Source organism: Xenopus laevis, chromosome 4L (genome assembly GCF_017654675.1).
Source record: "Xenopus laevis strain J_2021 chromosome 4L, Xenopus_laevis_v10.1, whole genome shotgun sequence".
Lineage (NCBI taxonomy): Eukaryota > Metazoa > Chordata > Amphibia > Anura > Pipidae > Xenopus > Xenopus laevis.
Genome location: NC_054377.1, coordinates 149,630,558 through 149,698,284, shown reverse-complemented (window position 1 = coordinate 149,698,284; position 67,727 = coordinate 149,630,558). Strand labels below are relative to the sequence as shown.

The following is a 67,727-nucleotide window of genomic DNA, read 5'->3' as shown; positions in this document are numbered from 1 at the left end:
AAATAACCTTCCTGCAGGATAAGCTTTCCCTTGGGTAGTAGTGGGATAGCCTCTGCTAGTCCAACTGTGATGCAATACAGGACCATGTAACCATTGAGTTTGAAATCACTGCTGTATTTAAACCTATATTCTAACCCACCCTCAGTCAATGTGAGTCTGACCAAGTGCAGGGTCCTGGACCATTTTAGCAAGCCTTTTTCTGGGTGTCATGGATTGCTTGAGACATTTTACCGTTTTGTCAGTAGGAGAACCCTGCCAGTGCCCATTTGGGGCCTAAGAACTTTTGTTGCAGACCTGACAGACATAACCTAAACATGCCAGAGTTTGATCCAAGGTGCAATACAGACAAGGGTTAAAATTGTGGTCAAGTCAGGCAAGGAGTCGTGGGAGGCAGTGAACAACCAGAAACAGGCACCAAGACAATAACCAGCAGGCGAACAGAAACCAAAGGCTTTGGCAGGACTGCATTAACAGAACCAGCTATGGCAATCATTACAAGCAGAAGGAGCCCTTGAAATTTGAATTTGGTGATAAAATAACATCCCAATGAAACACCATGCATCAAAGAACACGTGTGTCCACACTTGGGGGCAAATAGACTAACCAGCGAAAATTCGCCAGCGACGGCTTCGTATCGATTGCAACATTTCGCCAGGGGTAAAAATCCACTAGGACAACGCTAATTCACCAAAATGCTAAGTTGCATCCAGGGCGCCGAATGCTGGCGAAGTTTCGATTGCGTTACTTCAACAATCAAAATTAAGGGGCAGATGTATGAAGGGTCGAATATCGAGGGTTAATTAACCCTCGATATTCGACTAGGAACTAAAATCGTTCGACTTCGAATATCGAAGTCGAACGATTTAGCGCAAATCCTGCGATCGAACGATCGAAGGAATAATCCTTCGATCGAACGATTAAATCCTTCGAATCGAACGATTCGAAGGATTTTAATCCAACGATCGAAGGAATATCCTTCGATCAAAAAATCTCAGGCAAGCCTATGGGGACCTTCCCCATAGGCTAACATTGACTTCGGTAGCTTTTAGCTGCCGAAATAGGGGGTCGAAGTTTTTCTTAAAGAGACAGTACTTTGACTATCGAATGGTCGAATAGTCGAACGATTTTTACTTCGAATCGTTTGATTCGTAGTCGTAGTCATAGTCGAAGGTCAAAGTAGCCCATTCGATGGTCGAAGTAGCCCAAAAAACACTTCGAAATTCAAAGTTTTTTTAATTCGAATCCTTCACTCGAGCTTCATGAATCGGCCCCCAAGTTGCACCACAGTTGGCTAATTTGCATACGGTGGGAAATGATAAAGTTGAATGGACGTATATGTTGCAGTAAATACATTACATTACACAAGTCCAGGGAAGCTTAATAAAGACAACAGAGTTGTTATATTGCCCTACACATGAGCCCACTCTATAGTTTATGTTCCATATGTTAGAAAATAAATGGACTTTTGCAGGCTATGACTCTGAAAAAAGAAAAAGACGCCAGCGTATTTTGGAATTCTTCCAGTAAAAATTGAGGGAGTCCTATGCACTCTATTGCACTTCACCTGGTCTGAGCTGGCAAAGGCAAGTCTGGCGAAAGATGTAACGTTCAGTAAAATACACATCTTAGTGAATTTGTTACATCCATTTGCTAGAGCAAAAATCGGCTGCCGATAGAGTACGAATGATCGATAGCGTCTGTCTCTTTCGCTAGCGAAGTTACGCCTGCGCCTTTTATCAAATCTGCCCCTTGCTTTTTTAGGATGTGTGTGCATGCGGGCAGAGGAGCAGAGACTGGCTCACCATCAGTGTCCCAGTGTGCCTTACACTGTGTGTTATGAATAGTTAAAGTTATTCCAGCGCACTGCGCCCAACAAAACTGCTGTGATGTTTCAATCCTCAAATACCTCCCACTGGTCTAACAGTGTATCCACAAACAATTAATGAGGAGAGCATCCCATATGTAGAATTAGTTCTGCAAGGTGCTTTATTGCTGACTACACACACAGCATTGTCCCAGTGCACCTTACACTGTGTGTTGCTGACTGGCATACACAACTGCCGCATTAAGCATAATGTGTACTGTCGACACCTTGCACTCACTTTATGCTTACCAATTCCCCAAGATCGCTCGTCTCCAGCGGGTGGCTGTGATTTATTTAGGGATGCACCGAATCCAGGATTTGGCCAAGATTCATCCTTTTTCTGCAGGATCCAAGTGCCTGGCTGAACCGCATCTAAAAAATCATGTGACTTTTTGCCACATAAACAAGGAAGTCGAAAGTTTCTCCCTTTCCCCCCTAATTTACATATGCAAATTAGGGTTCCGATTCGGTTCAGTATTCGGCCAAACCTTTCACAAAGGATTGGAGATTCGGCCAAATCCTACAACAGTGGATTCGGTGCATGCATTAATATTTTATATAAAACAGGGAATTACATCACAGTCTCATCTCGCAACTAGGGTTGCCACTGTTTCATACCTCCCAACATTTTGGAAGTAAAAAGAGGGACAAAAAATTTTTTTCTGCACGTAGCGCACCAATTTTTTGGCCACACCCCTTTCTGTGGCCACACCCCCTAATTACCATGTTTGTTTTACAAAATTTGGCAGGTTATGAAAGTTTGAAAATATTTCTCCTTATCTAAACTGTGTTTTTGTGTCTCAAAATTTTTTTTTGAGACACAAAGTATCTTATTTGCACCTGTTAGGTGTTCTAGGCTCTCTGCCAAAAGCCAATTAAGTGAGAAACTTTGTTTCTTTTTCTGGCTGTTCAGTGCAGAGAAAAGAGGGACTTTCCAGTACAAATGAGGGACTGCGGGTTGAGCTGTCAAAAGAGGGACTGTCCCTCCGAAAAAGGGACAGTTGGGAGGTATGCTGTTTCTCGAAAAAAAATACCGACCTTCCTCCTATTAATAACATTGGGATCAACCATCATTTTTACTGGGCAACCTTACTCGCAACTGAGCAGTTGTTGGTGCTGAGAGTTGTGCTGCTGTACAGATGCAGGGCCTGATGGGGTCCAGTTTGCAGTTGCAACCTTTCTGGTTCAAGACTCTCCCCTGATTGATGCGCAAATTGGCCAATCACATGGCGCCTCATCATAGCCCCGCTCCTGATGTCACTGGACACCCCCTAAATATCACTGACTTGTCCCCAACGTCACCAGCTACATCTCCAGCAACACCTGCACTGCCCCCTGTCCAGATGGTCAAATTAAAGGTCCAGTAACATCAAATTTTTAAAAAAAATTTGTTAGTATAGATCAAAAAAAACCCACAAAGACAAATTAAACTTTTAAATAGCTAAAAAATAACTTACCGAAACTCCGCTTACGCTCCTCTTCAGAAAAGGCGACACAGCGACGATCCATCATGCGGCGGTAGATTTCTCTTCCCTGGCTATCTCCTATAAGAAAGGCAGGGAGGAGAAATTGATCGCCGCACGATGGATCGCCGGATCGCCCTTTCTGAAGAGGAGCGCAAGCAGAGATTTGGTAAGTTATTTCTTAATAAAGACTTAGTTTAAAGAAAAGTTTAATTTGTCTTTGTGGTTTTTTTTTATTCTATACTAACAAAGTTTAAAAAAAAATTATGTTACTGGTCCTTTAACCTAAAACCAGCCCAGGATATGGTCAGTTTAATTAAGTGGCCTATGGCAGGTTTTTATATTCAACAGTTTTCACCATCTGAATGTTGATGGAATCACAAGGCTTTCCTCAATAATGTAATTCAGTGGCGTTGGAATTCTCATCTCTGTAAAAGGGATTTGTCACACCCTGTTCAGTATCACTAATTATCCCATAGGTACAGAGCAGAATCACTGAATATTCAGGAAGAAATATATAGAGTATAGAATATAAAGTATTATGTGGGTTTGTGCGCACATATATCATATACATAGAAATACTTATAATATATGCCCAGTACTTTGACTTCATTTTGTACAATGTGAGCCTGAGAAAGGGATCTTGGAGGCTAGAAAACTTGCTTTGTAATATTCCTATATAGTTTGCTATAAAAGGTACAGGTATGGGATCTGTTATCCAGAATGCTTGGGACCTGGGGTTTTCCGGATAAGGGATCTTTCTGTAATTTGGATCTTCATACCTCAAGTCTACTAGAAAATCATGTAAACATTAAATAAACACAATAGGCTGGTTTTGCCTCCAATAAGGATTAATTATATCTTAGTTGGGATCAAGTACAGTTATGGGACCTGTTATCCAGAATGCTTGGGAGCTGGAGTTTTTTGGTTAAGGGATCTTTCTATAATTTGGATCTTCATACCTCAAGTCTACTAGAAAACCACGTAAACATTAAATGAACCCAAATAGGCTGGTTTTGCCTCCAATAAGGATTAATTATATCTTAGTTAGGATCAAGTACAGTTATGGGACCTGTTATCCAGAATGCTTGGGACCTGGAGTTTTTTGGTTAAGGAATCTTTCTGTAATTTGGATCTTCATACCTTAAGTCTACTAGAAAATCATATAAACATTAAATAAACCCAAATAGGCTGGTTTTGCTTCCAATAAGGATTAATTATATCTTAGTTGGGATCAAGTATAAGCTACTGTTTTATTATTATACAGAAAAAGAAAATCATTTTTAAAAATGTGAATTATTTGGATAAAATGGAGTCTATGGGAGACAACCTTTCGGTAATTCTGAGCTTTTCTGGGTTTTCTGGATAATGGATCCTATACCTGCACCACATTTTTGCCACTCAACACAAGTTATTCATCTACTGCTTAACCTGGTAAGATCCCTTTGCACTTTGTGAATACTACACATTTAAAGAGCAGTTTACACCCCTTTTTCAACACAAGCTCAATGAATAGGGCTTGTGCTGAATGTTCTTTTTGCCTATTGTTTTAATTAAGAAATATCTATTTTTTTTTTATTATTTCTGTCTCTAAAGAAGCAAATTAAACCAGTTTTCGCTTTAGCATTTCCTACTAGCCAGATAAAAGATAAGCTTCTTACACAGACAAATAAACACAAGTTAAATACAGTTCATGGCTCTCTATTGTAACAGGCCATCTGTCCTTGTGAATGAAACACATTATTGGCTAATTACTTACAATGGCTCAATAAAAGAAACCGTTACACAATTACTACTCATTATTATCAATGCAGTATTAAAGGGGAAGTTCACCTTTACATTAACTTAATGTAACAAGGGGATGTCCACAGATGGTTTGCGATTGGTCTTAATTTATTTGTCTGTATTTACTTTTTTTATTCAGCAGTTATCCAGTTTAAAATTACAGCAGCTTTCTGGTTTCTACGGCCTAATGTACCCTAGCAACTATGAAGGGTTTGAATGACAGACTGCAAAATAGAACGGATAAGGCCTGAATATAAGGATAAGTAATTAAAGTGAACGCTTACAAAATTATACAATCACAGAGTAATAGCAGGAAGTTAGGGTAAAATAATTTAAAGGGGTGGTTCACTTTTTTTTGAATAGATAATTCTAGGCAATGTTTCAATTGGTCTTCATTAATTTTTTTTTTTAAAATTTGCCTTCTTCTTCTGACTCTTTCCAGCTTTCAAATGGGGGTCACTGACCCCATCTAAAAAACAAATGCTCTGTAAGACTACACATGTATTGTTATTGCTACTTTTTATTCCTCATCTTTCTATTCAGGCCTCTCCTATTCATAGTCCAGTCTCTTATTCAAATCAGTGCATGGTTGCTAGGGGAATCTGGACCCTAACAACCAGATGGCTGAAATTACAAACTCGAGAGCCGCTGAATAAAAATCTAAAGAACTCAAAAACCACAAATTATAAAAAATGAAAACCAATAGCAAATAGTCTCAGAATATCACTCTCTACTAGCGTTGCCACCTGGCCAGTAAAACACCTGCCAGGGCCGGGGCCGGTATTACAAATTTACCAGCAATGTAGTTGCCGGTAAATTTGTAATACCCTTAAAAAAAGCCCTTGGCCAGCCCTCAATTCGCTTAGAACTTGCTGTTTTTTTCGGCCTTCTGGCCATCGCTCGACGTGACTCCGCCCCTTTTGGGGCACATTGCTTGGCCCCACCCCTTTTGAATCATGGAACGCCCCATTTGTTCACGTCCCTCCACCAGCTGGTTAAAACTTATGGAAAAGGTGGCATCCCTACTCTCTACATCAGGGGTCCCCAACCTTTTTTACCCGTGAGCCACATTCAAATGTAAAAACAGTTGGGGAGCAACACAAGCATGAAAAAGTCCCTTGGGTGCCAAATAAGGGCTGTGATTGGCCATTTGGTAGCCCCGATGTGGACTGACAGCCTACAAGAGGCTCTACCTGGCAGTTTACTTAGTTTTTATGCAAATAAAACTTGCTTTCAAGCCTGGAATCCGAAAATAAGCACCTGCTTTGAAGACCCTGAGAGCAACATCCAAGGGGTTGGAGAGCAACATGTTACTCATGAGCTACTGGTTGGGGATCACTGCTCTACATCATACTAAAAGTTTATTTAAAAACTTCACAGTATAAAAACTGTAAAAAACGAAGACCAATGGACAAGTTGTTCAGTCTCAGCACAGGACATGCTATAGCATACTAATGCACTTAACTCGTACTATTATTGGCTGCTTCCATACCCTACAACTGTCCCTTTTTCTGGGGGACAGTCCCGATTTTCGACAGCTCAGCTCGCAGTCCCGGGTTTCTTGCTGAAAAGTCCCGACTTTCTCTTTGATCTCCTGCAATAACTGGAGAAAAAGATACAAAGTAATTCTGAAACGCAATTAAAATAAGAGGCTTTTTTTGTCAGAGAGTCCAGGACACTCAGCAGCTGCACTTGGATACTTTTGTAACAATTTAAGATTAGCAAAGATACAATTGTAACTATTTAAAATAAGCAGGTCTCTTGGGGGAACTGAGCTTAAAGGGCAACTCACTTTCATGAGCAAAACTGATTTAATACATAAAACACTGCGTTCAAATTTCCAGAAATGTGTTCAAACTTTCATAACCTGCCACAGTTTGTAAAATGGACATGATAATTAGGGGGCGTGGTTATAAATGGGCGTAGTCTAAACATTTGCACACGTCTAATTATTAATTGTTGGAAAGTATGTAGTTCTTTCAGTCCGCCCCGTATCCCAGCATGCACGTGTGCCCATATCCTGGCGGAAGTCCGTTTCTAAGATTGTTTTTCCACTGCTTCAGCGCGTCATCACGTAGCGCCGATCTCTCCCGGCTTGTGTGTGTGACGCGGGCGGCCTCCGTGTGTTTATCCTGGATGTAGGGACTGAGCGGGGAGAGGAGTTAGTTCCGGGGATGGACGGCACTGGGGAAACGACAAGTCGCGGGAATCCCTTGGCACTTCCCTGGGATCGCTTCTCCGCCTGGCTGCACGCTATCTGTGTGGTGGGCTTTGATCTGGAGCTGGGCCAGACCGTGGAGGTGAGTGAGTGGGGGTATTAAAGGAACAGCGAGTATATATATATATATATGATCTCCTGTCACACAGGCAACTATATCCATCCCCAGTCCCCTCAGCCCTCATTCACCTTATACTTACTGTCTCCTCAGACAACTTGTTTGTACTTCAGGGGCACTTGCACCATAATCAGCGCCATAATAACTGACCAGACCGCAGATGCTGCAGCAACTCTTTGCACTTGTCACTAGTGAGATCCCAGGGCAGGGCTAGAACCTGAGGAATTGTGCAGGAGATGAGTGGCCTCTTGTAGCCCATTCCCCCAGCAATCAGTCTATAAACTAGTGCTGCCCTCAATCACAACCCTCATTTACATTTGCTAATTACAACTAAAATAACTTTTACGTCCTTCTTTGTGTGATTTTAAGGCTAAGGCTTTTGGTCGCTGATGAACTTGGATTCATGCGAATCCTACTGAAATACGCCCAATCCTGGATTCTGTGCATCCCTATAAACAAGATTCCTGTTTCTAACATGCCCCAAACTTGCCAATGCAGGGAACTGAAATACACGTATGGGATCTGTTATCCAGAAACCTGATATCCAGAAACAGTGTCGGACTGGGACACCAGGGGCCCACCAAAAAACCTTAGATCAGGGGCCCAACTCTCAGTAGTATTTTCTGCCTCTCCTCACTCAATCTCTATTCTTTTCTTTACATACTATAATCGCTCTATTTAGCCTCTAATAAGGCATTGCCTTGAAACAAAACAAATGTTTAGAAGCAGGAGGGCCCACTGACACCTGGGAGTTTTCCTGCTACCCCGGGGGGCCAGTCTGACACTGCCCAGAAATCTCCAAATTACAGAAAGGCCGTCTCCCATAGACTTCATTTTATCCAAAAAATCCACATTTTTAAAAATGATTTCCTTTTTCTGTGTAATAATAAAACAGTCGCTTGTATTTGATCCCAACTAAGATATAATTAATCCTTATTGGAAGCAAAACCAGCCTATTGGGTTTATTTAATGTTTATATGATTTTCTAATAGACTTAAGGTATGAAGATCCAAATTACATACATATCTGTTGTCCGGAAACCCATTACCCAGAAAGCTCCCAATTACAGAAAGGCTGTCTTCCATAGACTCCATTTTATCCAAATCCAAACTTTAAAAATGATTTCCTTTTTCTGTGTAATTTTAAAACAGTCGCTTGTACTTGATCCCAACTAAGATATAATTAATCCTAATTGGAAGCAAAACCAGCCTATTGGGTTTAATGTTTACATGATTTTCTAGTAGACTTAAGGTATGAAGATCCAAATTACAGAAAGACCCGTTGTGTGGAAAACTCCAGGTCCCATAGTTGTACCTCTTTTCTTGATATAGGAAGTAGGTGCAGTTAAGGGACTCCCAGGATTATTATTATTAACGCATTTATATAGCGCCAACATATTGCGTAGCGCTGACAATGTTGTACAGGAATAGTCTCTATGATGTTAAGGGGATTCTGTCATCATATGTTGTTGTGTAGTTTTGTGGAAAGAGTTTGGGAACTTAGATCGTAAGCTCCACTGGGAGGGGGTAGTGATGTGAATGAGGAATCTTTGGAGAGAGCCCGCTGTAGGCGGTGGTGCTATAAGAAAAGAAAAAAAAGAATTGTATCTTACTATTTTATATATTTTTTAATATTTACTGAGTGTGTATTACTAATAACATTTCTAATCTTTCCCACCGATTGCCTGTACTTAGTGCTCAGACCCTGCTCACTGCTGGCCTCTCGCTGGATCCGACACTTGAATGTGATACAGAAGTGACACGTCTCGAGTTATATATCGGCTGTAGCTGAGGGAACACATTTATACGTAACTGCTATTGAACACAGTGTCTGTCCCTTTCTGCTCTCTGCTGTGCTGCCTCTGACATTTATAACAATGTAGCACAAGCCATCCCATGAACTGACTTCTACTGCTTCTTAAATCATTGCAAGACGCCTCTTTGTTATACATTGCTGTCAATTTCTGTGCAACTTGCTGGCACTGTATAAATAATACACTGTGACGATGATTGTTTCACAAGACAAGCAGTGCAGAAAGGGACAGAAAAATACTCTGTTTACAAAACCAGATCAAAAGTTTGTTTTTCCTATAACCTCTCTTCCACCCCATCCCTTTCTTAAACAGGTTGTTTATCTTTAAAATAACTATTAGTATGATGTAGAGAGTGATATTCTGAGACAATTTGCAATTGCTTTTCATTTTTTATTATTTGTGGTTTTTGAGTTATTTGGCTTTTTATTCAGTAGTTTCAACCAACTGGTTGCTAGAGTCCAGATTAACCTAGCAACCACACACTGATTTTAATAAGAGACTGGAATATGAATAGGAGAGGGATTGCATAGAAAGATGAGTAATAAAAAGTAGCCGTAATAATACATTTGTAGCTTTACAGAGTATTTGTTTTTAGATGGGAACAGTGACCCTCATTTGAAAGATGGAAAGAGTCAGAAGAAGAAGGCAGATTATTCAAAAACTATTAAAAATGAAGGCAAATTGAAAAGGCTATTTAGTAACATGCTAAGGGGCTGATTTATCAAAGGTCAAAGCGAAAGTTCGAAATAAAAAATGTCGAATTTTAAAGGGGACCCCTCACCCAAAAAAATTATTCAAAATCCTATTTTATCACATCAGTCAAGCAAAATGAACTTTAATTACACTTTATAAATTATATGAATATTGTTTCCTTCAGTCTGGGAATTCATAATTATAACAAGCAGGCAGGAGCCATTTTGTGGACACTGTTATTAAGACAAGTCTTGTATCATCTCAGAATCTTGTTTGTGCACCAGAATAGGGGACCTGATGTCCATCCCCATGTCCTGGCTACACAATTAAATGGTGAAGAGAACGGGGGAATGTGGGGAGAGCAGTGACATGTAGGAAGTGCTGAATGGAAAGTGAAAGTAATTGTCTGCCCCGCCTCTATGCCTAGGCATAGAGGCGGGGCAGACAATATTTGATTGACAGCTGAGATGTTTAAATGAGCTTACAACAGCTATGAATGCTTTAATAAAAAATAGAAATTGGATTTCATGTTTCATTTGAAAAGGACTTTTATTATACAGATTTTTGTGTCTGGGTGACGGGTCCACTTTTGCTAATTTTTTGTGTACTTCGACTAGGGAATAGTCCAAATTCAATTTGAAAAAAATTGAATATTGAAATTTATTATGTACCGTCTCTTTCAAAATTCAACTTCGACCATTCACTTTCTAAAACCTGCCGAATTGCTGTTTTAGCCTATGGGGGACCTCCTAGAACCTAATTGGAGTCAATTGGTGGATTTTGAGAAATCAAAGCTTTTTTTGGACAAAAAAGTTGATTACAATTCGATTTAATTCGCTATAACTTCGATTCATAAGCTTCAAATTCTTTAGAAAACTGACCAAAAAAACCTGTTTTTTTTTTTTTTTTTAAAAATAAATTTTGGTTGGTCTTTTTTGAAGTTTTTTTTCAATTAGAAATTCGACCCTTGATAAATCTGCCCCTAAGAGTTAACTTAAAGGTGAACCACCCATTTCAAAGTGAAACCTTTTGTGTTGTATGTAAAGTTCCACCAGACCTTTTCTGCTTATAGGTCAGGTCTGAGCAGATCTAATGTGTGTTATTTCCCCTGGTTTAACACATTGTTATATTGTATCAGTCCTCACTTGTTGCTGGGATAATAAGGATGCTCCTAATCCTTTTAGAAAGTTTCAGCCAATTTCCGATCCGATTCCAAATTCTAATTTTCATATATAAATTAGGGGAAAAAGAATAGAATTTTTTTTTTTACTTTTCTGTGACAAAAAGTCACATGATTTTTTGGATTTGGTTCGGCCAGGGACTTGGATATGTCCGAATCTGAATTCTACTGAAAAAGACTGAATCTTGGCCGAGTCTGGAATAGAATCGTGGATTGAGTACAACCCTATGGGATAGTGATGCAGGTTGTGTGTCTTATGGAAGATGCTAAAAATAAATGTGCCCCTAGAGCTGTGAATATAGGAGTGAAATAAACTACTGGTGCTTCATAGAAGTCATTGTGATACTCTGAAAAGGCCCTCGTGCCGTAGCAATTGGATTGTGTTCCATGTGAGCTGTACATCAATATTTAATCTTATCTCATTATCTTGCTGAGTAAATAGAATATACAGCTGACATAGCGCCTTGTGCATTTTATGGCACACACAGTAGGTGTGAATGGTTTATAGTCAGATCCATTATTAAACCTGCTGTAAGCTTTTATTTTCTGTATTGTCGGACTGTTTCGCTTGGGTGAATAACATCTGTAGGAGCTTTGCTGTTATCTGATTCCATGGGTTCAGCATATGCTCCTCCCAAATGATCCATTTCCCTGTCCTGCTGGAGGAACCAACTTGTTTGTTGTTTTGCTTCCCGGCTACTGCAGGGATTGGGTGGCTAGCTGGATAATGGTTTACATTAGGCAAGTTGGATTCATGGCTTCTGTCCAGTTGAACATACACTGGCAGTTGGCCTTTACCCTGGTGATAGGATTTGTTCCCAGTATAAATATATATAGGGCTCTTTGCTGAAGAGGACAGTGGCTCATTAAAGGGGTCCTTCACCTTTAAATTAACTGTTCATATGATGTAGAGAGGGATATTCTGAGACAATTTGCAATTAGGTTTCATTTTTTTATTATTTGTGGTTTTTGGGTTACTTAGCTTTTTATTCAGCAACTCTCCAGTTTGTAATTTCAGCAATCTGGTTGCTAGGGTCCAAATTCCCCTAGCAACCATGCGCTGATTTGAATACGAGACTGGAATAAGAATAGGAGAGGCCTGAATAGAAAGTTATAAAAAGTAGCAATAACAATAAATGTGTAGTCTTATAGAGCATTTGTTTTTTAGATGGGGTCAATGACCCCCCATTTGAAAGCTGGAAAGAGTCTGAAGAATCAGCCTTTCTATAACTACTAAAATGTTAGGAACCACCCCTTGGGTGGCATGAAGACAAGTCCCCAATCCATTACAACTAAGGGCAAGGCCAGACATGGCGTTTTTACGTTGTGTTTTTAAAAAAAGCTCCAGGCGTAAATACACCACTGAAACCACACGTGACTGTCCACGTGCATTTTTTCCTGCGGATCCGTTTTCTATTTACATACGTTGCTAAGGGACCCGGCTGGGTCAACGGAAGAAACGCACCACCAGTTGCAGGTGTGCGGTAGGAGAAATTACATTCTAATACACCGTAAAAACGTATATGCGTCATTTATCTTGCGAGCATTTGGACGCCATATTTAAATTAAGCTGCGTATTTACGTAAAGTGTGGTTTCAAACGTGCAGATTCCACAGAATCTATTGATTTGGTAGTTTCTTGACGTATTTGCGTTTCTGCTGAAAAACGCGAATAGTGGCGTCCCACAGCGGATTCCGGCTTGCAACGCCCTTTGAGAATTGCCATAGTGTGTTTTCCATTAGTTTCAGTGGTAGTACAGTTTCTGCGTATTTATGCGCGACTGAGCTTTTTTAAAAACGCAAAGTAAAAACGCCACGTCTGGCCTTGCCCTAAGAGCTGTTATTCATTATTTTAGTCTGAAGTGTTGTGAAGTGTAATCTGTTTGCCAAAGAAATTCATTAGGAATCATGAAATGTTTAGTGGCTATTGATTTCTCTTCAAGTCTAGTTTAAAGTGAGCAGGATTTAATGATGTGTGTGTGTGTTGCAGTTCTACAAGAATTCTAATGGCTTCAATATAGCCAGAAAAGTTATGTTTTATACAGGTATTGGGCCTGTTATCCAGAATGCTTGGGTCCTAATTTTCCAGATAAGGGGTCTTTCTATAGTTTGGATCTCCATATATTAACTTTACAAAAATCATATAAACATTAAATAAACCCAATAGGCTGGTTTTGCTTCCAATAAGGATTAATTATATCTTAGTTGGGATCAAGTACAAGTTACTGTTTTATTATTACACAGAAAAAAGGAAATAGTTTTAAAAAAAATGTTGGTTATTTGGATAAAATGAAGTCTATGGGAGACTGTCATCCAGTAATTCTGAGTTTTCTGGATAACAGGATTCCATATAATGGATCCTATACCAATATAATATGGCAGCTCTGTATGAATAATAAGCCACATATACATACAGGACCATTGAAATAAAAAATGCACATGTCTAAATACAAATGCACATGATTTTCTAGGCCCTTTGATGATATTATATTAATTAAATAGGTTACATTTCCTGTAATCTCATTATTATGTGGTTGCCCATAGTCATGTTGTTGGAAACACAATTAGTATAGTGTGGCAAGTTTACATGGTACAGGTATGGGATCCATTATCCGGAAACCCGTTATCCAGAAAGAATTATGGAAAGTCTCTCAAACTCCATTTTATCCACATTTTCCAAATTTTTATAAATGATTTCCTTTTTCTGTGTAATAATAAAACGCTTGTTTTAATAAGTCGCTTGTACTTGATCCCAACTAAGATATAATTAATCCTTATTGGAGGCAAAACCAGCCTGTTGGGTTTATTTAATGTTTACATGATTCTCTCGTATCATGAAGATCCAAATTATGGATAGATCTTTTATCTGGCAAACCCCAGCTCCCGAGCATTCCGGATAACAGGTCCCATACCTGTAGTAGATTGTAAGGCTACATTAGCAGGAGATATGATGGTTTGAGACTATTGAACTCCTATACAAAAACATGAGGCAGGAACCCAGTTATCCAGAAATCTCTGAAATACAGCAATTCCGTCTTCCTTGATGTAGTTTTTAAGCAAATATTTCAGTTGGACTGAATTGCTTTTTTTCTCCGTAATAATAGTACCCTTGTTCTGGTACCTGATGCTACATAATACAACATGAATCTATGTTTACGGCAAAAGAATAGTATTTTTTTTCTCTTAATTTGCACGAGGGCAGGGTGACGCACATTAAAGGGATGCTGTCATGGGGAAAATATTTTTTTTTTTTTTCAAAACTCATCAGTTAATAGTGCTGCTCCAGCAGAATTCTGCACTGAAATCCATTTCTCAAAAGAGCAAACAGATTTTTTTATATTCAATTTTGAAATCTGACATGGGGCTAGACATATTGTCAATTTCCCAGCTGCCCCAAGTCATGTGACTTGTGCTCTGATAAACTTCAATCACTGTTTACTGCAAGTTGGAGTGATATCACACCCTCCCGTTTCCCTCCAGCAGCCTAACAACAGAAAAATGGGAAGGTAACCAGATAGCAGTTCCCTAACACAAGATAACAGCTGCCTGGTAGATCTAAGAACAACACTCAATAGTAAAAGCCAAGTCCCACTGAGACACATTCAGTTACATTAAGTAGGAGAAATAACAGCCTGCCAGAAAGTAGTTCCATCCTAAAGTGCAGGTACAAGTCACATTACTGGGGGCAGCTGGGAAACTGACAAAATGTCTAGCCCCATGTCAGATTTCAAAATTGAATATAAAATAAATGGATTTCAGTGCAGAATTCTGCTGGAGCAGCACTATTAACTGGTGCGTTTTGAAAAAAACATGTTTTCAGATGACAGGATCCCTTTAAGAGCCTATTCCCATATCAGTAATACATTTGAAAAGGTTCAAAGGGAAAGGGATATTTTCCCTTTCAGGTAATTATTGCTAAATGGGTGGCACATTACCAAATGGATCCAATATGTTTTTGAGAACGAAATAACAATTACATAACATACAGACAGAGGGTTGTGTAAAGACTAATCCAGGGCACAGTCCAGAACCTCTGATACATTTTATTGGGGCAATGAGCATCACAAGAAATGATATGCAGGATGTCAGTATTTTCCCATTAGTTTAAATTGCATTAATGGCAAATGATATTATCCCTTCCTATGCTGCCTCTAATTACTTACAACTCAGATGAGATAAATTGACTGTTGTGACTTTCATACCAGAACTGACACTGCTGCTTGTTTGTTTTTATTCCACTGCTGTCAACAATTGCATGTGCTATCTATATAAGGGATAATGTACCCCCTACTGTAAATAATCAGGATATTAGAAGTCACTGAGTGTTTCTGTGACTATATAACGGCACAAGGCTGCAGGCTGAGTTATACAGGGAACTCTGAGTATCACTGATGTATTATAAGGGATAATGTACCCCCTACTGTAAATGATAAGGATATTAGAAGTCACTGAGGGGTTGTACTGTGACCATATAAAGGCACAAGGCTGCAGGCTGAGTTATACAGGGAACTCTGAGTATCACTCATGTATTATAAGGGATAATGTACCCCCTACTGTAAATGATAAGGATATTAGAAGTCACTGAGGGGTTGTTTTGTGACCATATAAAGGCACAAGGCTGCAGGCTGAGTTATACAGGGAACTCTGAGTATCACTCATGTATAATAAGGGGTAATGTACCCCCTACTGTAAATGATAAGGATATTAGAAGTCACTGAGGGGTTTTTCTGTGACCATATAAAGGCACAAGGCTGCAGGCTGAGTTATACAGGGAACTCTGAGTATCACTCATGTATTATAAGGGGTAATGTACCCCCTACTGTAAATGATAAGGATATTAGAAGTCACTGAGGGGTTCTGTAAGAGTAGAAGGCTATAGGAAGGGATACTGTATGCATCTACTTTAAATAGAAATAATACCAGAACCCAGGTGCTAAGCATCTAATAGTGACCACAATCAGTAAGAATCCTAGAACAGCAATAATATCATAAGCGCAGGGTTTTTATGAGACATATTGCAGTAAAAGACCTTTATTCCGCTGAGCAAATATTATTAGAGATTCCACTCCTAGGTTGGGCGACATGGCTGAGTGACCTGGTTAAAAGGAGTGTTTCACAAAGTGCACTTAATATCTTTTTAATGTTGATCATTATCTGGTTCATATATATATATATATATATATATATCTCTCTCTCTCTCTCTCTCTCTCTCTCTCTCTCTCTCTCTCTCTCTCTCTCTCTCTCTCTCTCTCTCTCTCTCTCTCTCTCTCTCTCTCTCTCTCTCTCTCTCTCTCTCTCTCTCTCTCTCTCTCTCTCTCTCTCTCTCTCTCTCTCTCTCTCTCTCTCTCTCTCTCTCTCTCTCTCTCTCTCTCTCTCTCTCTCTCTCTCTCTCTCTCTCTCTCTCTCTCTCTCTCTCTCTCTCTCTCTCTCTCTCTCTCTCTCTCTCTATATATATATATATATATATATATATATATATATATATATATATATATCTGAAGCTGAGCCCCCTTATACTAGAACTTGGAAAGACAAAAATACTGCACCCGTGTAAGAGAACAAAACTTGGCTGTAACATGAAGCTCATGTCCCTGTCAGCAGGATCATATCATAGTACTGAGGGAAAGGTCTTTGTGCTTGGGGTTCAGCGCTGGGAAAACTAATGGGAATTCATTCCCAGCAGGGAGACCTTTGCTCTGGAGCTGAGTCAGCAGACTGTGAGCTCCTGTACATACTCAGCATGATGGAAATAGCCCCTGGGGACCAGAAAAACAAATGCAAATGAATGTGATTAATGGCAGAGACGCGTGGGTTCCCCCAATACGTGTGTGGCATACAGCAGATGCGTCAGGGATTGTGTGCACCCATATTTATGTATGTATGTGTATATATATATATATATATATATATATATATTATATATATATATATATATATATATATATATAATATATATATATATATATATATATATATATATATATATATATATATATATATATATATATATATATATATATATATATATATATATATATATATATAAATCAAATTGTGTGTGGTGTCCGCACTCCTTAGCTTGTGATCAGGGATTGTGTGCACCCATATTTATGTATGTGTGTGTATATATATATATATATATATATATATATATATATATATATATATAAATCAAATTGTGTGTGGTGTCCGCACTCCTTAGCTTGTGATCACGAGGTGCACGATCAATGTATCATATATAGAGGTTGGAAGGATCAGCACACTCCATTTTGCGATGAAAAAAGTGTTTCTTTATTAAACACACATAACTTAGTTATGTGTGTTTAATAAAGAAACACTTTTTTCATCGCAAAATGGAGTGTGCTGATCCTTCCAACCTCTATATATATATATATATATATATATATATATATATATATATATATATATATATATATATATATATATATATATATATATATATATATATATATATATATATATATATATATATATACATATACATATACATACACATACTCTGAGTGGATGGAGAAGCTGGTCAGACTACAGTTTGCATTTTGTAGATTGAGCTTGTATGCTAGCTAATGCTCTGTGTGTTACTCAATGTTGCTTGTGGGTCGGCCTTCAAGGAGAACTAAAGCCTAACAAAGAAGTGGGGAGGTTCTGAGCCTCAAAACTGCTCCCAGCAGCTGCTCATCTTCTTTTAATGCTGTAACTCGCCTGAGTTTAGGGACCATCCCACAATATACAGCGGATAAAGAAAAAAAAGTCATAATACAAGGCTGATTAGTAATTGGTTGAGAGTCTCAAACATGGCAGCATAGAAACCAGTGTGTTTTGTATCAGATTTCACTAATGAGCCTGTAGCATCAGCTTGTATTAGAGAAAAACCTCACTTTCTGCTCAATTATTTGTAACGACCCCTAAGCTCATACTGGGCAGGTGCAGTGCCACTGACACGTCTAACAAAATCCAAGATGGGAAACTTAAAACTTAAAACACTTAACCGAATTTTGTAGGCAATTATAAGTAATATATGGTGTTGCTTTTACATGGCGCTAAAAATTTATATTATCTTTAAAAATAGCCCCTTTATTAGAGCTCCCTATAGATGTTCTCTGGTCCTTGTTTCAAATGAGAGGTGGGCGTGTCCCAATCTCCCTGCCGGAAGCAGAGTAGGAGGGGGACAGCCAATCACAGCCCTGCAGTCACACAGACAGGCTTCAGTTCCCTATCGGGTCCTGCTAGCTGCTGATTGGTTCCTGTCTTACAGTGAGTGCACAGCCTGGGAATTCAGGGAGCAGGAAGTGGAAGAGAAGGCCGGGATTATTAGGGTTTTTGCAGAAATATTCAATAAATCAGCCTGAAATGCTACTTTTTTAAGCACAATTCTTCGATATCTAAATGAGTATAATGCACTGGTTAAAGGGATGGTTCACCTTTAAGTTAATGTTTAGTATGTTATAGAATGGACAATTCTAAGCAACTTTTTAATTGGTCTTCATTATTTATGTTTTATAAATTACCGGTATTTCCCTTCTTCTTCTTCTGACCATTTCCAGTTTTCATATGGAGGTCACTGACCCCATCTAAAAACAAATGCTCTGTAAGGCTACAAATGTATTGTTATTGCTACTTTTTATTACTCCTCTTTCTATTCATATTCCAGTCTCTTGCTTGGTTACATGTGTGTTAGGGTAACTTTGAGCCTAGCTATCAGATTGCTGAAACTGCAAGCTGAGCTGCTGGATAAAAATAAAAAATAAAAACCAATTGCAAATTGTCTCAGAATATCTCTCGCTACATCATACTAACAGTTCATTTAAAGGTGAACAACTCCTTTAACGTGTTTAAAATTATAGTCTATACCGTATATACTCGTGTATAAGCCGACCCGAGTATAAGCCGAGGTACCTAATTTTACTTACGAAAACTGGGAAAACCTATTGACTCGCGTATAAGCCTAGACACAACTAAGACCCTTTATGCTACAATCACTACAGCGCAAACTAAATCACTGAAAATTTGTCCCCCCCCAGTGGATTTATATTACAGATATTTTTCAGCTGAGACAAAATATACTTTCCACTAGCAATTATACACACATAGACACACATATACTTTACACACACACTCTTCCCACAAAATAATCACACACACATACTATACACACAAACTCCCCACACATATACTATATACACACACAAACTCTCTACCCACACCATCATACAAAGACACACACATATACTATATACACATACTCCCCACACAATAATGACAAGGCTGATAACATATGTTAATGCAGAGCCAGGGTGTCCAACCTGTAGACTTCCAGCTGCACTTTAGGAACTGCACAACATAGGGAAGCAGGTACAAGTGCAACAATAACTGGCACATACAGGGAGTGACAGGGAACACCTGGAGGGTTGCTCAGGCCTGCAAGTGAGGGAGGATCCCCGGCCTGTAGTGGTTGTTGCTACCACCGCACTCTTTTAAGCCGCTCCCTGGACTGTTAGCTTGAAAGAAAAGGCCCCAGTCGTAGGACTTTGCTGTGCGCCTGCTCTTACCTGGGTCCCGGCGGCGCTCCGTTCATAGGCCCAGGCTGCGGGGAACGCAGGAACCAGCGGGTCGGTAAAGGTGGCGGGAGGGTAGTTTCTGTCCATCTTCCTGGAAACTGGGAGCCTGCAATTTCCTCGCTTTCTCGCCTCCTGCCAGCCCCTTACCTCGTCCCTGGGAGGCGGCAGCGGTGTTGACGCAGGCTGAGGGAGGGACGGACGGCAGGGAGAGGGGTTACCTCAGACTTTCACACTCCGTGGGATCATGGAAGTCAAGCTGCGCCCCCATGTTGCCTTAATTTCCAGCATGCATCGCTCATGGCGGCGCCTCCTCTCCTCTCTCCCCCTTGTGCTGAGAAAGTTTCTAATACCGGTAGTTCTCTGCAAATTTACCGGTGAGGCAGCTGCCTTCTACCGTATTTCATCTACAAGAGGTTTTTCTATCATTGTACCATACTTACCCGAGTATAAGCTGAGGTCAATTTTTTCAGCACATTTTGGGTGCTGAAAAACTCGGCTTATACACGAGTATATACGGTACTTCCACTACTCCCCTTGTAAGCTGCCATTAATTGTACTACACCCACTCTTTTTGTCTGAGTTACCGACTCCCTTTCCCTCTCCTTGTAAATTTAAATTTTTTTATGTCAGAGGAACAGTCCTGCCTCTCTAGCTGCCGGTCTCTATCCTCATGTGCAGATGCTGGGAATGGGGGTCTCATAAGAGAGATATAGGCTGTCTGCATACTCCTACCCTTCGCCAGGGATGCTGGAAGTGAGGGTCTCTTAAAGGAGAACTAACACCTAAAAATTAATAGGTCTAAATGTCATATTTTATATAGTGAACTTATTGCACGAGGCTAAAGTTTCAGCTTGTCAATAGCAGCAATGATCCAGGACTTCAAACTTGTCACAGGGGGTCAGCGTTGTTCAGTTGCTGTTATCGGTGCTAACAATTGTTTTTTTTCGCTTTTCCCCAGGCTCTGTATCCCCCTCATGCCAATGTGACAGATAAAGAGGTAAGTGCCATATTACATTCCTTATAGCGTGTGCACTGGGGGCTTAAGCTGCAAGGTGCAGTGAACAGACCGCATTGGACTTCAGATTGGCATAAGATATAATTAAAGAAATAAAAAAATATCTTTTAATTTAGGGGTAGTCTAGTTTGCCAGTCTGCACAGGGCAACAGAAGCTCCAGAACTTTGCCACAGTTTTCAAGGCACTATACAATAATTATTCAAAAAACAATATCCTGGAAGCTACTAAATATAAAAGTCAAAGAGTATCTTTGTATATTAATTAGTCATAATAAACAAAAATGGTACATACTGACCCTCCAATAATCCATTCTACGAGTTTCGTACCCTCCGGTACTATGTCATCCGGTACACTTATGACTAAGTACCGGAGGGTACAAAATGCGTAGAGTGGATTATTGGAGGGTCAGTATGTACCATTTTTTTTTATTATGCCTAAATAATATACAAATATACTCTTTGACTTTTATATTTAGTAGCTTCCAGGATATTGTTTTTTGAATAATTATAAGATATAATTAATCCTTATTGGAGGCAAAACCAGCCTATTGGGTTTATTTAATGTTTATATGATTTTCTAGTAGACTTAGGGGCAGATGTATCAAGGGTTGAATATCGAGGGTTAATTAACCCTCGATATTCGACTGCCGAATTAAAATACTTCGAATATCGAAGTCGAAGGATTTTGCGCAATTCAAATCAAAGGAATAATCGTTCGATCTAACGATTAAATCCTTCGAATCGAACAATTTGAAGGATTTTAATCCATCGATCGAAGGATTATCCTTCGATCAGAAAATTGTTAGCAAGCCTATGGGGACCTTCCCCATAGGCTAACATTGGCCTCGGTAGGTTTTAGGTGGCGAACTAGGGGGTCAAAGAAATTTTTAAAGAGACAGTACTTCGATTATCGAATGGTCGAATATTCGAACGATCTTTAGTTTGAATCGTTTGATTCGAAGGTCGAAGTAGCCAAAAAAACCATTCAAAATTCGAACTATTTTTCCTCTATTCCTTCACTCGAACTTAGTGAATGGGCCCCCTAATGTATGAAGATCCAAATTATGAAAAGATAACGTTATCCGGACACCCCCAGCTTCCGAGCGTTCTGGATAACAGGTCCCATACCGGTACTGCACAGGGACGGCATGTAACGGCACAACCTCTGCTCATATAATAAAACCATAAAATATTATGTAACACAATGAGATCATTCTGGCCAGAACTTGGACTCACTCCGGACTCTCTCCACTGATTTATCTGCTGCCTTATCAGCGTCTTCCAACTCACCTCTCCTTGCTACATTGCAATTGATAAAAGAAAATCACATGGCATTAATAAGGACTTTCATTTAAATTACTGAATTAGTAGCTTGGCTACAGCCCAACAGGAACACTCTAGGTGGCACATTGAGTCCCCTGGCTGTTATTTTATATAGGGGGCATGTGAGGGTTCTGAGCTGAGAAACGACAAGGATAATAATTGACAGTTAGATACAATATATCTTATAGGGGGGCTCCTTTTGCCTAGAAGATGTATTAGAGCTCACTCTATTAAACTCACCAGACATCACGTCTCTCTACATGCAGAATTTGTGCAAAAGGCAGTTATTTTGTTACATTTTGTTTGTACTGGATTCTGAGTGAGCTCTAATTCATCTGATAGGCAATAGGAGCCCCCCTATAAGATATATTTGATCATTCATCAGACACCCAACTGCTGCATGAAGATAGAATGAAGAGAAACAGATGCTGAGAGATGAACAGTGAAGATAAACTTGATTATTTCAGAAACAGTACAGAATATTTAATTGATTATATTTACACAGTTTCTTATTTCAGTATGATGAAGCTTATATTAAATTTTCATTTTTGTGATGGTTCTTGAGAATTGATATAGATCACAATTGTCACAGGAGATTTAATACATCAGGCAATAAATGGTACAAATTGTTTAAATAGCCATATTTTTAGCAGGCCTACAATTAGCTTTTGTTGGAAATGAGTGGTCTCTTTTAAAACATGAGGTTTGTTTATGCAACCACAACAATGAAAACATTTTCAGGAAAAAACAGGTGTGCTGCACCTTTAAGTTAATGTTTATTATGTTATAGAATGGCTAATTCTAAGCAACTTTTCAATTGGTCTTCATTTTTTTTATTATAGTTTTTGAATTATTTGCCATCTTCTTCTGAGTCTTTCCAGCTTTCAAATGGGGGTCACTGACCCCATCTAAAAAAACAAATACTCTGTAAGGCTAAAAATGTATTGTTTTTCACCTTTTTATAACTCCTCTTTCTATTTCTATTCAGGCCTCTCCTATTCATATCCCAGCCTCTTATTCAAAGCAATGCATGGTTGCTAGGGGAATTTGGACCCTAGCAACCAAATGGCTGAAACTGCAAACTGGAGCGCTGCTGAATAAAAAGCTAAATAACTCAAAAACCACAAATATTAAAAAGTGAAAACCAAATGCAAATTGTCTCAGAATATCCCTCTCTACATCATACTAACAGTTAAAGGAAAACTATGCCCCCCCAAACAATGTAGGTCTCTATTAAAAGATACAGAGTAAAACAGCTCATGTGTAAAACCCTGCTTCATGTAAATGAACCATTATCATAATAATATACTTTTCTAGTAGTATGTGCCATTGGGTAATCATAAATAGAAAATTGCCATTTTAAAAAATAAGGGCCGCCCCCTGGGATCGTAGGATTCACTGTGCACATATACAAACCACATGTAAGGTCACATGAGCCAATTAACAGACAGAGTTCTGCCTTTTGCTTCCTCACTTCTTCCTGTTACAGTTAGTGTTGTAGTATTTCTGGTCAGGTGATCTCTCCCTGTTACAGTTAGTGTTGTAGTATTTCTGGTCAGGTGATCTCTTCCTGTTACAGTTAGTGTTGTAGTATTTCTGGTCAGGTGATCTCTTCCTGTTACAGTTAGAGCTGCAGTATTTCTGGTCAGGTGATCTCTTCCTGTTACAGTTAGTGTTGTAGTATTTCTGGTCAGGTGATCTCTTCCTGTTACAGTTAGAGCTGCAGCATTTCTGGTCAGGTGATCTCTTCCTGTTACAGTTAGTGTTGTAGTATTTCTGGTCAGGTGATCTCTTCCTGTTACAGTTAGTGTTGTAGTATTTCTGGTCAGGTGATCTCTTCCTGTTACAGTTAGTGTTGTAGTATTTCTGGTCAGGTGATCTCTGAGGCAGCACAGATAGTCACGAAATGGTGGTTCAAGGCAAGAGATGTAAAAGGGCAATGTTTATGTAAATATATTTTCCAGTTTGGTAAGATTCTTTAATATGTCATTCAATTTGATATAAACTATCTGTTGCTTAAGTATTCATTTTGGGGGTATAGTTTTCCTTTAACTTAAAGTTGAGCAACCCCTTTAAATAATTAACCTAGATCTACCTAGGTGTATATTGCTTTTCATTGCTCTCAAGTAATGCGTTATGGTTGCTGCAGGTAGGTATCTGCAAATTTTTTTGGTGCATTTGGTGGCGTTTAAGCCTTGTAAGTAGTAATGAAGGTATTAACTGGAATTAAAGGGGCACAGTATATAATCGGACCAAAGTGATAGGGCACAAAGGGGAAAAGGAAGAGCATTATCTCATAGACGGCACAGTCACCTGTATGGAAGCAATGAAACCCCTTCATTAAGTATGTAACATAACACTATGTAGCCTTCTCACACCATTTAAGGAAACTTACAAAGTTAAATTATTGGCTTAAGGGCTAAAAAAACAAATATTCTGTCTACATCTTCTTACAGAAAACCAGCATTTGTTACCTGTCGTTTCCAGACTCCAATTCAGGTATTTATATGTATTCCTTTCTTTCATTCTTTCATATTCTTTATTGTGAATGTAAATAAAATAGTGTGTCACAGCGGAAACGATTGGCAAAGGTCCCAGCGTAGGCCAAAACGACGGACACAAGTGGTGTGTGAAATAAAGATGTTTTGTTCTCTGATCTTAAAGGAGAAGGAAACCCTGTAGAAAAAAATATCACCCGCACCCCCTGGGAAATGCCCCACACTTTATACTTACCCCATGGCACAGATTCAGGCAGCGGATTTCACGGCATCCATCTTCCGGGTCCTCGGATAGCTGACTGAGAGATCTGCAATCTCCGTCAATTTCAGTTCATGCGCAGTTGTTGAAAACCGGCAAACTGCTCATGCACCGACATACCGATCTCCCAGTCAGCTTATAGAGGACCCGGAAGATGGATGCCGTGAAGTCCGCTGCCAGAATCTGAGATGAGGGGTAAGTATAAAGTATGGGCAATTTCTCCAGGGGGGCAGTTAACTTGGGGGGGGGAGGGAGGGGGTCTACGTGGGGTGAGGGTACAGCGTTTTTTCTACAGGGTTTCCTTCTCTTTTAAGGTAGCCATACACCGGGAGATCCGCTTGTTTGACAATGTCGCCAAACGCGCGGATCTCTCCCCGATATGCCCACATTGAGGTGGACGGTATTGGGCTGATCCGTTTGTGGAACCTAGGGCCCAATGATCAGATCACATGGGCCAATAAGCTGCTGACTCGGTCTGTTGGAAGCTTTAATTGGCCTTGATGCAAGAGAGCGCCGGCCCTTACCAGATAGATATATATATATATATATATATATATATATATATATATATATATATATATATAGATATATATATATATATATATATATATATATATATATATATATATATATATATATATATATATATATTATAAATATACAGCTTTAATTGACCTTGCATCATTTGGAAACAATTGTGGGCATGTGCTAAGATAAATACACACATTTTCTTTCCTTTCCTCTTGTTATTCATTCCATTCGTCTCCCCAGTATAAAATCACAGCTATGTTATGTAATACCGGGTTTCCATCAGGGATCATGGGACCCCATAATCCTATTTTAGCAATGCTCAGTTGTAACCCCGCCCCTTTCATGGCAGCCTGGTCCCTGATGCCCATTCACAAATAAGTCTCTTCTCACCTTCCTCATTGCAGGGTTTTCCTTTCTCCCCTCATAAGAAACCTGTTCTCAATGGATACAGAACGGCTGCCCGCTACATGACGGGCATTTCTCTTTGCTTATAAAAAGTTTGTCATATATTATATATAGTTGGCCAGAGCCAATTAGGAAATTTGACAGCAGTTTTATTTTAGACAAACCGTCGGGCCATTTGCCAGGTATTTACAACTTGTTTTCCTTTCTATGGTGCCCTATGCCAGAGAGCACTTGTTTATTTGGGAGGCAATCCTGGCACCTTCTACTACTATAGATAAACCTAGATATATAATCTATAATACAGTTTCTGGGTCAGAATTACTGTGCCGGGGTTATACTGAATAAACAGGGTCTGTTCCCCTTTAAGCGGAAGGTGTAAGTACTAGTCTGTTTTGCTGCCTCATAGTTTTTGAATTATTTGCCTTTGTCTGACTGTCCAGCTTTCAAATGGGGCCCTCCAAAAACAAATTCTCTGTAAGGCTACAAATATATTGTTATTGCTACTTTTTATTACTCGTCTTCCTATTCATATTCCAGTCTCTTATTCAAATCAGTGCATGGTTGCTAGGGGAATTTGGACCCTAGTAACCAGATTGCTGAAGCTGCAAACTGGAGAGCTGCTGAATAAAAAGCTAAATAACGTAAAAACCACAAATAAAAAATGAAAACCAATTGCAAATTGTCTTAGAATATCACTCGCTACATCATACTAACAGTTATCTTAAAGGTGAGCAACCCCTTTAATATGTCGCACAATAAAGACTTGTTTACTTAAGAAACTGGCAGTGAATGATAGCGTCTCATTGGCTGTTATGAGTTGCTGCTCAGCCACAGTTCGTTGGGTCTTAGTGCTGGGGATTCTGGACGACAGGAGCCCTTCCTGGACATCCCCACAGCCGTCCGCCTTATACTTTTCTGAATGTCTCCAGGTTTCCCCCTAGCAACGTATATATTGACTGTAGCCTGGGGAGGATATTGTTGTTGCAGAAAGTATATTTCTTAATCCGAGACAGTCCTTCTGTTTCACTCAGAGTGCAGAGGAACCTATATTGGGGTGACAGGATCTCTGCCCAACTTAAAGGGGAAGTAAAGTGTAAAATAGAATAAGGCTAGAAATGCTGTATTTTGTATACTAAACATAAACATGAACTTACTGCACCACAAGTCTAATCAAACAAATTATTTATGCTTTCAAAGTTGGCCACAGGGGGTCACCATCTTGTAACTTTGTTAAACGTCTTTGCAAGACCAAGACTCTGCACATACTCGGTGTGGTCTGGGCTGCTTAGGGATCGTCATAAATGATCAAAACAGCAGAATAATATCTGCCAGAAGCCGATACAGCAAGACTGATTAATAATCATAAAATACAGACTGCACCTGTGTTTTTGTATTGTTTAATACAAAATTTTCTCCAACTCTACAGAACCAGTGGCTGCAGCAAAATAATCCTCCAAATAGAATCCCAGTTTATCTGTTTAAATCTGGTGCCATGATCTTTGTCCCTGCAGCTGGAGTTGGAAACAGTAAAGGGGATGTAAAGGCAAAAATAAAATCCAATACAAATCTCTACACAGTCGCCGACTGCTCTACAGGGAAACAAACAAAGCTGCTTGAGTTCTGCATGGCTGGGAAGTAAGGCAGGGCTCCCCCTGCTGTTCATAAGTATGATTGTTTCCCTGCAGAGCAGTTAGGGACCGTCTGACAATTCCTATCCACAGCAGAAGGGAGAATTTCACTGCATACAGTCAGGTTTCTTATAAAAACTGTACATATTTTTTAATTAAAGTATATTGGAGATAGGTTTATTTTTCATTAAAGAATTTAAAATGGGTTTTTATTATTTTTACATGCCCTTTAAGCTCTCTTCCCACTGATATTTTCTGTGTTCAGTAGAGTAGGACAGTGAAGCAATAAGGAGAAGATTCATTGAGGAGACACAAAGGTCATTTACAAATGTTTGTGCTGTTTTTAAACGGAGACGAACGCTTGCCAAATGTCTTTTGATTGCATCTGTGTTTTGTCTTTTCCGTATAATCTACTTATCACTTCCCGCCAGCAGCCATCTTGCTTTTGCCTAGGAAATATATCATGTACTTTCTGCCCATTATAATATATCTGCCTTTGTTTCAGGTTGTCTTGGAGACACACAGTTTTGCTTCAGATTCCGACAGTCGACTGGAAGGAGGGCCTCCCTGCACTGTGCCACCGATCTGACCGACAGAGACTCTCCGGTTTATTTGAAGGTTAGATTCATCCTAAAGGGAAGAGACATATCTCCGTTTCTTCAGGGCGACTAAACTTCCTGAACCACCTTCCCCTTCCCTTCCAGGATGGCAATCGGAGTGCTTTGTTTTCTGAAGTCGCGACTTCGTTAAATGAAGCTCTCAGTGTGCCATCCTGCCAGCGATTCAGTTCGGGGAGATTAGTCGCCCGAAAAAGAGGAGATTTGTTGCTGGGTGACTAATCTCCCCGAATTTGACCGTGTGTCTCTGCCTTAAAGGTTGGGTTGGAATTGTATTAAACTTCATCCCCTTTTATCAAAATTTTTAAAAATGTATCCTACGGTAGCAACTTGCAGCATCTGATATCGATGAGATTTGCATTACAATTCCCACATTTACAATTTTTCCCTAATTCTCACCCGAAAAAGCGAATATGCAAGAATTTTAGGAAAATTACCTCCCATATTGTCACTCGGCTCCAGGCCCGGACTGGCAATCTGTGATTCTGGCAAATGCCAGAGGGGCTGCTATAAGGTGCCATAGAAAGTCAGTATTTAGTGGGCTGATGGGGGTTGTTTGGGCCTCTGTGTACCTGAAATGTCAGGGCCTATTTATTTAAATTCTGAGTCCAGACCTGCTCAGCCCCCATTTACATCAATGTGTGACTGTATGTGGTCTTATTCGGATAACATGGCAGCAGACAAAACACCTAATTCAGGCAACTTTTTGTTTGGAAATATAACCATTTTAGTAGGGGCTGTCAAGTTAAAGATTTGGCACAGAAGAGGTAGAATTATTTGTTTCTAATTGATTCACGTCTTCCATCATGAAAAAGCTGTAGTCATTTACTCAAATTGAGTATCATTTTTGTAGTCACTTTTTTATTTTTTACACATAGAACTCAATTAATAAGTGAAGGTCAGCAAACCAGAGGATACCTGTCATTTAGTGGCGTAGTATACACCTATATACAGGTATGGGATCCATTATCCAGAAACCCATGATCCAGAATGCTCCAAATTGCGGAATGGCGGTCTCCCATTGACTCTATTTTATCCAAATAATCCAAAATGTTTTTAAAATGAGTTCCTTTTTAAAACAGTAGCTTGTACTTGATCCCAGCTAAGATATAATTAATCCTTATTGGAAGCAAAACTAGTCTTAGGTTTAATTAATATTTATGTGATTTTCTAGTACTCTTAAGCTATGAAGATCCAAATTGCGGAAAGATCTGTTATCTGGAAAACCCCAGGTCCCAAGCATTCTGGATAATAGGTCCCATACCTGTATACACATATTCTCAACATGACAACAATAAATATGACTTGTGTTGAAATGTGTTCTGCTGTATGTTGCTGAATATAAATACTCATTCCTCGCCCCCCCTCCCCGTAAACAGAATAATTTGTTTAAATAGAAAAAGTGTTCTGTATAAACAAACCCCTCCCTTCTCTTGAGCTGGTAACTTGTTCTACTACTTACTCCTCTGCAAACAGTGATTCACAGGAGCTAAAAGTGACACAGAAAGAAGTGCTTTTAATCACTTGTTTAGTGCCTGATATAACAACAAACAAAGATTTCTTAATTAAATCAATAGGCAGAATTGTGTTCAATGCAGGGCTGTGTAGAGCTCTATTCTGGGCACATTGGGGTGTATATCACTTCGTTTTGTACCTTGCCTCACGTATAGTTGTACATTCACAGAAGTGATATCTAGATAATCAACAGAATGGGCTTATTAGAAAATATTCCTGCTCAAGAACTATTGACTTAGAGGGGGTGTTCACCTTTAAATTAACCTTTTGAGTTATTAAAATCCAAACTTCTCTGGCATTTTTTTTTTTTTTTTTTTTTTTTTTTTAAAAAAAAAAGTCCAACTAAACTAGAATCCACAACTCAAACGTATTTATTATTAAAAATGCTCAATGTAATTGGATCAGGGGAAATAAATTGAGTGAAAACCGGAATCGTACAATTTTTTCGGGCCTTTTCCTGAAGAGTCAGAATTCGTTTTGGATTTTTGCCCAAAATAGTCGGATTTTAAGGCTAAATCCAGCGCGGACCACAGAAACTTCCAGATAGGATAGGGACCTCTCCCATTGACCATATACAATCTTGGCTATTTTCGGATTCTGACTTTTTTTCGACCCTTGGGTATAATAAATTTTGTTTGTTCACCAAAGAATTCAGTTTTTACGAAAAAAAAATAATTTTTCAAGTTTTCAGCATTTGGGCGTTCATAAATAACCCCCTTCATATTATGTAGAGAGGGATATTCTGAGACAATTTGCAATTGGTTTTCATTTTTTATTATTTGTGGTTTTTGAGTTATTTAGATTTTTATCCAGCAGCTCTCCAGTTTGTAATTTCAGCCATTTGGTTGCTAGAGTCCAAATTCCCCTAGCAACCATGCACTGGTTTGAATAACAGACTGGACCATGAATAGGAGAGGCCTGAATAGAAAGTAACAATACATTTGTAGCCTTACAGAGTATTTGTTTTTAGATGGGGTCAGAGAAGAAAAAGGCAAATAACTTAAACACTATAAAAAAAATATATATATATATATATATAATGGAGACCAATTGTAAAGTTGCTTAGAATTAGCAATTCTATAACCTAGTATGTTCTATAACATACTAAAAGTTAACTTAAAGATGAACGACCCCTTTAACAGGGAAGTATTTATTGAGGATCTCTGCACCCCAAAAAAGAAAATCTGATTTCTGCATAATGAAAGTAACTTTCAAATGTTTTTAAACTGCTTGAAACAATGTAGCAGAAGTCAATTCTCTTCCAGGTCTGATAATAAGGGGTCCATTTATTAAACATTATTTTTTTCTGGTTGTTGTTTTTTTTTTTTTGTAGGGGTAACTAATCTTTAGAGATTTATTATACCCCAAAAGCTGCTAAAAATCTGAAAATACTTTCTCTCAAACTTCTCGAGGTCATGAAGAAGTCAATGCAGATGTCCCTGGATTTGTTTCTCGACATCATGATCTGCTCTGGATAATCCCATAAAGTTGGGGTTTTCATCCAATAAAGTCGAGTTTTCGAAGCGACAATTTGATAAAATGGAGTTTTCAGGTTGACAGTCGTGTGATGCGAATTGATGCTCGATTTTGTGGCAACGTTTTTTCGTTCCGACTTTTTCGAGAAAAATTGTTGATACATGAGTTCAATTTGTGAAAGAGGGTTTGGTCGACTTTGTTTTAAGAAAAAAATTTGATTTATTCAAGTTTTAGTAAATGGGCCTCTAACTGTTGTCTATACAAATATTTTTAAAAGCATTGAAAAAATATTTAAAGAAGGAAAGCTACGGAGGCATTTTATTGCCAATAGATTAGCTGCAATAGTGTACGCTAGAATGCTATATTTTTCTGTCTAATTTTTTACCATACCTGAGTAAACCGCTCTAGAAATTCTGTTTGTTTAGGATAGCAGCTGCCATATTAGCTTGGTGTGACATCACTTCCTGCCTGAGTCTCTCCCTGCTCACTCATAGCTCTGGGCTCAGATTACAGCAGGGAGGGGAGGAGGGAGGGGGTTAGAGGAGCAAACGGAGCATGCTCAAGCCCTAGCCCTGGAGGTTTAAGCTGAAAACAGGAAGTCTGATACAGAAGCCCATGAGTACACAATAGAAGGAAAGAAATGTGCTGTTTCTTTTGACAGAGGACTCAGAGCAGCATTACTTTGAGGGGTTACTGGTGTATTTATATAGACCTTTCTGATAAAGCTTACTTTGTTTTAACCTTTCCTTCTCCTTTAAATGTATGTTGGAAAGTTAATTAGAATTATATGTTCTTTCATTATTTAAAAAGATGGTTTGAAGTATTTCTCTAAAATAATAAAGTTAAGAAATGCTCAATAAGTTATTCTCGCAGATACAGGCACCAACTTCGACTGATCACTTTGAGGTTTAATGACAGGGAAGCCGTAGCTTTGCACTAAGCTCTTACAAAGAGAAATGACACTAAATTGGCCATTTATACGGGTCACGTGAAGACGATGGAAGGTATTGATGGGCTTTGTGTTTTTCTTTGTGCAGAAAGATCCAGCCTGTTTCTATGGTTACGTTTATTTCCGGCAAGTCAGAGACAAGACGTTGAAAAGAGGCTATTTCCAAAAGGTAATTCTCAATATGGCGTATGGAACAGGTCACATGAGCGACAGAGGAAGCCATCGGTCCAGGCTCACTCCTCTGCTTTCCTTCATTATTACCCAGGTGTTATGCACATATGAAAGCCATGGTTTACCTTAAACACCATCAATTTCATGTGCTTATTATGTGCAGCCTTCCCACAATCCTTTCCGTCTGAAGTGGCTGTTCCTGGAAGCTGCTGATAATTCTTTAAAGGAGAATTCAACCCTAGCGTTAAAATTCTCATACCCCCCCTCCCTACTTCCCCCAGTATCCTTCTTACCCCGGGCAAATGCCCCTAACATTTTACTTACCCCTCGGTGCAGTTTCAAGCATCAAAGTTCACGGGTGCCATCTTTATCTCTTCGGAATGAGTCCAGCATGGCAGTGCATGCGCAGTTGGAGCAATTTGTTTTGCGACAACTGCGCATGCGACGAAACTCACGAAAATTGCAGAATCGCCGGTCTCATTCTGAAGATAACCGAAGCGACTAAAGATGGCATCTCTGAACTCCGATGTCTGAATCTGCAAAACGATAGGGACATTTACCCTTTACATTTAACTTTAGGGTTTAGTTCTCCTTTAAGCAACAGGTGTATTTTGCAGCTGATATAAAGGTAATTTCCTATTTACTTAATATAACCGTACCAAACAGTGAATATTCTGTTCTAACCACTCTGCTGCTTGGTTGACAAACTTCAATGACCCAATACTTGCTTAGACAAAATATGGGGCTAAATATTAAAGGAGAAGGAAAGTCATCCTGCACTTGGGGGTGCCAAATGTTAGGCACCCCCAAGTGAATGGATTTACTCGGTCCCGGAATGGCAATCTGTGGGTTCTGGCAAATGCCAGAGGGGCTGCTATAAGGTCCCATAGAAAGTCAGTATTTAGTGGGCTGGTGGGGCTGATTGGGCCTCTGTGTACCTGAAATGCCAGGGCCTATTTTAATTCTCAGTCCGGACCTGGATTTACTTACCTGAAACCCCGGGCTGGTGCTCCTATCAGCAGAAAACTGCACCGGCCCGGGGTTCTTACAGTGAGCACCACCAGTGATCCTCTTCCATCTTCCTCTTTCTTCGTGCAGCTGCACATGCGCATTAGAGTGAAAAGCTGAACTTTAACTAAAAAGTTGCTATTTTGTTCTACTGCGCATGCGTTTGCCCCGGGAAATTTGAAGAAAGAAGAAGCCGGAAGAGTATCACACCGTGGTTCTCACTGGTATAACCCTGGGCCGGTGCAGTTTTCTGCTGATAGGAGCACTGGCAAGTAAATTCAATCACTTTGGGGTGCCTAACATTTGGCACCCCAAGTGTAGGATGACTTTCCTTCTCCTTTAAAGGGGTGAATTAACTGTTGGTACGATGTAGAGAGGGATATTCTGAGACAATTTGCGATTGGTTTTCATTTTTTATTATTTGTGGTTTTGAAGTTATTTAGCTTTTTATTCAGTAGCTCTCCAGTTTGTAATTTCAGCCATCTGGTTGCTCAGGTTTAAATTCCCCTAGCAACCACAGATTGATTTGAATAATAGACTGGAATTTAAATAGGAGAGGCCTGAATAGAAAGATGAGTAATAAAAAGTAGCAATAACAATACATTTGTAGCTTTACAGAGTGATACCTCTCCCCACCCAGCTCTGTGCTAAGATCTGCATTTAGGCAGAGATTGGCTTAAGCACCACAATCAGCAGATTCCAGGATCATCGCCCAGAGGCAGCAGCAATACTGGGAGTAAAAGATTCATTTCGTTTATGGGAGCCAAATGCTGTTTTTTCCCCTCAGTATTGTGAGGGGTATGGTGATCCAACCAACCAGGAGAATTGCCATTCCTTTAATGGAATTGATTTAAATACAGGTATGGGATCCGTTATCTGTGATCCCGTTATCCAGAAATCTCTGAATTACAGGAAGGCCGTCTCCCATAGACTCCTATTTAACCAAATAATCAACTTTTTTTTTAAAAAATTATTTCCTTTTTCTGTGTAATAATAATACTACAGTACCATGTACTTGATCCCAACTAAGATATAATTAATCCTTATTGGAAGAAAAACCAGCCTATTGGCTTTATTTAATGCGTACATGATTTTCTAGTTGACTTAAGGTATGAAGATCCAAATTACAGAAAGACCCGTTATCGAGAAAACCCCAGGTCCCGACTATTCTGGATAACCAGTCCCATAGCTGTATATATGTGCCGACAAAAGTCCTCCTCCTTGTAGCTTGCAGTTTAGTACAGGGGTCCCCAACCGCCGGGCCGCAGACAGTCCTGAAGTGGGGCGCCGAACAATTAACGAACGCCAACCCCTACGACCCCCTTCCCGACCCCCTCCCCCCGTTCCTTGCAAAAACATTTGTCTCTTCTTTGGCAACCCCTGGTTTAGTAAATATATTATTGTCAGTATGTATCAGTTTCTTGTTCATGCATCAGTTGCTTATTTAGGTTACTGCTCTGCACAGGTGACGGGTGACATTAATGGGTGGGATTACACTTTATAATGCCAATTTCTGGGCTTTGGCTGCCTCAGGTCTCGGCCTAGGAAAGAATGTTGCCTTGTCCCAGGAAGCCAACTAATCCTAGTTGTACCTGCTGGGATCCCTGAGCTCCTGCTGTTGTCTTTACCTGACATGTAACTCTGTAACTCTTATCCTTATAAATGACAAATACATCCATAGAGAATGTTTAAAGGGGTAGTGCACCCTCACAGAATATACTGGGGCTCATTTATAAATTATGTGCAAATTTGCACCTGGGCAGTAACTAATACCAACCAATCATGGTTTAAATAAATAATCGTAAAGGGCTGACACATACCAGACCACACTCCGTAAATTGATGTCGTAAAAAAAGTTTTATTATAGCAAAAACATCACAAAAAGGCATTACGCGTTTTGTGCCTTAAAGGCACTTGGTCATAGGCTAAACACTGAAACATGCAGTCAAATTTAAATGAAAAAGGACCAATCAAATACATGTATTTAACCGCCAATCCAAAGTGAGGGCAGTAGTTGGAAATTGGGACCAATTGAGAACATTTTTAGAAAGGCCTTCCGACGGGCTTCCCCGATCAATATCTGCCTGAAAATCGGCCAGATCTTGATCGGGCAGGTTAAAAAATCCAGATTGGTCCATTTCCAACTACTGCCCTCACTTTGGATTGGCGGTTAAATAAATGTGTTTGATTGGTCCTTGTTTAAATATGACTGCATGTTTCAGTGCCTCAAAGGCACGAAACGCGTAAGGCCTGTTTGCGATGTTTTTGCTATAATAAAGCTTTTTTTTTACTACAGTAATTTAGTGTGGTCTGGTATTTGCAAACTCTTAACGATAATTTATTTGCAAATGTCTTCCCGAGCTGAAGGTCAGGGGCTTGAGCACCTGGACCCCCCTTTTTTCTGGGTAAGTTAACCCCATTTATTACTGCGTTCGACACTGAATGCCCCCTTTTTTATAAGTTTCCCCAATCATGGATTCGTTTTTATAAGTCACCTGCATCACAAATAATGTTTTCTCAATTTTTTTTTTTTTTTTTTTAAACAATTTAAAAATGTATTTGTTCCATTCTGATGTTTCCCGGTAGAAGCTCATCAGGCTAGATCAGTGAGTCTCTAAATCATCACCATTTGATTTATTAGTTGCTGGTATTTCTTGTGTCACCACAAAGCATACTCCCTGACCAACTAATGGATCCCAGTGTAACAGACGATAAATAACTTAAAACTGAGATACAACTGTTGGGAAATGCCGTTCTTCTTCTAATTGCTCCTTTTGAAACAGACCATTTAATAAGTGCCCACATGTAGTTGATTGTGTGCAGAGAACAGGCCCGGTGTTTTCATGTTTTCATGTAATTCTCTGCTTTTGCTGCCGTATTGTTTCCAGTTTAGTACAGTGTAAGAGTAGGACTACATGGACGTTTTCAGCGTGATCCGATGCTCTGCAACAAATCGCCTGCGTCAGATTGCATGCGACGGAAATAAGGTAAGTGAATGCATTGTCGCATGGTGTCGCAGCGTTGATCCGGCACAACACGACTGTCAGACGCAGCGTCTGCATCTGACAGTCGTGTCGAGTTGGATTAATGCTGCGACACCATGCGACAATGCATTCACTTACCTTATTTCCATCGGATCAAGCTGAAAATGTCCATGTAGTCCTACCCTTAGGGGCAGATTTATCAAAGGTCGAGGTGAATTTTCGAATGAAAAAAAAATCAAATTTCGAGCTATTTTATGTGTACTTTGACTAGGGAATAGTCCAAATTGGATTTGAATTTGAAAAAAATTAGACTATCAAAATTTATCATGTACTGTATAAAAATTCGACCAGTCGCCATCTAAAACATGCCGAATTGCTGTTTTAGCCTATGGGAGACCTCCTAGAACCTATTTGGAGTCTATTGGCGCACTTTGAAAAATCTAATTTTTTTTTTGCGAAAAACTTCGAATTCGATCTAATGCCCTATTCCTTTGATTTGAATTATTCGAATTTGGCCGCAAACCAACCTATTCGATCGAAAACTGACCTATTCTACAAAAAAAAAACTTTGACTTGATTTCGGTTGGTCTTTTTGAATTCAAATTTCAAAGTTTTTTCAACTTGAAATTCGACCCTTATAAATATGCCCCTTAGTGTAAAGCACATACATGCTACATGAAACAGTATAGCAGCTCCCACCTGTATCAATGAATAAATAAAAACATACAGGGAAGGTAAGTGCCGACAGTAACCTATACAGTCGCTATTTAAGTCTTTTTACCTTTCAGATGTTCTTGATCCTGTTTCTAAAATGTGTAATAATGTCATTTCTTTCTCCTTCCCAGTCCTTAGTTCTGATCAGCAAGCTCCCGTACATCAATTTCTTCCACACTGTACTGAAGCAACTCGCACCAGAGTATTTTGACAGGGGTGAGCCGTGCTTGGAAGCAGGTACAATTCTGGGATCATTATTCTAAGCATAATGTTATTTCTTGTAACGGATATACTGTTATGGATGCCTGCCTCTGTGGCTTAAAGGGATTCTGTCATGATTTTTATGATGTAGTTTTTATTTATAAATTACATTGTTTACACTGCAAATAGTTCACTCTACAAAATAAAATGTAATTCCGGAACCAACAAGTGTATTTAGTTGTAATAGTGGTGTGTAGGTGCATCTAAGGTCATTTTGCCTTTAGGATGAAACTGCTTTCTGGCAGGCTGTTGTTTCTCCTTCTCAATGTAACTGAATGTGTCTGTGAGACCTGGATTTTACTATTGAGTGTTGTTCTTAGATCTACCAGGCAGCTGTTAACTTGTGTTAGGGAGCTGTTATCTGGTTACCTTCCCAATCACTCCAACTTGCAGTACAGCCGTAAAGAGTGACTGAAGTTTATCAGAGCACAAGTCACATGACTGGGGGCTCCTGAGAAACTAACAGCATGTCTAGCCCCATGTCAGATTTCAAAATTAAATATAAAAAAATCTGTTTGCTTTTTTGAAAAGCGGACTTCAATGCAGAAGTCTGCTGGAGCAGCACTATTAACTGTGTTTTGGAAAAAAAGCATGTTTTCCCATGGCATTATCCCTTTAAAGAGAGAGTGACAATTCATAAGATATTTTGCCCATGGTCTCCCTGTGTTCAGGGTAGCTGTCCCCAAATACATCTTTGTTTATGCTCCTTTCTGTATTTGTCCTGGTGCAGACTATTGATTTCCAAAGAATCTTAGGTTGACTTTTAGGACTGACCTCATGCTAAAAATAAATAGTTTGTTTACTTGTGTATAAATAAATAATCAGAGGCATTAATCGCTGATGGGATTGGTAAGAGCTCCATCATAAGTTGTTGTCCCGATCGATTCATGCGCTTGCAAGCTTGGAATGAAGTCACCGGTAGGGCATAGAATTTATAATACATGATCTGGGTCGCAAAGGCATCGTAAATTGAGGACATTCAGATATTTAGCAAAAAACATACACATGGGCAAAAACAAAATATAAATCCAGTAACATAAGGTTAATTGCCATTTAATTGGGTGGTTCACCTTTAAAGGAGAATTCAACCCTAAACTTTAAAAAAAAAACAAAAAAACCCATACCCCCCTACTCTACATAGACCCTCCTCCCCCCAGCCTAAGTGTTACCCGGGCAAATGCCCCTAACGTTTTACTTACCCCTCGGTGCAGATTCAGGCATCGGAGTTCATGGGCGCCATCTTCTGCTCTTCGGAAATCTTCATAACGAGGCCGGCGTGTCGGCGCATGAGCAGTTGGAGCAATTTTCTGTTTGACGACAACTGCGCATGCGCCGAAACTCATGATAATTGCCGAAGTGTCAGTCTCATTATGAAGATTACCGAAGCGGCTGAAGATGGCGTCTGTGAAATCCGATGCCTGAATCTGCACCGAGGGGTAAGTAAAATGTTAGTGCCATTTGCCTCCCTACTGCGGGGAGGAGGGAGGAAGATCTATGTATGGTAGGGTGTTTTTTTTGTTTTTTTTGTTTATGGTTTAATTCTCCTTTAAGTTAACTTTTAGTATGTTATATAATGGCCAGTTCTAAGAAACTTTTCCATTGGTCTTCTTTATTTATTTTATAGTTATTTGCCTTTTTCTTCTGACTTTGAAGCTTTCAAATGGGGGTCACTGAGCCCCTTCTAAAAAACAAATGCTCTGTAAGGCTACAAATGTATTGTTATTGCTACTTTTTATTACTCATCTTTCTATTCAGGCCTCTCCTATTCATATTCCAGTCTCTTACTCAAATCAATGCATGGTTGCTAGGGGAATTTGTGCCCTAGTTACCAGATTGCTTAAAATGCAAATATAAAAGCTGCTGAATAAAAAGCTAAATAATTCAAAAACCACAAATAATAATATGAAAACCAATTGCAAATTTGTCTCCGAATATTACTCTCTACATCATACTAACGGTTAAAGGGGTTGTTCACCTTTAAGTTAACTGTTGGTATGATGTAGAGAGGAGAGAGTATGAATAGAAGGATCAATAATAAAAAGTAGCAATAACAATACATTTGTAGCCTTACAGAGCATTTGTTTTTTTTAGAAGGCGACAGCGACACCCATTTGAAAGCTGGAAAGAGTCAGAAGAAGAAGAAGGCAAATAACTATAAAACTATAAAAAAAATAAACAAAGACCAATTGAAAAGTTGCTTAGAATTGGCCATTCTATAACATAATAAAAGTTACCTTAAAGGTGAACCGCCCCTTTAACTCAAAGGTGAACAATCCCTTTAATACATCTTTGCAATTTGCCAGTTTAATGTAACACTTTATTGCCTAATTCTCATGTGTTTTTTCTTATTTTCCAGCCTGTAGTGACATCGACAGATGGCCAGCTCCTGTGCCAGGCAAAACCTTGACTCTGCCAATTATGGGGGTTGTAATAAAGGTAATGAGCTCTGGTATTGCTTTTTACTCACCCATTTAGTGTGTAAATTGGAAATCTGACAATCCCATCACTGCAAATCATAAAGTCGAGCAAAACTGCAGGTGTTTCCAGTGACTCATGCAACGTATGATATTTATATTATGGAACGTTCATTTCTCTCAATTGAATCAAAGAAAGTGTCTCTCTCTACCTGTAAGGTCACATGACTTTCTATTTATTGCAATTACACCTGCAGTAACAGTTTTGCATGCATTTATGATTTCACTACTGGTATAATAATAAAAAGAGGGGCCACTTCCCATGAATTCACTACTGAATTTAAAGGGGACCTGTCTCCCAAACATGAAAAGCTGTATAATAAAAGCCCTTTAAAATTAAGCATTAAGGGGCTATGTGGGATTATGCACGAGTGAGTGGGATTATGCACGAGTGAGTGGGATTACATGTATGAGTGGTATTATGCATATGAGTGAACGGGATTATGCAGTTGCGCTCTCTGCACTATGCGACATGGACCCCCCCCAGCACTCTCTGGCACTGTAAAGGTGAGTGCCGTGGGGAGGGCAGCTAGAATGGCTAGAATAGCCCCTGTGCATGAGTGAGTGGGATTATGCATAAGTGAGTGGGATTATGCATGAGTGAGCGGGATTATAATGGATTATACAGGAGTGAGTGGGATTATGCATGAGTGAGTGGGATTATGCATGAGTGAGTGGGATTATGCATGAGTGAGTGGGATTATGCATGAGTGAGTGGGATTATGCATGAGTGAGTGGGATTATGCATGAGTGAGTGGGATTATGCAAGAGTGAGCGGGATTATGCATGATTGAGCGGGATTATAATGGATTATACAGGAGTGAGTGGGATTATTCATGAGTGTGCGGGATTATGATTGATTAAACATGAGTGAGTGGGATTATGAATGAGTGAGTGGGATTATGCACGAGTGAGTGGAATCCTACATCCTTACTTTTAACAACCAGAGTGCCAGTTATCTAAAGATTTCAAAGAGGCCGTTCACTGATTACATTTTTATGGGGGAGTTTACATGTCCTTTAAACAATACATGACATGACAACAGAGGACCCAGTGCAGTCTGTATATTCTGATTATTAATCAGTCTTGTTGTATCGGCTTCTGGCAGATAGTATTTGACTTGTGCTGTTTTTATAATTTATGACGATCCCTAAGCAGCCCAGATCACACTGAGCATGTGCACAGTCTTGGTCTTGCAAAGATGTATAACAAAGTTACAAGATGGTGACCCCCTTTGGCCAACTTTGAAAGTATAAATCATTTGTTTGATTAGGCTTGTGGTGCGATAAATTTATGTTTAGTATACAAAATACAGCATTTCTAGCCTTATTCTATTTTAGACTTTACTTGTCCTTTAACAGTTTTTAATTGAAATGATGCATTTTCTCTTTTTCCCTGTTCTTCTTTTTCCCAAGGTGCGAATTCCAACCCGATATGATAAACCGGGAACAACCCAGATAGTAGAGCAAAGTCAGCAGGTAAATGAAAGTGGAAGATTTGAAGTGGTGTAACTATAGAATATGCAGACACTGGTGTTGTGGGGGGTCAGGGGTCTGCTTCCTCTTTAATTTAAAGGTATACCCCCCTTGCAGGTGGGGAATGAAACACAAACGAGACTCTGGTGCTGAGCAGAGAGTAGGTGGATATAGAAAGTGGGCCGGCAGGAGGTCGGTTGCGGTTTCCTGTCTGTGTTCTGATTGGATGACGTGTTGGTCACTCACACAGATTTGGCCAATCATAACTGCTATACTGTTGATGTCCATAGATAAATCCAAATTTACGAGGACTTAAAGAGATACTGACACCAGAAATGAACCTTTTTTTTTTTTTTTTTTTTACATCTATCATAATATTGCCTTTGAAAGCAACTTGTAACTTTGCTATAAAGTATTTAGACAAAGCTTTTACAGTACCTGTCTGATGCCCCATGTTCCTCTATGAGGGGGAGTCCGTTAGCATTAGAAACTCTGACAGACTGAGATGTTACAGTCAGGTTGGCAAAACAGTCAGGTTTAGAAACTTCAAGTAATAATTACTTTCAAAAACAGACCTCTCTGCAAAAAACGATCGACGTGACATATAGGTGACTTTTAATGTACCGTACATTCATATTTTAAAAAGCAGTTTTTTAGTGTCAGTATCACTTTAATAACATTTTAATTTGTTTCTTTCAGTCTGAAGCACAGATTTCTGTTACTTTACCGACCATCCATGAAATTGATCTTTTCAGGTAACCAGACAATGGGAGTTTGTAGCTGTACAAGAAATACATTAACCCTGCGCTGTCGAAAGTACCAATGTTTTATTTCAAAGGGGTTGTTTACCTTTAAATGAACTGTTAGTATGATGTAGAGAGTGATATTCTGAGACAAATTGCAATTTTTTTTTTTATTATTTGTGTGTTTGTTTGTTTTTTTTTTAGTTATTTAGCTTATTTTTCAGCAGCTCTCCAGTTTGCCGTTTCAGCCGTCTGGTTGCTAGTGTCCAAATTCCCATAGCAACCATGCACTGATTTGAATAAGAGACTGGAATATGAATAGGAGAGGCCTGAATAGAAAGAGAAGTAATAAAAAGTAACTACATTTGTAGCCTTACAGAGCATTTCTTGTTTAGATGGAGACCCCCATTTGAAAGCTGGAAAGAGTCAGAAGAAGAAGGCAAATAATTCAGAAACTATAAAAAATAAATAATGAAGACCAATTGAAAATTTACTTAGAATGTATAACATATTAAAAGTTAATTTAAAGGTGAACCACCCCTTTAATTGCCTTGAGGGGCTGGGCTGGTGGAAATAAAATTATTGAAGCTCATGTTCAAGCCACAAAATGATGGCTGCCACTGTATTTGGCCTTTGTGTCAGGGCATAACACTGATATTTGCTGGGTTTCATGAAAGCCCCTTGTGCTTAACTGAAGGAGTTTGTATCACGAGTAACGCAAATGTTTTCTTTCCCAGGTGTTTTTCCCCAGTTCTCTTCCACATTCAGATGGTTTGGGAGCTTGTGCTTCTGGGAGAGCCCCTTGTGGTTATGGCTTCTTCACCATCCCAGTCATCGGAGACAGTTTTAGCTCTTATTGGGTAACTACTCCTCCAGCCATTACTAAAAAGAAATAACTACTCTTATTATATTTAGGGATGCACCGAATCCACTATTTTGGATTTGTCCGAACCTCCAAATCGTTCGGAGAAATATTCAGCCAAATGCCGAACCGAATCCTAATTTGTATATGAAAATTATGGGTGGGAAGGGGAAAATATTTCTCACTTGTTTTGTGACAAAAAGTCACGTGATTTCCCTTCCCGCCCCTAATTTGCATATGGAAATTAGTATTCAGATTCGGTTCAGCCGGGCCTAAGGGAAGATTCCTGCTGAAACAGGCCGAATCCAAAACGAATGCAAAGAATAAATGTTGGTGCCGGGCACACTGGTAACTCGCGTACAGATCAGACCAAAGTTTTGTAGATAAAAAGTAGATAATTAATTTATACAATTATCTCTTGCCTGACGCGTTTGGTGTCACAAAGGGCCTGGGGCTGGAGCACCTGGGCCACATCTCTACTTTGCTGAGTCTTTCTACGAAATTGGATTTGCTTTATGTCTAAAAATGCTTTTGGTTTAGACTATCGAATCCCGAACGAATCCTGGGTTCGGTGCATCCCTAATTATATTGTGATTTATTCTTAACGACCATAAACTGAAATAAGTGGAACAAATTCATTACTTAATGAGGCACCACACAAGTTAGATTCTGATCAACCGCTGAGATCTGTACTGGATCAGTTTCTTATGAGACTGTGGATGAGCAAAGCTAAGATGTACATTGGCTGATACAACGGAGACTTTGCATTTCCAACAGAATTAGTATGGGGGCAAAACCTGATTTGGGGCCCCATACAAGTTATTTGTCTGGGGCCCTCACGTGAACACAACTGTGCAGTAGAAACATTTTTGGGCAACAGCCTTGTGTGCGCTATACAAAGGATCAGCTAGCAGGTAGGAGGTTGTGCTGGGGCAAAAGGGTTAACTTTTTTAAAACTAATGTTTTCATCCACAACTATCATTATACAAACTCCCCAATCATGTTACTGAAAAGCAGGGGTGTAACTATAGGAAACGGTCCCTGCAACTGCTATAGGGGACCCAGGAACTATAGGGGACCCCCTGGGACTGATCAGCAGCTACATTATATATGTTTATTGAAAATGTCGTGTTCTCAAAGTTTAGGGACCCAAAGATCTTGCTGTGCGGCCCAATAACTAGTGGGAGATAATTCTTATCCTTCAGTATATAGACTCTAATATAAACCGCTAAAGTTGCTCTATAATAAGCAACAATATATAAATAGTTCTATTACTTGGGTCAAAGGTTAGATTTTAGTGGTTTTGGTTTTAGAGGTTTTTGAAACCACGACTAAACTATAAAACCAGAAACGTCATAAGATTTATTAAGACGGTCCAAATAAAAAAGTAGGAAGGGAAAATGACGCAGAACGATGTGCTAAAAAATAAGAATACCATAAAAACCTCCAAAAATTCAACTTTTTCAGACAATTCCTTGCGGGGAAAAAAAAAAAATATGAAAGCCGCTAAAAGTCCGAATTGATTGAGAACAGTCCAATAGAATCAGCGCAGCTCCCAATGACTTGTATTGGACCTCGACAACTTTTACCTGGGGAAGATTTGTATTTGAAGTTTTTGTGGTTTCTCCACTTCATAAATCTCACATTTTTAGAGCTTTTTTTTTAAAAAAAAAAAAAAGAAAACCACAAATTTTTTGAGATTTGTAGGAAAAAAATCTGATTGTTTGTAAATGACCTTTAAGGGGTTCGACACCTTTTAGTATGATGTAGAGAGGGATATTGTGAGACAATTTGCAATTAATTTTCATTTTTAAGTATTTGTGGTTTTTGACTTATTTAGCTTTTTCAGCAGCTCTCCAGTTTGTAATTTCAGCCATCTGGTTGCTAGTGTCCACACTGCGCTAGCAACCATGCACTGATTTGAATAAGAGACTGGAATATGAATAGGAGAGACCTGAATAGAAAGAGGAGTAATTACAAGTAGCAATAACAATACATTTGTAGCCTCACAGAGCATTTGTTTTTTAGATGGGGTCCCCCAACTCTAAAAGCTGGAAAAGTCAAAAAAATAAATAAAAAATAAATACAGGTATGGAACCTGTTATCCAGAATGGTTGGGACCTGGTGTTTTCTGAATAATGGATCTTTCTGTAATTTGGGTCTTGAGTCTACTAGAAAATCATGTAAATATTAAATTAAATCCAATAGGCTGGTTTTGCTTCCAATAAGGATTAATTATATCTTAGTTGGGATCAAGTACAAGTTACTGTTTTTTTACAGGTATGGGACCTGTTATCCAGAATGCTTGGTACCTGGGGTTTTCCAGATAACGGGTCTTTCTCCAATTGTAATTTGGATCTTCATACCTTAAGTCTACTAGAGAATCATGTAAACATTAAATAAACCCAATAGGCTGGTTTTGCCTCCAGTAAGGATTAATTACAGGTTACTGTCAAAATATTAAATAAATTCGTGCCCAATGCCAGTAACTGCACCATTATTAATCAGAAAAGAAGTAACAAAAAAGAATTAATGAAGGGAGAAAAATACTCACAGTTCACCCCAGCCCATGGGTGCAAAAATCTGAAACAGCAAAAGGTTGAGTTTTTTCCAAAAGTAAAGAACAAAATTAAGATTAAAAATTCAAACCATTTATTTATTTATTCGGTCACTAACGTGTTTCGTGCCTACTGGGGCACTAACTCATAGGCTGCATCAAGTACAAGCTACTGTTTTATTATTACACAGGAAAAGGAAATCAATTTTACAAATGTGTATTATTTGGATAAAATTGAGTCTCTGGGAAACGGCCTTTCTGCAATTCAGAGCTTTCTGGATAGTGGATCCCATACCTGTAATGAAGACCAAGTGAAAAGTTGTTTAGAGTTTTACAACTTACAAAACGTTAACTTGAAGGTGAACCACCCCTTCAATGTGCTAGTCCGGTGACTATGGGTCAGTGATGTTTAATTCAGTGCTGGTCAGTGGAGTTTTGCTCCCGTTAAATGTCTGGCGATTGTCATTGCTTCATACGTAAGAAAATGGATCATGTAAAGGCAGTGGAATATGATGAACCTTATGGGAGATTGGATGTTTGTAGGAATAATCTTGATTTTAGACGTGGATTTTACATATTGATTGTGAGCTCTTGCTTTGTCCTACAGCTGCATCTCCCCACTGAAATACTGCAGTGACTTCAGGCCTTACTTCACCATCCACGATACTGAGTTTAAGGAGTACACCACACGCACGCAGGCCCCGTAAGTTTCCTCAGCGGTATTATCAGTATGGGGGGGCTTTATAATAAATCAGAACGTTCCATGGGGCAAATTTACTAACCTCCGAAAATTCTCCAGTGACGGCCTCGCTCACAACGCAGCACTTCGCCAGGCATAGATTCGCCAGGCCAACGCTGATTCACTAAAATCTGAAGTTGCGTCCAGGGCGCCGAACGCTGGAGAAGTTGCACTATCGTTACTGCGGCAAGCGAAGCGAAGTTACGCTAGCGTTGGCTAATTTGCATACGGAGGGAAGTTAAAGTTGAATGGACATATATATTGCAGCAAATACATTACACTATACAAGCCAAGGGAACCTTAAAGGAATAGTTCAGCGTGAAAATAAAAACGGTGTAAATAGATAGACTGTGCAAAATAAAAAATGTTTCTAATATAGTAAGTTAAGCAAAAATGTAATGTATAAAGGCTGGAGTGAGTGGATGTGTAACATAATAGCCAGAACACTACTTCCTGCTTTTCAGCTCTCTAACTCTGAGTTAATCAGTGACTATAAGGGGGCCACATGGGATATAACTGTTCAGTGAGTTTGTAATTGATCCTCAGCATTCAGCTCAGATTCAAAAGCAACACATGTGACCCATGTGGCCCCCCTTCAAGTAGGGTTGCCACCTTTTGGTGAAAAAATTTTCCGGCTGGTGGGGGGCGGGTACAAAAAGGGGTGTGGTGTGATGTCAAAGGGGGTGGGGTTGTGATGCAAAGGGGCGGGCCACAGCGCGGCCAGGACAAAAACCGAAGGACAAGCTAAGTTTACAGGGGATTGGGGGCAGGCCGAGGGCTCTTTTTAAGGGTATTACAAATTTACCGGCAGCTACATTGCCGGTAAATTTGTAATACCGGCCCCAGCCTTGGCAGGTGTTTTACCGGCTAGGCCGGTAATATACCGGCCGGGTGGCAACCCTACCTTCAAATCTCTGAATGGTTACTGCCTGGTAACCAGGGTAACCAGTCAGTGTAAACCAAGAGAGTTGATAAGCAGGAAGTTGGACTATGTTCTGTTATGTTACACATCCAGTCACTCCAGTCTTTATACATTACATTTTTGGTAACTAACTATATTAGATACATTTTTTATTTTGTACAGTCTATCTATTTACCCAGTTTGAGCCCAGTGTATAGATTAGGTGCCATATTTTAGGAAATGTAGGGGGGAAGCTGGTTACCCCAAAAAAAATGTACGCTCTTTTGCAGCCTATCACTCTGAAAAAGGAAAAGACGCTAGTTTTTTTTGGGACTTTTCTTCAACTATTTTTTGAGGAAGTCCTATCTACTCTATTGCACTTCCCCTGGTCTGAGGTGGCGAAGGCAAGTCTGGCGCAAGAGGTAACGTTCAGTAAATTCCGCATCTTAGTGAATTTGTGTAGTTACGTCCATTCGCCAGAGCACAAATTCGCCAAGCTTTAGGGAGCGAAGAACCGCTAGAGTCCATCTCCTTCGCTAGCGAAGTTACGCCAGTGACCGTTCGGCGAAGTACCAAAATTATGTCACATGGCGAATTTTTGCCCGCGTTCGTCACTTCGCCCTTTAGTAAATTAGCCCCCATGAGTCCATGTATTGTTTTAGTACGTGGTCACCAGGGTGCCATTAACAGACTGATTGAGCATAACCGGCACATGAATAAACCTGCTGATTACTGTAAAATAACCATATGTTTTGCTGAGCGCTTATTAAGAATATTTCATCTGAAATGCCTGTCAAAAAAGATACATTTTCCTTTCAAGTTGTCGCTTACCTAATGCTGTAGCATAAACGTGGTGGAATTCGTGCTAATGAGTTAATGTTCTTTCCCCCGCCGCAGGCCATCCGTCATCTTCGGTGTCACAAATCCATTCTTTGCCAAGACGTTACAGCACTGGCCGCATATCATCCGCATTGGCGATGTCAGACTTGCAGGTACCTCTCCACTTCCTGTTTGTTACAAGGCTGAGATCGGGTTGTTTCCCCATTGGCTGCTGTTAAATTAAAATTCTTCTGAAAGGGATTATTCCTTCATGTGGAATCTGGCAGAGCTTCATGGTCCCCCATTTATACTTTGTTGTGTTTATGAAGCTTTTTGTTTTGTCTCTTGCAGGGGACGTCCCTAAGCAAGTCAAAGTGAAGAAGCTGAAAAACCTCAAAACCTTGGATTCTAAACCTGGTAAGTATATTTAGTGTTAGTTCATACAAATATGAAAGCAGAACTGGAATATGATTATCTCTCTTCTTTATTGTAATTCTCCTTGCCAGGCGTCTATAGTTCCTACAAGCCCTACCTGAACCGAGACGAGGAGATCATCAAACAGCTACAGAAGGTATTTCTCTTCTTGGTTGTACAGGACTAATAAACATAATTTTATACCTTGTGTTACATTTATGTTCTGTTTGCTGGAAACATCATAATTCAACTGACAGGTCTGTACCATTTTGATGGGATCTGTGCAGCCACTGGGACAGAATGTTCTGTTATACAGATAGCTAGAATCTCAGCTGCCATAAAGCAGGACAGGACTGCTGCTTACAATGGGGATCAGATCGGATCTGTGCAGTCACTGGGACAGAATGTTCTGTTATACAGATAGCTAGAATCTCAGCTGCCATAAAGCAGGACAGGACTGCTGCTTACAATGGGGATCAGATAGGATCTGTGCAGCCACTGGGACAGAATTCTCTGTTATACAGATAGCTAGAATCTCAGCTGCCATAAAGCAGGACAGGACTGCTGCTTACAATAGGGATCAGATAGGATCTGTGCAGCCACTGGGACAGAATGATCTGTTATACAGATAGCTAGAATCTCAGCTGCCATAAAGCAGGACAGGACTGCTGCTTACAATGGGGAAACCACACAAAAGACTGGTAATTAATTCAGTGTCTCCATTTAACTGAACACGGAAGATGTATCTCCTTTGTATGTTTCCATAGTGTGTGTGGGCTTACCGTCTCCTGCTTATAGTTTCTGTTGGAGAGCGGCTCCCTGTTAATAAATAAATGGCATATAATTAGCCTCCCCTCATCAACCCAATAGCTGGGGCATTAAAGCATTTAAGTGACATAATCAGCAGCCTATTGATTTAATGGCTCTTGTCATTAGCAGTCTCTTGTCTAGGGCAGGGGATGTAGCTGTAATTCACTTGCAGTAAATACAGAATTGGGCCATATGGGAGACTAACTGTCAGGAAACGATCACTTCCTGTGACTGGCACAGCTGTCTCCACAATATGACAAATCAGCCTGATTAAATACAGAGATAAATATTGTACCATGATCTGTAGTGCACAGTGGAAAACAGACATGGAAGGACCCTAGGATTTATATAAAGGGGGGCTGCCCTGTCTGTGGCCCTCCCGTGTTGTAGCACCTCATCATTCTATTTCACTAATACACAGTTGCCCTGCTGCCTCTATCCTGTCCCCATTCTCTCCTACTATCTGGCTCTGCTGCATTCAGTCCTGTTATAACTTCTCTACCTCTCTCTTCCCTAACATTGTGGCTCTGCAGCGCCAAGGGCGGCCCCCCAATATGTGATTGTAGCAGTAGTGCAGCTGGTGTGTATGTAGGTGCAGACTTGAGACCTTTCTAACTGAAGAATGAGTGTGACCTGTCTTTATTCTCTGGGACCAGAGCAGTCTCACAGCCATAATGCCGTGTCCCAGTCTCTACATCTCACCATCTGTCAGAGCTTTCTCATGCGTGTTATGTGTTTGTTCAGGTCACAGAATAGAGTCTGAAGCCAAAAACACAAAGAAAATCTTTTCGTGACAGATCCTGCTTTGTGTGTTTCAGGGAGTTCAGCAGAGGAGACCGACTGAGGCTCAGAATGCGATACTGCGGCGACATTTCCTTGAGCTGACGCAGAGTTTTATCATCCCTCTAGTATGTCATTTTCCTTCTCTGTATATTTATATAGTATGAGGGTATCGCTTATTGTGTGCCCAGAACATTCCTTCTCTGTATATTTATACATATGGGAGGAGGAGGTGCCATATTGATTCCCTTAGACAGTACAGTATGAGGGTATAGCTTATTGTGTGCCCAGAACATTCCTTCTCTGTATATTTGTATTTATACATATGGGAGGAGGTGCCATATTGATTCCCTTAGACAGTACAGTATGAGGGTATCGCTTATTGTGTGCCCAGAACATTCCTTCTCTGTATATTTGTATTTATACATATGGGAGGAGGAGGTGCCATATTGATTCCCTTAGACAGTACAGTATGAGGGTATAGCTTATTGTGTGCCCAGAACATTCCTTCTCTGTATATTTGTATTTATACATATGGGAGGAGGAGGTGCCATATTGATTCCCTTAGACAGTACAGTATGAGGGTATAGCTTATTGTGTGCCCAGAACATTCCTTCTCTGTATATTTGTATTTATACATATGGGAGGAGGAGGTGCCATATTGATTCCCTTTGACAGTACAGTATGAGGGTATAGCTTATTGTGTGCCCAGAACATTCCTTCTCTGTATATTTGTATTTATACATATGGGAGGAGGAGGTGCCATATTGATTCCCTTAGACAGTACAGTATGAGGGTATAGCTTATTGTGTGCCCAGAACATTCCTTCTCTGTATATTTGTATTTATACATATGGGAGGAGGAGGTGCCATATTGATTCCCTTAGACAGTACAGTATGAGGGTATAGCTTATTGTGTGCCCAGAACATTCCTTCTCTGTATATTTGTATTTATACATATGGGAGGAGGGAGGTGCCATATTGATTCCCTTAGACAGTACAGTATGAGGGTATAGTTTATTGTGTGCCCAGAACATTCCTTCTCTGTATACTTGTATTTATACATATGGGAGGAGGAGGTGCCATATTGATTCCCTTAGACAGTACAGTATGAGGGTATAGCTTATTGTGTGCCCAGAACATTCCTTCTCTGTATATTTGTATTTATACATATGGGAGGAGGTGCCATATTGATTCCCTTAGACAGTACAGTATGAGGGTATAGCTTATTGTGTGTACAATACAGTGTCTGTTGGATAGTAAGATATGGATATAAGTAAGTCAATGTTGTTCTTGCAGGAGAGGTATGTTGCGGGGCTAATGCCGCTGCTAAAGAGTGTGTGTGCATGGAAGGTGAGTATGAGCAGTTATTTGGCAGCTGATTGGAGTTATAGAAGGGACAATAGTCTCAGCTGGCCAGGGCTACAAGCCAGTGTCAGAAAGGACTTGGATGGGACAGTGGAATTCCTGACTCTCTCTGCTGTTTGTTTTGCAGAGCCCTCCCCAGATAAAGCCCTTCAGCCTGGAGGAGTTCATGAAATCACTGGAAAGAGCTGGGCCTCAGCTGACTTCTAAGTTAAAAGGAGACTGGATCGGCCTCTACAGGTGCCTCATTTTATTTCCCACATGTGTCAGTAACAGGGCTCTGTGCTGCTGATAGGCTCCTGCTGGAACAATAATGATCCGCTCATGAAACCAGCTTTATGGTATTTTTAATTTAAATGAAGTCAATCTTAATATGGCGAAAACTCCATTTATTTCAGGGCTGTGGAGTCAGAAGCAATTTGGGGTGTCTGGTGTAGGAATGGCAGTCGCCTAGAAATGTTCAGACTCCTAATAACGTTAAATACAAGCACTGAAAATAATCAAATCAGATATAAAGGGGTTGTTCACCTTTAAATTAACTGTTAGTATGATGAAGAGAGGGATATTCTGAGACAATTTGCAATTGGTTTTCATTTTTTACTTGTGGTTTTTTAGTTATTTAGCTTTTTATTCAGCAGCCCTCCAGTTTGTAATTTCAGAAATCCGGTTGCCACGGTCCACATTACCCTAGCAACCATGCACTGGTTTGAATTTGAGATAGGGTTATAAACAGGCGTGGGTCTGAATAGAAAGATGAGTAATCAAAAGAAGGAATTTATTATTCCTTCTCTCTGGCTTTATGCACAAGAGTCCTGTGCCAGTGCGGCTACAACACAGGCTTGTCTATTAGCCACTGCACCCCATGATGTTACTGGATAATGTGGCCTGATATCCCCAGACTTTTCTCTTCCCAAATACAACAGAATTCACAGTTACTCGTTGCAAAGCCCAACGGTTTCTCCTTACGCTCTGTCCCAAGTGAGAACAGCTTGCCCTGTGCCCGTTTATGAGGCCACACGCCTAAAGGACAGGGCAACCTTTATTCTGCTTGGACTACAGCGTTCTGGACATCTGTTCCAAGACCATTTTAAATTGTTTATAAGGGGGTTTCTATTTTATCTTTTCTCTAGATGACACAGTGCACAGAAAGCCTTATCTTGCAGTTTATATACTGTATATTGTGAGTTGGAGCTGATTTGGCAAATAAACCATAAGGAAATGAAATGGTGCCCTCAAGTGGCTCCGTAATTACTTGCCTGGGCTGAACTCTATTAAACACATTTCTTCTGGCAGGGCTGTGGAGTTGGTACATAAATCCTTCGACTCTGACTCCTCTGTTTCTAAAGGAACCGTAACACCAAAAACTGAAAGTAATTCATATAAAGGGGCAGATTTATCAGGGGTCGAATAGTAAATTCAAATTAGAATTTTCGAGTGTCAAAATTCACACATTCAATTTTAATCATCCTATTCCATGGAAACCGTTCTAATTCGAATATTCGCCACCTAAAACCTGCAGATAATTTACAAGTCAATGGCAGAGGTCAATTGGAGATGTTAGTAGCCTTCCTGACATTCCAGTTTTTTGGGGTTTTTTTGGGAGAAAAACTCGGTTCATACTAATCGAATACGATTAGAATTTTCAGGTCACAACTATTCCATCGAATATTAGACATTCAATTTTTTTCTTAAATAACCTCCCAGTCGAATTATGATTATATTTGTATTAAAAAAAAAAATTACAAGAATTCAAAATTCCACCTTTGATAAATAGGCCTCATAATGTAGTGTTGCTCTGCACTGGTAAAACTGGTGTGTTTGCTTCAGAAAGATTTTCTATATATAAACAAGCTGCTGTGTAGCCATGGGGGCAGCCATTCAAGCACAGGATACACAGTAGGTAACAGATAAGTACTACTATAGTTTATATAAACAAGCTGCTGTGTAGCCATGGGGGCAGCCATTCAAGCACAGGATACACAGTAGATAACAGATAAGTACTACTATAGTTTATATAAACAAGCTGTTGTGTAGCCATGGGGGCAGCCATTCAAGCACAGGATACACAGTAGATAACAGATAAGTACTACTATAGTTGATATAAACAAGCTGTTGTGTAGCCATGGGGGCAGCCATTCAAGCACAGGATACACAGTAGATAACAGATAAGTACTACTATAGTTGATATAAACAGCTGTTGTGTAGCCATGGGGGCAGCCATTCAAGCACAGGATACACAGTAGATACAGATAAGTACTACTATAGTTCATATAAAACAAGCTGCTGTGTAGCCATGGGGCAGCCATTCAAGCACAGGATACACAGTAGATAACAGATAAGTACTACTATAGTTCATATAAACAAGCTGCTGTGTAGCCATGGGGGCAGCCATTCAAGCACCAGGATACACAGTAGATAACAGATAAGTACTACTATAGTTCATATAAACAAGCTGCTGTGTAGGCCATGGGGGGCAGCCATTCAAGCACAGGATACACAGTAGATAACAGATAAGTACTACTATAGTTTATATAAACAAGCTGCTGTGTAGCCATGGGGGCAGCCATTCAAGCACAGGATACACAGTAGATAACGGATAAGTACTACTATAGTTTATATAAACAAGCTGCTGTGTAGCCATGGGGGCAGCCATTCAAGCACAGGATACACAGTAGATAACGGATAAGTACTACTATAGTTTATATAAACAAGCTGCTGTGTAGCCATGGGGGCAGCCATTCAAGCACAGGATACACAGTAGATAACGGATAAGTACTACTATAGTTTATATAAACAAGCTGCTGTGTAGCCATGGGGGCAGCCATTCAAGCACAGGATACACAGTAGATAACGGATAAGTACTACTATAGTTTATATAAGCAAGCTGCTGTGTAGCCATGGGGCAGCCATTCAAAACTGCTGGAGAAAAGGCTCAGGTTACATAGCAGATAAAACACCATTGTATTGGACAGAGCATATCTGTTATCTGCTATGTAACCTGTGCCTTTTCTCCAGCAGCTTATCTGTTATCTACTGTGTATCCTGTGCTTGAATGGCTGCCCCCATCTTAAAAACAAATGCTCTGTAAGGCTACAAATGTATTGTTATTGCTACTTTTTATTACTCCTCTTTCTATTCAGGCCTCTCCTATTCATATTCCAGTCCCTTATTCAAATCAATGCATGGTTGCTAGGGGAATTTGGACCGTAGCAACTAGATTACTGAAATTACAAACTGGAGAGCTGTTGAATAAAAAGCTAAATAACAAAAACCTCAAATAAAAAATGAAAACCAATTGCAAATTGTCTCAGAATATCCCTTTCTACAGCATACGAACAGTTAATTTAAAGGTGAACAACCCCTTTAATTCTATTTTAAAATGTGTTAAACCCTCAGCCCATTATGCACTTTGCACCCCGAGTGGTTCATTTGTTGTCGGTATGTGTTTCCTGTACAGTAGATTCCCTTCCTATTCACATTGCTTTTGTGGGGGTTTTTTTTTTCTTTTTTAAAGGCATTTCTTGCGCTCCCCCAACTTTGACGGCTGGTTCAGAATGCGCAGAAAAGAGATGACGCAGAAGCTCGAGGCGCTGCATTTGGAAGCTCTTTGCAATGAGGTACATGAAGTCACCCCCTTATTACCAGTGCTCAGTGCATTGTGGGAACTTCTGCAGTTATTTATAAAGAGGGATTATGAGAATATGTGGGTGCTGGGGGTTAATCATTTGCATCCCTGCTCCGCACTAATAGTTGACGGAAGAATCCACGGCACTTGCAGTGGTGCTAGAAATGGAAAGATTCCTTTGGGATTAACTGTTCCCCTTCTCTGCAGGACTTGCTCATCTGGGTGCAGAAACACACGGAAGTTGAAGCTGTGGATCTGGTTTTAAAGCTAAAGAATAAACTGGTGAGAAGCAACAGAAACTGGAATTAGGCAGAACTTTTGTAAATGTGTCGGGTCCATGTGCAGTAACTCTGCATTACATTCATTGTTTATATTTTCTCATACTGTAATGCAAATGAGGCTTTATATTTCATTTAGGGCAGAGAGACACACGCTCTGATTTGGGGAGATTAGTATCCCAACAACAAATCTCCTCTGGGCGACTAATCTCCCCGAACTGCCTCCCGACGGCTAGAATGTAAATCACCAGCGGAATGGCAATTGTAGCTCTTCGTTTTCCGAAGTTGCCTCACAAGGAAACTTTGGGCAACTTCTGAAAACGAAGCACTCTGAGTGCCGTTCCACCGGTGATTTAGATTCCATCTGGCTGGAGGAAGTTCAGGGAGATTTGTCGCCCAGATATCGCCGGGAGACTAATCTCCCCGAACTGCCTCCCGCTGGCTAGAATGTAAATCACCGGCGGGATGGCAATTGGTGCGCTTCGTTTTCCGAAGTTGCCTCACGAGGAACTTCTAGGGATGCACTGAATCCAGGATTTGGTTCGGGATTCGGCCAGGATTCTGCCTTTTTGAGTAGGATTCAGATTCGACCGAATCCTTCTGCCTGGCCGAACCAAATCCGAATGCTAATTTGCATATGCAAATTGGGGGCAGAAGGGCAATCGCATGCCTTTTTGTCACAAAACAAGGAAGTAGAAAATGTTTTCCCTTACCCATCCCTAATTTACATATGCAAATTAGGATTCAGTTTGGTATTCAGCCGAATCTTTTGAGAAGGATTCAGGGGTTCGGCCGAATTCGGTGCATCCCTAGAAACTTCCGGCGACTTCGGAAATCGAATCGATCCGAGTGCCGTCCCGCTGGCGATTTAGATTCTAGCCAGTGGGAGGCAGTTTAGGGAGATTAGTCGCCCCGAAGAAGAGGCGATTTATCGCTGGGCGACTAATCTCCCCAAATCTGAGCGTGCGTCTCTTTGCCCTTATTGTAAGAATATATGTTCCTGCCTGAAACCTTCGCTCATCTCAGAGAATCCGCTTGGTTGCACCCCCCACTACTACTGCTGTTTCCCACATAAAACCCTTCTGTCTTGGGGCTCCGTATATTTGGAATGTCATTGCTGAATCTCTCCGGAGAGAATCCTCCTTCAATGTCTTTAGAACTAAGACTACTTCTGGGAGCACCAGGATAACACTTGTACTGGGAACTGGCACTTATATGTGTCACACACTGTAACCTACAGCACAAATTGTGTCTGTATGTTACCCTCCCGTTTAGACTGTCAGCTCCACGGGGCAGGGACCTGCATCCTTTTGTCTCCTTGGCACTGAGCACTTCAAATCTGTATTAGGGATGCACCGAATCCACTATTTTGGATTCGGGTGAAACCCCGAATCCTTTACGAAAAATTTGGCCGAATACATAATCCTAATTTGCATATGCAAATTAGAAGTAGGAAGGGGAACACATTCTTCCTTGATTTGTGACAAAAAGTCATGCGATTTCCTTTTCTGCCCCTAATTTGCATATGCAAATTAAGATTTGGATTTGGTTCTGCCGGGCAGAAGGATTCGGTCAAATCAGAATCTTGCTGAAATAGGCTGAATCACGAACCGAGTACTGGATCTGGTGCATCCCTAATCTGTATTGTAATTAATGCAGTGACCCCTTGTGTGTTACTAATTTATTGTTTTACTGTACAATGCTTTGCCCTCGACGTGCACTACACTAATCAAAGTATATATAAATATATACAAGAATGTAGGGAAAAGAGACAAGGAGAATATAGAGGTAGATTGAGGAGAGGGTTAATAGTTTGGAATGTGGGCCCTCTAAATAACATCTTGTGTTTCTATCAGTTGTGTGTGATGGTGGATAGAGTTACAGTAATGTTGTTGTGTTGTGTAGGCTCAGGCCCAGCGAGAGGAGATTCCTGTAAAGGCAGAGACTGTGGAGAAGCTGCAGAACCACGTGTGTTCCATTATCCAGGAACTCCCAGAAGATCTGCAGGGAATCCTACTGAAGACGACCCACTCCTGATTACTAGTCACATCTTTAAGAGACTTCCATGGGGCCCCGCATCTACCTGTGCCCGGCTCTATGTCCTGACGGAACTTGCCAGTGGGGGGGCAGCTGGCTCCGACGTGGTTCTTACGGGACCAAGAAACAAACAAACTAATTCCCGAAAGGAGCAGCAATAATAAATGTTATTAACTTGTGCCACATGGACAGAGGGACTGATGAACCTGAATCACATTAGTAACGGAGATGCCATGTTAGCTCCCATTGTTCTCTAGTCCTACAGGTAAGACGTGTCCTGTTTCAAGGCTTGGCCCGTAGGTTTCAATTGAACGATATCCAGTCCAGCGCACGTGGACAAATAATTGTCTCAAATAATCCCCCCCCCCTAAAGGGCCATGGTACATAATTTAACATGTGCCACGTTCTTGCTGAGACTTCACTGCATTTGCCACAACTTGTGTAGAGAAGGTAAGACACGTGATTGGCTCCTGAGATCCATGTGACGGCAGCCGATTGGTGTGAGCAGTTCCTGTGGTGCCTGTCTCCTACACATGATCGTCCTCCCGTATTTAATAAGGTTATATACACCCCCCAAATCTCTAGGCTTTTGGGATTCAGTATAACAAAATGATGAAACATTCAAACATAAACCAAACATCCCTTTACTTTAGTGAGACCAGATATGGGCCAGATCTTGTTGAACTACAACTCCCAGCACCTTGCTGGCTTATGCCAATGGGTATTTGTCTGCCACCATCAATAATGTGCAGTTTACCTCTCTTTATTCACATCATTTCCATGACTGTTACATGCTGCCTTGATCATTCTGTTTCAGGGCCACTTGGGAGCCGGTACAGCCTGGAGATTTGCACCGGGAGTGGGTGAAAACTGTTTATTTAAAGCCTGTGGCCGTTTGTAGCCCAAGCGTAAAATTGTCTCACGCACATACTGCAAGCAGTGCTGGCACTGCCCCTTTTCTAAGAAATTCCTGAAACCAATCAGGTTTTAATATTTGTGCACATTTTATCATGTGATCAAACTAAGCTCCGCCCTCTGCAGCCCAACAACCGAGGATGATGGGAGTAGTCGTTTAACTACAGAAGGAGGGGCTGTTGCATCTGTGCAAATAAACATGACTCCATATTAAGAAATAAAGGGGAAATTCATCTTAATCGTAACTTTTAGTAAGTTGTAGACAATGAAATTCCCAGGCAATGATTTACTTGTTTCCATTTTTTTGGTAGTTTTTGAATAATTTCTTAATAATCTGCACTTCTGCTTCTCTCTCTGGTTACTAGGGTCACAGATGCCTGGCAACCAGAAAGAAGATTCATCTTGAGGTTCAGTGATTAATCTCTTTTATTAATGTTTCTATCCAGGCCTTTATTAGCCATTTCCCAGTCAGTTACTTAAACCCTGCCTGAGTTACTAGGGTCAATGGGCCCCTAGCAACCAGATAATTGCTTACTATCCAGACTAGACAGCTGTTGGACTGAATCCAAAAATGACACAAAAAAGTCAATTTTAGGCAAATGTATCCTTTGCAGGAATCCAGATGAGACCGGGTGCAGCAGTGACTGGCAATAGACAACTTATTCTTGCTCACTGTTTTTATTCATTAAAATCTTTTTTTTTATTTTTTTTTTTGGAAAAAAACCCATTTGTTAGTGACTGATTAGATTATTGATTTGGGGGTCAGGCTGGGAACAGTTCCATGTATTTTATATTAAAGGGGAGGTTCACCTTTAAGTTAACTTATAGTATGTTATAGAACAGCCAATTCTAAGCAACTTTTCAGTTGGTTGTCATTATTTTTTTTTTTTTTTTTTTAATATTTGCCTTTTTTCTTATTACTCTTTTCAGCTTCCAAATGGGGGTCACCGACCCCATCTAAAAAACAAATGCTCAGTAAGGCTACAGATGTATGGTTATTGCTACTTTTTATTACTGATTTTTCTATTCAGGCCTCTCCTATTCATATTCCAGTCTCTTATTCAAATCAATGCATGGTTGCTAGGGGAATTTGGCGGAAATTACAAACTGGAGAACTGCTGAATAAAAAGCTAAATAACTCAAACACCACAAATAATAAAAAATGAAAACCAATTGCAAATTATCTCAGAATAGCAGTCTCTACATCATACTAACAGTTAATTTCAAGGTGAACAACCCCTTTAAATATGGATGTGTGACCCTCCTATGGGGCCTCAGATCTACACTCCCATGCTATTGCTATATTTTATGTATAGGCTGGGCAACTGTATGTTAAAAGAAGCCCCGAAAATATGTATCAGAATTTCCTACTATAGAGTTGATTTTAATGGTAGAAATTGGTCTCGTTTGTAAGAACAGTTGCAGAATTCAGGCACCAATCAGAGGCTGCACAAACCCATATTGCCTTTGAGAGATGGGCGACGTCACAATTTCTAGGGTGCAGAAGTTTGCAGCCCTAAAATATGAATGAATCAGTGTGAGATGTATTAACTCCACAATTGAAATGGGTGGGGGGGTCTCAGAACATCAGCTGGTGGGTATTTGTTCAACAGAAACCCAGAATAGTCCGGCAGAAAGCGGGGCCACTATATAAATCTATACAAGTTATAAAGTTTATTCCCAGGGGTGGAACCAAGTCGGCAGCCTTATGGATTGTCCATGTGGATAGACTGTTTAAAGGAGAACTAAAGCCTAACTAAAGAAGTAGTTAGAAATGTTGTACATGATGTTTTGTGTTTCTGTACCAGCCCAAGGCAACCACAGCCCTTTAGCAGTAAAGATCTGTGTCTCCAAAGATGCCCAAGTAGCTCCCCATCTTCTTTTCTGCTGATTCACTGCACATGCTCTGTGCTGCTGTCACTTACTGAGCTTAGGGAGCCACTCACAATATACAGTACACATAGAATAGAAATGTCACAATATAAGGCTGAATAGTAATTAATACACATAATTACTACATGGCAGCACAGAAACCAGTGCAATTAGCATCAGAATTGAATAATCAGCAAACCTGTGGCATCAGCTTATATTACAGCCAGGGAAGCTCATTTTCTGCTGGATAATTAGTGACGAGCCCTAAGCTTAGCTTCTCAACAGCCAATCAGAGCCCACTGAGCATGTGAGTGTCACAGACACTTTCCAAGATGGTGACCCCCTGTGACAAGTTTGAAGTCCTGGATCATTGCTGCTATTGACAAGCTCAAACTTTAGCCTCGTGCAATAAGTTCACTATATAAAATAGGACATTTTTAGCCACATTCCTTTTTAGGCTTTAGTTCTCCTTTAACCTGCATTTTACATAAAGCTCCAGCTCTGTATTCTCCATAGCCTCCTATGGGTAAAATTCATTATTGTTGAGAATATATAGTAGTACTGACACTGGAAACTGAGCAATTAATTTCATCAACAGGAATAGCCCTTAGTTTTTATGTAACTTTGCCTTAAAATAGTCTGGTAGATTGAAGCAGTTTATAGATAAGGTCCCCCCTCCAGTAAGTGCCACACTCCCAGGTAAAATAAAGGGTAACTTAACCTTGTGCTGAATTGCGTCTGCGTTGTGTGAAACTGATATTTTGGGAAGCCTTCGAGAATGAGACTTTTCTATAAAGAATTTTATATTTTAACATCCTGACACTTTGTATGTTGCTTGATGCTGTCATTTCTTAACACATATGCATTTTATTTATCAGAGCTGAACGTGAATGTTCCTGTATGAGCATTGAATGAAGTGCAAGCTCTTTGTATATATATATATATATATATATATATATATATATATATATATATATTACACACAAGCCATGAATATCCTATAAATTATATCCTTATAAATGGTGACTAGTGATGTTATAAATGGTGAGTAGTGATGTCATTTTTGTCACTGCTCACTAAAACATATTATATTGTGTATTATAATAAATAAAGTTCCCCTTGTTGGAATTCCATGATCTGTATAAAAACAGGCCTTTAAAATGGTCATGGAACTCCTCAGTGACTTGTAATATCCTTATATTTTACAAGAGGGGCTACTTTATTTACTATATATTCAGTATACAGACGGCCTCAGGCCTTCCTGCTGTCGAGCTATAATCTCAGCCTTCCCTGTGAGTTAAACACTGGGAGCTGTAGTTGAGCAACAGCCGGAGGGCCGCAGACTTCTATTCTAACACGTGGATGCATTTAGCATTTCCTTGATGCTTGTCAGTTATTTTTAACAGACTTTTATTTTTTATACTTTTAGGGGAAAAAAGTGAAAGATTTATGTAGAACACTGTATAGAGTGGAAACATGCATGCACTGTGCACTGATCCTAACCAGCCACTGCTCCGCATTAAACAATGGGTATTTTTCTAAAACTGAACAATAAAGACCTCACTTAATACACAGATGTGCTGCTTATTTGTTGTTGTGTGGGGCAAGGTCTGCCAACCAGGGGGTACAAGTCTACGGCTCTCCCTAAAACATTCAGTATGTCTGTGCAACTCAGCGGCACCAGATTAAGTTACAGGTATGGGACCTGTTATCCAGAATGCTCTGGACTTGGGGTTTTCCGGATAATGGATCTTTTTGTAACTTGGATCTTCATACCATACATATACTAGAAAATCTTATAAACATTAAATAAAGCCAATAGGCTGGTTTTTCTTCCAATAAGGATTAATTATATCTTAGTTGGGATCAAGTACAAGCGACTGTTTTATTATTACACAGAAAAAGGAAATCATTTTTAAAAATTTAGATTATTTGGCTAAAATGGAGTCTATGGGAGACATACAGCCTTCCCGTAATTCAGAGCTTTCTGGATAACAGTTCCCATGCCTGTTGTCTTTCTGAAGCAAACACACAGCTCTTACCAGTGCCTGTTAACCGACTATTATATGTTAATTACTTTAAAACACTCATTTTTTTGTTGTTAATGTTCCTTTATTATACTAGTGTACATAAACCGCATCATTTGGTTATTTAACAGGTTATTTAGCCAAGTCATAGAATGGCCATTAAGCAAGTATATATATATATATATATATATATATATATATATATATATATATATATATATATATATATATATATATATATATATATATATATATATATATATATATATATATATATATATATATATATATATATATATATATATATATCTTGAGAAAGGTCCCAGCAGAGGACCGAAACGTTGATATAATAAAGGAGTATTTATTTAAAAAATTCACTGTGTGCACCGGCATCTACTTAACTATATTTGAATTCCTGGGAGCACCAGGGTATGTAACTTATCGGCAAGCGTGTGCAGTGGCCTTGTGATGTGTGTGTGTGTATGTGTATATATATATATATATATATATATATATATATATGTATATGTATATGTATATATATATATATTTATATATATGTGTATATATATATATGTGTATATATATATGTGTATATATATGTGTATATATATATATATATATATATATATATATGTATATATATATATGTATATATATATATATATATGTATATATATATATGTGTATATATATATATATGGCTAAATCCAAAATAGTGGGTGCATCACTAATTGTATTACAATGGAGCCTATGGGAGATTACCTTCCTGTAATTTGAAGCTTTCTGGATAACAGGTTTCCAGATAATGGATCCCATACCTGTACAAGCAGAACCAGCACATTTCCTATAAAAGCCAATCAGATGTTGCTAAGCAGGCCCTGCCCAAATTCCCTTATGTGAGACAAAGCTCTAGTATATTCAGTAATGTTTGGGGGGTCACAACAGCAAGCTGTGGGGAGGGGGTTTATACCCTAATATAGATATTTGGTCTGTGGGGGCCTATATTAGTTGCCCAAGCCCAGTGCCGACTATTGAAGGGGAAATTAAAATGTTTTGTTGCTTTACAATTGGTTTCCTTTGTGGTTTGAGAATTGTATAATGTGTTGTGATTGCGAGGGTGTCATTGAAACCCCTCCCTTTGTTGCTAGGGCGAGTAATCCCAGCAACCAGATAAATTCTAGGCTAGAGTGCTACAGCGCTGAAACTTAAATGGTACTGAGACCTTCCAGTTGCTACGGCTCAGCTTGGGGAAGAGCAAAAGAACTGGACCATCGATGGAAACGGGGTCTCCAGCTTATTGGATCATTGCGTTGCCCCCCAAGCCTGACACCATGACTCCATGCTCAATGGGAAAAAGAAGGGGGATTGATCAATGCCCATACCCTGGGCCCCTGTAATCTAGTGTCTATGTAAGTGCATGTATTTACAAAAGCAGGGGTTTTTAGTTACAAAGTTATGATCATAAAATTGGTAAGCCCCCATACCATGACAAGGTAAAGCTAATACGGCAGCCCCTCACTATTTAGCTCTGGTCATGGTATTCAAAGGCTGGCACCATGCTCAATGTGATAACATTTATATTTACTTTTCTAATTCATAAGGGTAACTTTAAAATCCATTCTGTTTCTTTAAAATAGACACTGCTGCTAAAAGAGCCGGCAGTGGAGATTCTCATGGGTCAGAGAATAGAGTCCCATAATGCCCCAGGGCAGGAGCACAACTGACCCCCGCAGGTTCCTAATCACATTCACGCCCCCCCCCCCCCTCAATCCAGAGACAGATAAAAGCCACACCCTGCTCTGAAATGTAACACAAAACAACATGACAAGTGTGTGAAACCCCCGTGGGTGCAGAGTCTATTGGAGTCGTTTCTAAAAGTGAGAAACAAACGGCAAAAATGTCCCATTGCCCACACTGCACCGTCACTTCTTTCTGCAGCCGTGACTGAGAGACAGTAATGGGACTGAGAGACAGAGAGACAGTAATGTGACAGAGAGACAGTAATGTGACAGAGAGACAGTAATGTGACAGAGAGACAGTAATGTAACAGAGAGGCAGAAATGGGACTGAGAGACAGGCAGCAATGTGACTGAGAGACAGTAATGTGACTGAGAGACAGTAATGTGACTGAGTGACAGAGAGACAGTAATGTGACAGACAGACATTAATGTAAAAGAGAGGCAGAAATGGGACTGAGAGACAGTAATGTGACTGAGAGACAGTAATGTGACTGAGAGACAGCAATGTGACTGAGAGACAGGCAGCAATGTGACTGAGAGACAGTAATGTGACTGAGAGACAGTAATGTGACAGACAGACATTAATGTAAAAGAGAGGCAGAAATGGGACTGAGAGACAGTAATGTGACTGAGAGACAGTAATGTGAGTGAGAGACAGTAATGTGACTGAGAGACAGCAATGTGACTGAGAGACAGACAGCAATGTGACTGAGAGATAGAGAGGCCACAATTGGACTGAGAGACAGAGAGGCCACAATGTGACTGAGAGACAGACAGCAATGTGACTAAGAGACAGTATCCAGGACTGAGAATTAAAATAGGCCCTGGCATTTCAGGTACACAGAGGCCCAATCAGCCCAAACAGCCTCCACCAGCCACTAGATACTGACTTTATATGGGACCTTATAGCAGCCCCTCTGGCATTTGCCAGAACCCACAGATTGCCAGTCCGGGCCTGATTGTGACTGAGAGACAGACCACAATGGGACTAAAGGTGGCCATACACGGGCCGATAAAAGCTGCTGACAGACCGAGTCTGCAGCTTATTGGCCCGTGTATGGGGCCCCCCGACGGGCTTCCCCGATCGAGATCTGGCCGAAAGTCGGCCAGATCTCGATCGGATGGGACAGAAAATCCCGTCGGATTGCGGCCGCATCTATTCGTTGATGCGGTCCCGCGATCCGACCGCCCGTTTGGGCATCGTTAGGATCCGATCGTTGGGCCCTAGGGCCCACGATCGGATCAGCCCGATATTGCCCACCTCAAGGTGGGCATATCGGAGGGAGATCCGCTCGTTTGGCGACATCGCCAAACGAGCGGATCTATCCGTGTATGGCCACCTTAAGAGACAGACAGCAATGTGACTGAGAGACAGAGAGGCAGCAATATGACTGAGAGACAGACAGCAATGTGAATGAGAGATAGACAGAAATGTGACTGAGAGACAGACAGCAATGTGACTAAGGGACAGACAGCAATGTGACAGAGATAGAGAGGCAGAAATGGGACTGAGAGACGTTTGGACTTCAGTACCACCTCTATGCTGATGGCTCCTCCTGGTTGTCTCCCCAGGGTTGTCACCTAGCTGGTAAAATACCTGCCAAGGCCGGGGCCGGTATTACAAATTTACCTGCAATGTAGCTGCCGGTAAATTTGTAATACGATTAAAAAGAGCCCTCGGCCTGCCCCAATCCCCTGGAACTTCGCTTTTGTTTTGCTTCTTTTAGCGTCCGTGGCGCGGCCCCACCCCTTTTGACGTTACAGCCCGCCCCTTTGTGTCCCCGCCCCCCACCAACCGGTAAAGAATTTTAAGAAAGATGGCAGCCCTAGCGCCACCTGAAACTGAACCTAAAACAGAACTCATTATATTTCCTCCAAGATCTTCCCCTGTCCCTCTGATATCACTCTGCAATGTCACCAAACAAGTGGATCTCTCCGATGCCCACCTTGAGGTGAGCAATATCGGCTGATCCGATCGTGGGCCCTAGTGCCCAACAATGGGACCCTAATGACGGCTAACGCGGTCGGATCGCGGGACGCATCAACGAACAAATGCAGCCGCGATCTGACGGGATTTTTAGTCCCATCCAATCGACATCTCGGCCACATATTGATCAGGGAGGCCCGTCGGAGGGCCCCATACACGGGCCAATAAGTTGCCGACTCGGTCTGTCTGGAGCTTTTATCGGCCCATGTATGGCCACCTTAACACCACCTTTCATTCCACCACACAGACACGCTGCCTAGGAGTCATACTAGACTCACTTCTGGCTTTTTAGCCACACATTCAAACAGAGAGAGACAGTAATGTGACTGAGAGACAGAGAGAGACAGACATCAATGTGACTGAGAGACAGAGAGAGACAGTAATGTGACTGAGAGACAGAGAGAGACAGTAATGTGACTGAGAGACAGTAATGTGACTGAGAGACAGAGAGAGACAGTAATGTGACTGAGAGACAGTAATGTGACTGAGAGACAGAGAGAGACAGTAATGTGACTGAGAGACAGAGAGAGACAGTAATGTGACTGAGAGACAGTAATGTGACTGAGAGACAGAGAGAGACAGTAATGTGACTGAGAGACAGAGAGAGACAGTAATGTGACTGAGAGACAGTAATGTGACTGAGAGACAGAGAGAGACAGTAATGTGACTGAGAGACAGAGAGAGACAGTAATGTGACTGAGAGACAGAGAGAGACAGTAATGTGACTGAGAGACAGTAATGTGACTGAGAGACAGAGAGAGACAGTAATGTGACTGAGAGACAGAGAGAGACAGTAATGTGACTTCCCAGGCCAGGGACAGACGCACAAGGAAGAAGACAAGCCGGTGGCCATACAGATACACTAGGGTGGGGACATTATGGCGGCCGGCGTTGCTAGGGAACCAGTTGCCAAGAGTCCCGTTGCTAAGAAGAAAATGACGCCCAGCTGCCAACGTTGCGCTCCTTCCACATCCCCTGAATACGCAACGCCCCACTCCTCGCCCAGCAAACTACGCCCTCCGTCCAGTCACTACACACAAGCCACACCCTCCGCATCTTCTCGCCCTTCTGGGGGGCAGGACCAATTGTTCTTGCCTATGCGCCACGCCCACCGTGTTCTTGAACAGCGACCCAAAACGTCACTCCCTTCGTGGACACGCCCCGTCGCCATTTCCGCATACGCCCCACCCCTTCCCCCCACTTCCGCTACTGCTCGGGATGTGGCGCTGGTGACGTCATTTCGACCGCGTTGGAAGCGCTGCCGGGGCCCTGCGTGACGTGGCAGAGGGAGACGGATAGAGGCGGCGAGCGGAGAAGCGTCAGGGCACAGAGCTCTCTCAGACACACAGCGCAGCCATGGGCCTCACCATCTCCTCGCTCTTCTCCCGGCTCTTCGGCAAGAAACAGATGCGGATTCTCATGGGTGAGGCCTCATATAATACCTCTTCCTTCTGCATTTCTATTAGTAACCTTTATTTATCCATCAGCCTCTGCTGCCCCACCGGCTGCTCATTGAGCCTCGTTATTGTTTGTCATTATTGTTATTATTCTATATCAGACGGGCTCCTTGTGGCACCCACTCTGTGTAGCGCAGTACAACGGCCCCAAAGCTCATTTATACTCTGAGGCTGCTGAGGGGTATCAGGCCTGTGAGGGGATTTGGGGGGTTTCAGGCCTGTGAGGGGATTTGGGGGGTTTCAGGCCTGTGAGGGGATTTGGGGAGTTTCAGGCCTGTTAGAGGATTTGGGGGGTTTCAGGCCTGTGAGAGGATTTGGGGGGTTTAGGACTATGAGAGGATTTGGGGGGTTTAGGCCTGTGAGAGGATTTGGGGAGTGTCAGGCCTGTGAGGGGATTTGGGGGGTGTCAGGCCTGTGAGGGGATTTGGGGGGTGTCAGGCCTGTGAGGGGATTTGGGGGGTGTCAGGCCTGTGAGGGGATTTGGGGGGTGTCAGGCCTGTGAGGGGATTTGGGGGGTTTCAGGCCTGTGAGGGGATTTGGGGGGTGTCAGGCCTGTGAGGGGATTTGGGGAGTGTCAGGCCTGTTAGAGGATTTGGGGGGTTTCAGGCCTGTGAGAGGATTTGGGGGATTTCAGGCCTGTGAGGGGATTTAGGGGGTGTCAGGCCTGTGAGGGGATTTGGGGGGTGTCAGGCCTGTGAGGGGATTTGGGGGGTGTCAGGCCTGTGAGGGGATTTGGGGGGTGTCAGGCCTGTTAGAGGATTTGGGGGATTTCAGGCCTGTGAG

The 67,727-nt window shown here is 40.5% G+C and overlaps 2 protein-coding genes across 2 annotated transcripts in view; both read left to right on the top strand.

Annotated features, from left to right (window-relative positions):
* The first annotated feature begins 7,104 nt into the window (after positions 1–7,104).
* dennd6a.L (DENN/MADD domain containing 6A L homeolog) lies at positions 7,105–58,560 on the top strand. The gene is made up of 20 exons (XM_018241896.2): positions 7,105–7,412; positions 20,671–20,709; positions 24,507–24,549; positions 27,877–27,989; positions 32,017–32,097; positions 36,937–37,042; positions 39,423–39,502; positions 40,956–41,018; positions 41,715–41,770; positions 42,496–42,618; positions 45,785–45,880; positions 47,715–47,809; positions 47,988–48,053; positions 48,143–48,207; positions 49,679–49,768; positions 50,939–50,992; positions 51,135–51,244; positions 54,519–54,621; positions 54,837–54,911; positions 56,813–58,560. Exons 1-20 carry the CDS (start codon positions 7,287–7,289, stop codon positions 56,942–56,944), a joined length of 1,716 nt encoding a protein of 571 aa, XP_018097385.2. The 5' UTR covers positions 7,105–7,286; the 3' UTR covers positions 56,945–58,560.
* Positions 58,561–66,751: 8,191 nt separating this feature from the next.
* arf4.L (ADP ribosylation factor 4 L homeolog) overlaps positions 66,752–67,727 on the top strand; it is a gene marked incomplete at its 5' end in the record, with an annotated part of 13,767 nt that continues 12,791 nt past the window's right edge. Inside the window, 1 exon segment of the mRNA NM_001096717.1 lies at positions 66,752–66,910. Within this exon segment, the coding sequence (NP_001090186.1) occupies positions 66,844–66,910 (67 nt within the window).

Coding starts and splice junctions, on each gene's coding strand:
- dennd6a.L (XM_018241896.2), top strand. CDS start 7,287: ATGGACGGCACTGGGGAAACGACAAGTCGCGGGAATCCCTTGGCACTT. Junction 48,054..48,142: donor AACCTTGGATTCTAAACCTG/GTAAGTATATTT, acceptor TCTCCTTGCCAG/GCGTCTATAGTTCCTACAAG. Junction 51,245..54,518: donor GACTGGATCGGCCTCTACAG/GTGCCTCATTTT, acceptor TCTTTTTTAAAG/GCATTTCTTGCGCTCCCCCA.